Below are 72089 nucleotides of genomic sequence, written 5' to 3'. Positions count from 1 at the left end.
TTGAAGGGATGGATATAAAAAGCAACTTGTTAAGTTTGGCTTCAACCTTAATGTATTATCTATCCTTAGCACGTACTACAAATACAACCTGTTCATTCATTAGCAAAGGATTTCACATTGTGGGCAAAACTCCTCTTTCCTATCTTGATGAACAAATCAGCATACAGGATAATAACTTCTAAGTAACACGATTCGTGATTCGTGATTCGATGATGCATGGCCGGTCAAAATAATTATTGCTCTATAATGAAATCATAGGAGAGTCCACCGGACCATGAAATGGGAACTAAATCGCATGCGGTCTGGACAGCCAATTATTGCCTTGGGCCGGTAATATAGGGATGGCAAAGTGGCAGTGATATTTCCTCTTCTAATACTGTTTAAGCGAACATCATTCTTTAAACTCTGGCGGAAAATATTTAACTAAATATGCGCTCTAGTTTAATATAAAAAGTATCCAGGTTTTGTAAATTTAAAATTTAAGTTACTACTCTTAAGTATACATTTGTTATCCCATAGTTAATTTTTGTGTACATGCAATTTAATTATATTATGGAATAAAATTATGGTTTTCTTATTATCTTGGCTGAATTCCATAATACCGTGTGTGCAGGAGGACAAAGAAATACTAATAATTAAAAACCAAATTTAATTAAATAAAATTCAATTTAACTTCATCGTTTGGCATGATAATCTAATGGCATTTTCAAGCATATCAAATCCTGAATGTGCTTCTTTATTTAAAGAACTATAATTGTTCTAATGAGGTTAAAATTGCCTAGAAACAACAGCGAATTTTATGGTCTAACTCTTAATGGGCTAATTATCAGATTTATTATCTTCCTTCGTCAATTATCACGTTGTAAACTCAGTCCAGTTGAAAAAAGTGTTTCGCAAAAAAGCTCTGCAGTTCTTTCAGTTATGTTTGATGTTACTAAAAATTTTCTGTTGTTTACTGATACAGTTTAAAACAATTATTTAAGTTTACTCCTTGGTATTAAGGTTACGTACACTAACCCCCATTTTACGCTCCATTTAATGAGGGCTAAGTTTCAAAGTTAGACTGGACTACGTGGAGAATTATCTCTTTACACGGTTTTCTTTGTTGCAAACCAGTGAATTTGTGTTTAGGAACTTTAATTGAAAAACTTTTCCACCTTTGTTCATTATCAGTTTAATTTACGAAATAAGAAAGATTTTTTTTCTGTTTTAAATTGATTTGGTTTAATTGTGAGTAGTAACAAATTGATTAAGGATGAAAAGTGCTTTTGAAGAAATCTCTTACAACAATAAAGGAAGTATCTCATTAAAACTTACAATCCTGAATGAGTGCTTTATTCTGGATCTGGTACATTTTCTTTATATTGATTATAATTAAATTTTGCCACTTCATAATTATTTAATTTCATATTGAGGTTGCCAAAAAAGGTCATCTGACAATGCTTTACACTCAGTGAAAAATGTTATGTATTACAAAATCCTTCGTATTTTGCCTGAAAATGGATTTTTATATTTTTATTAAAACGAACAATAACTATAGTGATCACAAAGAAAGATCAACGTGATAACTAAAGTTTATATGTCCCACAATATACATCGAATTTCATATTCATCCATTGGTATAATGCATAAATAATACATTTTAATAAATGAATGACAGTTAAATATAAAAATTATAAAAAAATACCAAACATGATTAACTATATTTTGTGTTAAACCTTTATGATGATTAGTTTTAGAATGTCATCTCCTTCGAAACTAGGTACTCTAAGTGTGGGTGTTGATGTATGTATTAATTGATTACAATTAATATTAAAGTTTGTCTCCCCACCATTAATGTAATTAATGTCTGCTAAATGTAATATTTTAGACAGTATTAAACGACAATCTGTAACTAGTATTCACCCTAATATTCCATAATTTCTTTCAATTTGTGATATACAAAGTTTACGGTGAGGCTTATAAAAGCTCACACACAAAAGGTTGTTTGAAGTTTTGGAATATCCTTGGAACAAGTTTAACTCTATTTTCATATCATCAAAAATTTTTATTTAGGTCTTATAAGAAAATTGACTGAATTTCCTACGTTAAATGCTTATAATTTTACGTGGAGTGATACATTTTTTTATATCTATGTGTTTTTAGAAGTGATATTAGCGGCTTTAATTTTAGATACAAAATATTTTCAAGAAACTAAGGACTACCTTTATATGCCTGATGAAGCTTCTGCTGCAGTAATTGGCTATGCTAAGTACAGCCAGATGGGGCGTACTGCAAAGATTGGTATTCATGCCAAATCCTCACATTGAGTTGTATTATTGGGTACATTTTACCATCAACCACACAATTCAGGAGCCAAAAAGAACTCAGCCTTTCTCGGAAAAATTACGGCATCCCTGATGATCGGTGTTCTCGCTTGTAGTGGTTTTAGAAATATATCGTACCGTGAATAACAAGTGCAGTTTTCTGAACTATATTCTATGAATTTAACATCTAAAGTCGTAAGTTAAACCCAACGTTCGAGACTTGGAAACTCGTAAACTAAATAGATAATGGATGTAGCCTGGAAAACTTTTTCAATTAAAGTTTGAGACGGAAATTAAACTCAAACTGATAATCTATCTGATAATAGTCTTATAGTTTCAGTTAACTATTTCTAGAAACGTATAATATAATGAAATTCTAGCACCACAAGCCTTACATCGCTAATAATAATTACTATGCTTTTATTTCTATTCAGTAGTAAGTAGCATAGGTATTATAAAACATAATTTATAAGATCTCGGGAAGTTACTGCTTCTTAGAGTTTCTTACAAGTGTATTATAATTATTCGTGTATTTTTCAATCCATGGTTTTATCATATTTAATTAAAGTTATCAAGTAACACTTTAAGTATGTGTCTTATTTTTTTCATCAACTTATTCAATACATTTTATTTAATCTATGAACGTATGTGTGTATATGTGACAACTGCACTTTTTACAGTGTGCATGGACTGAAAACGTGTTTAAAAGTATTTTCACACACAAATTGTTTGTTATCAAATTAATTTTGGGGGGCCCATAATACTAAAAGTAAAAAACTGTACTTATTTTCATATAATACATTAACATGCTGTTACCTGCCTAAGAATTACTTCCGAACCAAAACAATTCAGTCCCTCTAATTCCTAAAGCTTTTGAATAACTGAAAAAATTTTACTATTTACCTATCGCAATATTTTTTAATCCACAAAGCCCTGAATCTAAATAGCCCTGAAGCATCTTTAGTTGATGAGATCTTAACAAAACCAAATAGAATAGTAATATTAATAAAATGTAAATTGCTTAAATAGATACAGTACTGATGCAATATTATTTATAAATATAAATGTATCAAATAATTTAAAACAGTAACTTTAAAATTTTGGTCTTATATAATCTAATTTGAAATTTGAGCAGATTTTTGGAACTGAGCGCAGTAGGAAAGTTCGTTTATATATATATATATATATATATATATATATATATATATATATATATATATCTGAAACTCAATTTAACAATATGTAAATACTGTTAGTACGCCATAAAAATTAATTTGTATATTTGAATAGTATTACTATTAATACTAATACTTTTTACTTTTATCTATATTTACTATTTATCCCCCTGTAGTAGGGATATGAAAAAGGATTGTAGGTAGGTACGTAACGAAAGCAAGGTCAAAGTTGGAAAGGTACTAAGCAGATCAGACTGTACCGAGATAAGGAGGTCGTTTATCTCTTCTGCGGTAATACTAAGATCGGTAAACAATTGTTATACCTGGCAGTTTAATAAGGTTAAGTTGTCTAAAACTCAATCATAAGAGAAAGCTAACTTTCATTCAGATTTATGAGATAGGTTTATTGAAAATCAATCTCCATCGTCACAATGTCATAATCGTGCATAATAAATCATTACTTCTTCGTCCTAAAACCTTGCTTTGTTTTCTGTAATAAAAATCAAATAATTCTCTTTCCGAGATGACGGCGTCACTCCCTATTACCGCCGGCAGAAATCAAACGTCAAGAGAAAATTTATTTCTGGAGGCAATGAGGTGTATTGGTTCTCTCCACCAAGATCGTTCACCTCAATTTTTCTTCCACTTAATTTAAGTTTAATATTTTCTCAATGGATACTTGCTCCCCGGTTATCAATGACTTATTTGATCTTATTAATGTCATTGCCTATCACAACTAATCACAATTGATATGAGTTGTTTTTAGATGAATATTCCGGTTTGTAAATAAGTAGTTGAATTCACTTCACTCTAGTATTTTGTCATACTGGAATTCTACATTGTATTCAACGCACGTGTGTTGTGTAGCTAAAAGCTATTTTTGTTGCCCATTTTTTACACGATACTGAGTTTTAAATTTTAATTATCTAGGTTCTATTTCTATTTATCATAATTGAAAGAGCAGTTTTTAAGATTTTAAACTAAACCTATTTATTCATATTATATGTAGTGTTGAAAAACAATATTATTTTATAAGATCATATAGTTGGTTAATTTTAAAACAATAAAGTGACATGCATTTTAGTTTCATTTCGTGTACAGAATTCAAATTTATTTAAAAATAAAGATTAGAATTTTTACTGACTATTACGTTTGGTCACTGGAATTAAAAAAGATTTATTAATTTATATGTTTATTCTAAAGAGTATTAAATATTTATATTTTGTTTTGAATATATCCTAAATGCTTGCAAATCGTGTAAAGATAATAAGTGTCATAATTGTGAAAACTAAATTTTAAACTGCAAGTTATTTTGAACATTTATAAATCAGAGTTGACATTATGTAGTACAATTAATGTTTATAATGTGGTACAGGTTTATGGAACAATAAATATACAACATGTCTCGTAAATACTGCCCAAATGTTATTGATTATTCTATAAATTAAAGCAAATCACTTTTGTTCGAGTTTTTTTTCAAATTTTAGAAATTGTTTGAGATTTAAAACTGAAACCTGATATGTTAAAATATTTAATTAGTCCATACTTTCACAGCCTAATAACTGTGGCATTAATTTTCAGTACTGTAAATGCACATTGACCTGTGCTTACACTTAAGATATTCCACCAGCTCCTTACGGCCCATCCCCTGAGGTGCTGAAGAGCTAGCTACTGATTTTATCAAAAAGTTGTATATTATGCCCTATGTCCCGGTACAAAGTTTTATATCTGTAAGATTAATTACTGTAAGACGTACACATATTTTAGTACAGAAGATATTACACAGTTTACACACTGTTCAATGTTCAGTACTCCTGTATGTTAGATTTGTCGTTAAAGAGCATAATAAAGACTATTTTGCTTAAAGGACAAATATAGAGTTTTTCATTATCAGAGCACTAAACTAGAATGTAACCACTAGATTAGCTTTAATTGATCATAAAATAATATGTAATCTGTGTAAGGAGTATTACAGGTTACCTCTGTCTGTTACATATTACACAGCATGTTTATTATACTGTTAATTACAATGCAAGCGAAGCATAAAATTGCATCAACTGGAAAATCATACTATATTTCTCATATTCTTTGCTGTTTTATAAATAAGAGCTCTCACCTTTACCTCAGGCTCTAATCTCAGTGGCTTATTTGATTTGGCATTAATAAAATGCAACAAACTAAATAAAAATAAGTAGAGCAAGTAGTTTTTGTTGCAATTACAATTAGTTTTTGGGTCAGTTACATGTAATAAGGTAAACTTAAGTTTAAAATATTTAAGAATTCATACTATAAAAGGAATAAAAATATGTCTTCTGCCATATAACTACCAAGCCACAGACATGTGGTAGTCTGGTATAACAACGCTTCAATCACTATTGCTGTGTAACTTTAGCATTTACTTCAATTCGCTTAAAATATTTAAATTAATTGATGCCAATATTAAACTGCGCAATGAAATTTGTTTGTTGAATATGCTACATTTTACGTCTGAAAATTACACTTAATGTTAATTATGTTTTGTTTTTTTTTAAGATGAATAAAACATAGCAACTTCTATTACAAAGTTTTACAGCTTCTGTTATACAGCCCGGTCAACTACAGTAAAACATTTTACTAACAGGATTATCGACTTTTTCACAAATTACACTCTGCAGCTTCAGCAATTAGGTTAACTAGACTGGACATTAATACTATTGTGTCAGAGCTATAGTGGCCTTTGTTGTTTGTTGTAACTATAAGAAATTCATTATAATACTGCATACACTGAATTATAAAGAAAGGTCGCCAAATACATCAATCAAATGTATATGTATTTTCAAATAACTTCTAATTTTATAACTCTTTATAAAGCTTACGTAAATTATAAAGTTTTTATAAACGTTTAATTACAACAAATGTGCATGAATAGTAATATTTTATTGAAATAAAAACTATTCAATCGTTTAACGTGTTTTAGAGCTTTGATGTTCCTTGCAGAAAATGAACATAACACCAAAACGATATTTATTACTGAGTGGTCTAAGTCCGCTTACAGCATATAACTAAGTATCTTTAAGTTGTGATCAGTTTAGGAGAAAAGAATCAACTTTTACTCCATAAGCCGATGGATGGATGGGAGTACCGATGGCCGAGTGGTCTAAGACGTTGGACTTTGGGTCTGAGTTAGAGATAGCGCAGGTTCAAATCCTGTCTGTGGCCGTTGCACTTTTTATCAGTACCTTCGACCTTGTACTGTATCGACTCTCCCCCTTGTTCTGTTTGATAAGATCCTCGCACAGGCCAGTGGCCCATGAGGACGGACAGAATAAGGCTTAAAAGGGGATCGGCCTCTCCTTTAAAAAACAAAAATAAAATAATAAGCGTACACCCAGGAGTTTCTTAAACTTGGTAAAGGTGTATACTAAGAAAGAAATCCGTCGTCAACAACGTTAATGTTAGTGACGGTCAAATTGAAACATAACAAAAAAGTTTAAAATTTTAAATAAAATTATGAATCTTTATTTTTATGTCTTGATGCACTTAAACTCGTCTCTCTGACGTATAAATCATAGTTAAAATATCGTCGGCTAACAGTTGCACCTACGTCTGTATATGGTTGTTTGGGGCCGATTAAACATTTATTTTCGTTCCTGACGGATGGTTTTAAGTGTTTCAATAAATAAAAAATTTAATCTCAGAAAAAAATTAAAGTATGTACTTTCACCCTTTCCATACCGTCCCATTTCGACGTCTAAAAAAATTTCGACATTTTAAAATCTTTTTATTTTTCAAGAAAAATCCGTTATTTTGCTTATTAAATAACAATTATTTCTTGGCTCTTGGACTATAAAATAGGAACTTTTTTATTAATTTTAAAATATAACTACTAACTTATTTTTTCATCTGTGAGAAACAGTGGATATACCAAACATATGGTATAGTTTTACTATGTAACTTTGTTGGTACTCACACACGAAATTGGAAATGTACGCTTTCAATATTTTCAATCAATCTTCATTTTAAAATAAACTTTTGTTTCCTAAATTTATTTATTAATTTAATATTAAAGCAAAATAATATAATTATAGCAGTGCATGAAATAACTTAATTTTATATAGTATAAATTAATTGTGTAATCTATAAAATTCCAACACGAGTAATAAAGTGTAAATTACTATCCAGCTATATAGAGCGTAACAGTATAACAGCAGACCTACATTCTACTGCATTAATTGGTACAGAAAATATATGGCATAATTGCCAGTGGCCCATTTAATGATTTGTGCCACACAGACTGCAACTATTGACCTGATCACAATACTGCAGGTAAACACTCCATTGATCAGTTTATTTGTACTTTTACTCATTTCTCCTAAACGTTAATAAGTTCGTTTACCTTGGTCGGTGGTTATTGAATTGGTTGCTGGCCAAATAGTCTTTGATTCCATTAAAGTTGTTTATTGATGTGTTGCATGTCATACAAATGCAAATTATTTTAACACCCATTACATCTCATAAATTCAATTCACGGTCTAGAATCCGGTGTTTATTGTTTGTTTCACAAATTGAACTTTAAAACATTCCCAGTTACTTAGTTATATCAACATTAGCATGAGTTAGTTACGTACCCATAAACTTGTGTAATTATTCATTTCAGCCATTAGGGATGTTTGATGGATGTATTAAATATTATACAAAATTGAAGTCATTTAAACTCCTAAAGTTATTTTTGTGATATAATATCACATTCTACTGTTTGATCTATCAAATTTTTATCAAATAACGCTTCACAAGTCAGCATGATCCGATTCTTTCTTACTGAATCTGAGTAATTATTCTGTAACTGCATTAATTCTTTGTGTTTATTGTATGTAAATGTATATAAAATTGTTACTGTCTTATTACTTACATTTCAAGCAACGTTAGTAATGTACAAACAATGAACAAATATGTTTTGGGCCACTTCATTATCAGGCTGATGGAAAACGGCTGTAGATAAATATCTACAATTTTTACAATAAGTATGTGTTATATGACCGGAGGTATTGACCTATTTCTTATTTTGAAAACATAGGCTTATTTTCCACCATGTGTAAAATGTTAAAGAAAAATACAATAAAATTTATTACTAAAAATATGTCAATCCCTATGGGAGGGTGATATAAAAAATATAAAGTAAAAAAAACTGATTGATATAAAACTTTTGTTGATTTTTAAAGACACGCCTTTGGATTTTAAGTTTGCTTTCTCTAGGCTTTCTGTGGGTCATAAATAATAATAAAATCACTCCCTGAAGGGTTAATATAGGATTTCTTCAGTTACACAAATTTTTTTTATAATCAAAGGTTTAATTCCCATACACATATGTACACATTCTGACTAATAGACTTGGCGTTTGTGATAAACTACATTACTATACAGTTAACATCAAGTTCGATGATGGCGCATGTCACATAATGAGATTTAGCGTTAGCGAATATATTTACATTGGTATTATGGAAAATCGTGATATAAACGACAAAATCATAGAAAAAGCATATTTGTAAACATAATGAGCTCATTCATAAGACAATTAAACATGGATATATTTAGTAGATTTATTGGTTAGCTGGCTGAAAATTTTATTTCTGTCTGTCTGTCTATAATTCTGTCTGATTGGAGGATACATCGAAAACTAAATGATCTATAAACTTTAAAATCTCATGAAGCTTCATTTCTATATTGGTAACACTGAGTTCTATATCTTATCATTAACATTCAATAAAGATCTCCCTTTTTAATGGCTTCACCATCAACGTTCACTTTGTTGAATTTTATAAGAGACCGGGGTTTTAAAGTTCATATCACTAAACCACTTAGGACTTACAAAGCTTATGATTTTTGTATATATTATAACGCAACTAGATTTCTAAACGCCACTGGTAACTATTATTCTATTTTATTTTATCAACCAGATTAAATAACCCTAATAAGACTCGGCATTAAGATTCATCTTAATATTAGCCCCGGAAGAACAATGATAAAACTTGAAATTTTACGCTCTTATTTTAATCGTAGAATTATTGGAGATCCCTCATGTGAAAGATATAATTAATGTAAATGTATTTTATTGGTTACTCAGAAAAGATATAAAAACATTTTGCACTTTATCACTTAATTATTCAAAAAGCCTACACTTATTTTAGATGCTTACTAATTATGTATTTAAATAGAAAATCTTCCTTAGTATTATAACTACAAACACAAGTTCGTTTCATTGTGTCGGCCCTTAGATCTGGGCGCTGGAACCTCCTATATCTAAATTGAACTACTGATTTGTTTTTGGTTAGCATTCAGCCAAAATGTTCTCAACGTCTGATAAATCCCCTAGAATGCTCATTAGTGTTCCACCAGATACCTAGGTGCTTACAACCCCTGCCTGTGGAACTTTCTAATCCACAAAATCCTGCTTATAAGATCAAATCATAGGACAACCTTTGCCCCTGAGATTTTCTTGAGTCTTTGCAACCATATTATATAGAGGATCTTATGTAAGGTGATGAAAAGCCGTTTCAAATCTCTGACAACAGAATCTCCATATCCTTTGAAAAGATATATTTCTATAAGTAAACTAGTCCTTGGTATTACCAAAGAGCTTTTATAAAATTATATCTGAACGGGTCCCTTCGTTCCCTGTTTTTGTCTTCAATTCTTCCTTTACACATATTAAAATTCCCCCACTGGAAGTCTCCAGATACAGGACACTCGTTTACAACTACGTTAGGAGTCCTGAAAAATGCAGTAGGTCAAATATTACGATCTCCGGATATGACTATTACAACTATATCTAAAATTAGATCAAAGAAAAGTTATTTTGATTTTAGTTTTTGTGTTTTTAGCTTAAATATATTACGTTTATAAAAATATAATTACTCAAATGTCCAATGATCGAAACAAACTGCAATGTATCCATGGAATATGAATTCTTTCAATAAATTTCATATTTCGTCACCTACAAAAATCAGTATTATTACAAAACATTGCAGCAAACATATATTATAAGAGAGTTAGAGTTATTGAATATTTAATTTTGTTAACAAAATATACTAACAATACGATGTAGATTGTTTAATATAAAAAAGTAAAGAGTAATCTGTTAACGTAAATTCCAAACAGAAAGTCAAATGGCAACATAATTATGTATTATCTTAGAAACGCTGAACATTCATAACCACTTCACTTAAGTGGAAATCTCAGTAAATAAGCTGAGTTAACTTTAACTCCACTTAAATAGATTTTGTAATAAAATGGTTGTAACTCGTAACATAAATCACAATGTTTGCTGTGGATTTTCTTGTAGCGTATTGTATATTAAGATGAGTAAATGTGTTTTTTCAATCCAGGCAATGGCTCATAATCTTTTACACGTTTCTTATCAAATATTAAAGTAGCTTCGAGGTTTTGGATCTTGTTCCATACTTGATGAGCTGTTGCCGTATTCCTTATAAATCCTGCCTTTTAAAGGTTTATATTTTATATTGTGTACGTGTTCTATAATGTAATGCTTGTACAACGATAGCTTTCATTATAAAAGATGCTTACTTATGTATATATCAACTTTCAATAATAAGTCAAATAAAATTTTAAAATATAGAATGAAATACACAAAAATACACCTACACATTAATATATAACTAAAATAACTTAGTATTTTTTACAGTTAAGTTCACTTCTTAAGTAAGATATAAAAATGGTTTTATTTGTAAATTATTAAAAGCTTACATCAAATGTATAGGAAAATGTATCAATAGGAGTCCTGCTAAATAGAGCTTTACTAGGCGTTGATAGTTAAAGTTAGGAATTCACAACTTAGACGGGTTTATATTGTCACTGGTCGAAACAAAAGTAAAAAAGGTTGCGGGATATTTGAATTAATCAATACTTTATTGAGACGAAAATCACATATTTTCAGGAATTCTTTGGTTTTTGTAAAATAATGTAGTTTATATTGCTGACGCTATTCAATTCTACAAATCTTCAATCTATGTCTAAGTTTCATTTAAGAATAAAAAAAGGATTACTTCAAACAAATCATACTAACCTTATTAAGAGTAATAAACTGTTTAGTACGAGGATAGACTTAGTTTGAATGGGATTAAGTTCAGTTAAGTATAATTTGATTTTTCAAATCAAATATACTTTTCAGTTTTGAATTTAATTATTATAAATTAATGCATATTTTCTGAGTTGTAATGAAATGAGACTAATTTGAGTAAACAACACTAAGCCATAAGGTAAGGTGTTAATTTCAGTCAAAATAAATCTAAAATTAAACTCTATTAAAACCATAAGTAATAGTGAAACTCAACTTTTGGTCCTAAATTTTAAAATGAGCGTAGCACCAAGGAGATGGTTACGAAGGAGCCTAAGGGCAGTGGAACCTACTAACTGTTAATTGTAAATTTTACGATATCATAACACATGAGTCTGAGTCATTCGAATAGCAAGTGTTTGATACTATAATTAGAACATTTTTTGTTATTTTGTTAAAGAATTAAACATCACCTGTGATATGCTGAGATATATAATTAAATATGCAGACATGAGGTATAGTAAAACAAAGTTGTATTTGTTCTCTAAATTATTAGCAGTGGTATAATATCAGATTTATTATAATTATAATTAATTGCTTTGAAACCGATCCTCAGACTCTGCTCACTTATATATTTTACCATCAATTAAGGACATTGAAAAGTTGCCTGGTGACGAGAACAGGTCATAAATTAAAGTAAGGATGTTTTGGAACATCGCGTCTAGACTTCTACAATACACATGTGCGCGTATAAGTGAAGGACTTGCACATGTGACGGACACTGTGTCATAGCTGCTGTAATTTATAGCCGATAAATCTCCCATCACGCCACCACTTCTCCACCAATACTGATAAATGTGGTGGAAAGGAGATTTAGTACCAAGTATACTAAGTGTAGGATAGTGTTGAGAACGTAACGTACATTACATATTGAACCTGGTCTTGTTATTTTTAATATTTTGAATTTGTATTTTTAGATATATGAATAATAAATGTAAAACACAACGTCAATCTAATAAAACATTTTTTTTTAGATCTTATTAAGCAACGAATAAAGTAGGAAATGAATGCTTGTGTCCACATAAATATTTACAGCTTTCCTAATTATAAACTCAACCTGTAGAATTTGTTTATTATTACACTGTATAACAAGGTTGGGTATACCCCACCAGGCTTCACTGAGGCTGCAATGAAATTTTAATAAAATATTAATTTTCACAAAACAATAAATATGTTTATCATATGAAAAAGTAAACCTTTATGTTCTATTATAACAAGTAAAGCTTAAGGATACAAAACTGTATATTCAAAGATTTTCCTGCATTTATTATTATTTGTATGAAAGTATTTCCTCTAGCAGCTTAGACGGACTGACGGAACATAAAAACTGTCTATTCCCTTAGTTTCAAGATTTTAAAATGTTATTAGTTACAAAAAACATCACTTTTTCACTAATTATTATATGTCAAACAACTGGTACCAATCTATAATTACCAAGTTCTACTCCAAAATAAATTTAAAATATTAGTAAACAAGATTAACAGTTAATTTCCACAAAAATATTTAATCCTAAACCTGAAAGGTCATAGTTTTAACACTCTAGATAAAAACTGTGCATTAAAATAAAGTTGTGAATTAACATTTTAATCCAGGTAAGCATAAAATTTGTGAGGATTTCATATTCATATAAAAAGTGTAGTTAACTACTAAAAAATTCTACTTTCATCTTCGTTACTAAGATAACATTAAACATTCATAAATATTGTATGTAATATAAATACTTGACTGTATTCAGAAAACAGTATAAATAAAGATAAAAAAGTCACAAAAATAAATAATTGATTTGGAACTATACCAATAATTTTATGAACTGATTTAAATGAATACTGATTTAAAAGTCTTTTCTTTTGTAGCATGACTAGTCCAGAAACAAGTACCTACGAGTATAATTCAAATGCCTAATATATTCCAATTCATTAACTATTATCAGGGTAATGTTTTTTATTATCATTAATCGTTGATAAATATACCGCCTCTATAGTTGTTTACTTAGGGGACACCCTGAATACATTGTTTCAGTTTCATTTTATCTATGTATTTATTATATTTTTTAATACCTGAGGACGTGAGAGAGAAATATAGAACCACTTTGGCAATAATTTGGAATTTTATGTAAATAATCATTTATAAAAAAAATATATAATATGAAATTTAATTTTATCCTAATATATATAGTTAATTAAACTGACGTCAGTCTTAAAATTCAAGTCTTTCCACAAACATAGTTTATAGTAAAATATTTGAGGGAACAAGTTTGTTGGTGGTGAGTTAGTTTATATCTTGCAGAACCAAAGTTTTTTAATATAGCCTCACAACCAACAATAGTGGGCTGGCCCAGCGCGATACTTATATCCTGTTCCTCTTTATATACAATAAGCTTGTACCATGCTTTATTTACTTTATCTACCTTGTTGTATACATAGAGTTTCATATGAGTTTTATAACATCTTACTGAATATTCACTCACCCTTGCTGTATTTTCTACAATACAATACATATGAATAAATAAATTAACAGTAAGTATATAAAAGTCCTTAACCATTGAATATTATTTACCTTGTGTGGTATTGTCTCCACCACACCTTTAAGCTGATATTTGCTTAAATAGTCACTATATTGTTTTTCTATAATGAAATTTGTATGATTCTTTTTGTGTTTTGAAAATAAGCCAATAACTAATTATGTTGGGAATATATATTTTGAAAAAGCAAGAAATATTAATTTTTTTAAATGCTTCCTACGAAAAATGTCTTTGGACTGTCTTTACTGTACACTGAAGGAAAGCAAAGTGAGACCGATAAAAGAGGATATAACTTGTAATTGAGGGTATAACTTGAATTTGAGTTGTGTTTGATAGGTTTACACGCTGTGAAACTAGGCTAATTTTGTGATAAGTATTTAATAAACATTGTTTTTCTCATGGGTTAATAAATAGATAATTAGATGACTGTTGTCATCAACTGACAAGTGTGGTTTGAATTTAAGGTTTTAAGCAATTACTAAAGAGATTTTTATTGGAAGGTCTTGGGTTGTAAACTTGAAGGGATTCTTCAAACCAAATTATCATTGTATTTCTGGCCTTTTCGAGAATCACAAAATATGGAAATTTCAGAACTTGAGGCTAAGGGTTCCAAGATTATTCAGTGAACTAGTCCTTTTATACTTTCTCTGGCGGTTGAATCACTTTCTGACCAACAGGACTTCCCAGTAGATAGACACATAATTTATCCCGAATTCTTTTACACTAGTGTCCTTCGTACTTGAGAATAAATATATAATCATCTCAATGTAAAAGAATTTGCGCGAATTCGATCAACAAGTTATATTAAAAATTTAATAAAACAAGCTTGCTAGTGGAGGAAAGCAATCAACAAGCATAAAACTTGGAGCAATACTTGAACTTGTTAGTAGAATAAACACCGATAAGAACTTAGAAGTTCGGTTCAAAGTACACTCTGGTCAAACTATGAGAAAAGTGTGGGAAGTAATAAAAGTTAGCTTATAATAAACATTCAAACTCACTCTGTTCAAGAGTTTTTATTAATTGAATTGGTTATGAATCGTTGTATGTAATATATCCATAAACGTTACTTGCAAACCTAGATGATTAGTATATGCGTATTCAATAGTTAAAAAAAGAAGTTACATGTTATATCAATACAAATTATTACACTTTTTTATGCAATAGATACAATTTCCTTATATGTGCATTATTTACTGTTTAATAAAACAACATCAATGCTAAATTAAGTGTAATAAACAAGTTGTATCAAAAAGAAGTTGACGATAAATATAATAATTGTGGACTCTAGTGTGCTCATTGTGCTGAAACAACCATTCGTTGATAAAAGAACATTTCTATTCCGAGGTGCCGCAGTCATTTACCAACTTCTTTGAGGATCCTACTGCTCAGCCTAAACAGAAGATTAGTAAACTATTAGTAAACTTTGTCTAAAGAAAGCCTGAATACAGAAGTCTCACTGGAAGTGTTCACAGCGCGACCCAGCGCCCAGATGTAGGCACTACCATAGCGCATCCTGTTGTCTGGTCCTGTAACGTCTTTGAGACGTCAATATACAACATAACATGTAGCGTAGTTTATTCAGCTTGCTTGTAAAGATTCAAAATCTACATAGCTTATGTTATTTTTGAGGTATCCTAGGAGTAGATGAAGCAACAGAAATTCAAACACAAAATACATTTATACATCTACCAGCGGAAGAAAGAAATTTGGCCAACCTACTGAGTGATAGGCTTCAAGGACGCTCAGCCAAATTTCATGATTGGACATGCACCCACCTGGAACCCATTATTTTATAATTAAAATAAAGTATCATGCAAAAATTTAGATTGGGCATATGAAATCTTTCTCAAAATATCTTGCCACATGATAGTTTTACATGTTTGTTCATTTAATTTAATTTTATAGCATTGTTCAAATAATAAAAGTTCCGATGAGCTGAAGAGGGTACTACAGTGCAAGAATAAAATTGAATCTTATCACCAACATTTAAAATTTACTTTCCACTATTATTTTTTTATTTTGATTGTGAATATAAACATTACATTTTAAATTCTCGTATGATTGCCCCCAGTATGTTTACAAATTGATGTATTCTGCTATTTTCTCATTCCCATTATGGTCACTAATAATACCAATGTACAAATATTTGCTAACCCTTACCTAAATCCTATAGAGGGATACCTAGTATCAGTGATGCATATACTCGTATAATGGAGTTTCATTCAAAATTTCAAGTATATAGGCCATTTCATCTTCAATATATCGTATGGACAGACATGCAGAAATGAAATTTTCCAGACCCAGGTGTGATAAACTTTACTAACTCTCATCCAATACTGCTTTTTATCCGAACATGGTTATGAGGATTAAAATGAGTTATTAGTTATTTGAGCATGTACTCTTTATTGCATTTGAAATTACTCCGACTTGTGGTATTCTTTAATTATTACAAAATCTATAAATTTTCAAAGTCAAAAGCAAATATTAAATTATATTTTAATAAACGTCTGAAAACATAAATATTTAACTACTATACTAACCATGGTAAATGAAACTCTGAAATTTAAAACAGCGAAAACCAATATCAGGCCAAAGTTTTTCAACAGCCCTGCGGTAGTGATATAAAACTCAATCTGATTAAAATACCCGGACTCCGCGTTGCATTGTCAGTTTTATTGATGTATCAACCGCATTAATATGATCTGAATTATAAGCAAACAGAACATTAAATGAAAACACTCAATAACAGTGCAAAGTCAATAAATATCAATTTCAAGTATTTGCACATGTTTTTTTTTTATACTGTATATTATTATGTAAGCTAAATATTATTGCCAATCATGCCATAGACGCCTAGCTTTTTATTAATTTCTTATCTGAAATGGTCTTGATAGCACAGAAAAAAAAACTAAGGTCTTACAACAGTTAAATAATATATAATTCAAATATAGTACAACACCGTCTATTTTACCAGGAAATAATATATTTGGGCATATAAGAACTTAATTATGCTTCTTTTTTAAGAATAACTGATACATTGATGTTATAAATAATTAACATTGCAGTTTATCAATTCCTTATTTATTGAATTAATCCCAGTGTTTTGACATGGCAAAATTTTAATATAATAATGATAAACCCACATAATATTTAAACCGTGCTCTTAAAAATATCCATGCGGATCAGTCAAAAACTACCATGCATTTCAAATAATCCTGGGAAACCTGGGATTTATTCAAACAAGTGCTTAGCTTTATCAATTAGCTTCTTGCAGGTCCTCATTCTGCCACCCTGAAGTCTATGGAAACTTCCAGTTTGTGAAACTTTATCTTATTCTACGATATAGCTTCTGGGCTGTATAATGTACAGCATATGTAATAATGAAGGAAACATTTTTTTTCCTTTAACAATGTATTTTAATATTATGTAAACATTTGAAGTTTTAAACTCAGACAAAATCTTCATTCTGAAGTATGGGTAGACCTATTATGTTCCATAAAGTAATTATTGACTACGATTCTTGCTCTTAGCATAGTAAATTAACGCTATGGAAGTATGTAATTTAAAATTTTATTTACAAACCAATGGTGCAATACACACAGATACACTATGTGCGCTGTGTACAGTCGTGAAGAAGAAATACAAGAGAGCACAAAATGGAACGGCGCAGATACTGCAGTAATCTTCGAGACATGGAACAAATCGGGTGGAATTGTTGCAGGAGACAACGCTGAGCCGAGATAGAGTTGAGCTGCAGGTTCTCAGTGAAGTGAGTGGAAACAACGTACATTGTGACAAACAACTCAGGTGGAATTTTTGCAGGAGACAACGCTGAGCCGAGATAGAGTTGAGCTGCAGACTCTCAGTGAAGTGATTGGAAACAGCGTACATCGTGACAAACAACTCAGGTGGAATTGTTGCAGGAGACAACGCTGAGCCGAGACAGAGTTGAGCTGCAGACTCTCAGTGAAGTGATTGAAATCAACGTACATCGTGACAAACAACTCAGGTGAAATTGTTGCAGGAGACAACGCTGAGCCGAGATAGAGTTGAGCTGGAGACACTCAGTGACGTGATTGGAAACAACGTACATCCTGATAAACAACTCAGGTGGAATTGTTGCAGGAGACAACGCTTAGACGAGATGGAGTTGAGCTGCAGACACTCAGTGAAGTGATTGGAAACAACGTACATCGTGACAAACAACTCAGGTGGAATTGTTGCAGGAGACAACGCTGAGCCGAGATGGAGTTGAGCTGGAGACACTCATTGACGTGATTGGAAACAACGTACATCCTGATAAACAACTCAGGTGGAATTGTTGCAGGAGACAACGCTGAGCCGAGATAGAGTTGAGCTGCAGACACTCAGTGACGTGATTGGAAACAACGTACATCCTGATAAACAACTCAGGTGGAATTGTTGCAGGAGACAACGCTGAGCCGAGATGGAGTTGAGCTGCAGACACTCAGTGACGTGATTGGAAACAACGTACATCCTGATAAACAACTCAGGTGGAATTGTTGCAGGAGACAACGCTGAGCCGAGATGGAGTTGAGCTGGAGACACTCAGTGACGTGATTGGAAACAACGTACATCCTGATAAACAACTCAGGTGGAATTGTTGCAGGAGACAACGCTGAGCCGAGATGGAGTTGAGCTGCAGACACTCAGTGAAGTGATTGGAAACAACGTACATCCTGATAAACAACTCATGTGGAATTGTTGCAGGAGACAACGCTGAGCCGAGATGGAGTTGAGCTGCAGACACTCAGTGACGTGATTGGAAACAACGTACATCCTGATAAACAACTCAGGTGGAATTGTTGCAGGAGACAACGCTGAGCCGAGATGGAGTTGAGCTGCAGACACTCAGTGAAGTGATTGGAAACAACGTACATCGTGACAAACAACTCAGGTGGAATTGTTGCAGGAGACAACGCTGAGCCGAGATGGAGTTGAGCTGGAGACACTCAGTGACGTGATTGGAAACAACGTACATCCTGATAAACAACTCAGGTGGAATTGTTGCAGGAGACAACGCTGAGCCGAGATGGAGTTGAGCTGCAGACACTCAGTGAAGTGATTGGAAACAACGTACATCGTGACAAACAACTCAGGTGGAATTGTTGCAGGAGACAACGCTGAGCCGAGATAGAGTTGAGCTGGAGACACTCAGTGACGTGATTGGAAACAACGTACATCCTGATAAACAACTCAGGTGGAATTGTTGCAGGAGACAACGCTGAGCCGAGATGGAGTTGAGCTGCAGACACTCAGTGACGTGATTGGAAACAACGTACATCCTGATAAACAACTCAGGTGGAATTGTTGCAGGAGACAACGCTGAGCCGAGATGGAGTTGAGCTGCAGACACTCAGTGAAGTGATTGGAAACAACGTACATCGTGACAAACAACTCAGGTGGAATTGTTGCAGGAGACAACGCTGAGCCGAGATGGTGTTGAGCTGCAGGTTCTCAGTGAAGTGATTGAAATCAACGTACATCGTGACAAACAACTCAGGTGAAATTGTTGCAGGAGACAACGCTGAGCCGAGATAGAGTTGAGCTGGAGACACTCAGTGACTTGATTGGAAACAACGTACATCCTGATAAACAACTCAGGTGGAATTGTTGCAGGAGACAACGCTGAGCCGAGATGGAGTTGAGCTGCAGACACTCAGTGAAGTGATTGGAAACAACGTACATCGTGACAAACAACTCAGGTGGAATTGTTGCAGGAGACAACGCTGAGCCGAGATGGTGTTGAGCTGCAGGTTCTCAGTGAAGTGATTGAAATCAACGTACATCGTGACAAACAACTCAGGTGAAATTGTTGCAGGAGACAACGCTGAGCCGAGATAGAGTTGAGCTGGAGACACTCAGTGACTTGATTGGAAACAACGTACATCCTGATAAACAACTCAGGTGGAATTGTTGCAGGAGACAACGCTGAGCCGAGATGGAGTTGAGCTGCAGACACTCAGTGTAGTGATTGGAAACAACTTACATCAGTACAACAATATTTTTAAATGGAAATGTCGGATATTCGTCGTGTACCGCACATGTGTTTAAAAAGACAACTGTCTCACCACAGGACTGCAACATTCTACATCTGTAGGGCATCATCGCGTTTGAACTGCGCGTAAGTCCCATCAACCTACTGTATTACGTTAAATGGTGAGCAAATAGAGACGTGGTTATAGTAAAAAAGATATAATGATTAGTATAATTTTGATTCGGGAAATGTGCAGAAAGAGAAATTTCGGTGGGGGACTTTAGCGCAGTGCAAAAGTTTTGATTCAAGACCCTAATGATGACGCATAATGTATGTTGTAGTCCTGTGGGGAGGGATTTGTTCTTTAAAAGATTTATGTAAATAAAGTTTATTATGTATATTTTATATTTTGAGTTCTTGTTTAAAGGTGGGGGAGTTGTTCTTAGAAAGGATGAGAGATCAGGAACTTGGTTTTGGATTTCATATGGTAAAGAAGAGCTTATCTTATCTATCGTATTTACTGTTTTCAGAAAGTACATATTTTATATCTTATACATTTAATAGAAACTCGTAAACCTTCTTATAGTACTGAAAAGGTATTTTTAATGTAATTCAAATAAGTAGATAATGTTTGTGCACTTAACATTTCCACATCAATAGGTGTAGATAATGAAATGACAATTTAGTTTTCAATAAAAATCGTATATAACTATTATAGAATGAATTTATATTTTCAAGAAGTACTCATTAAAATGTATATTACGTATAACTTTTAAACAAGTTGCCAATTCTCGAATAACTTGATTACGTGTTAGAAAACAACATATAAGTAGGTCTTTTTGTTTGTTAACCTCAGCAGACTACACAGAAGATCCTTGTCGATTTATACAGCTGTAAATCTCCCTGAGGAACGGCCGGAAGTTAGGCTGACAGAATGTCGATATACCGGAAGGAGCACGCTTTAAATGTCACCTGCCGCTGGGCAAGCTTACTATCATTTACGTGAGACTTTAAGAAAATGTTAGGAATACGTTAATTTTTAAACTGAATGAATAATCTCTCATAATTCAAACACTCTACGAATATTCAAAAATTACAATCGACCAAAACTTAAATTAGACTAAACATATTAGTAGACTCTGTAGGAATGTAACGTCTTCGTTTTCCTAATGAGGTGAATATCTAAATACAAGAATACTTTGCTATTAAAATTATATTAAACATCTTTTATTGAAACAAGATAAAGATACGGCATAATAGTTTTGGTAAAACGTGCTCAAGTGAAAAAAGAAGGCTCTTCAAAATTCAAAAAGTGCTCCAAGAATAATTTTGATTTAAGGAAGACTCATGCTGGCAGTCATTTAAGGGTGTGTATCTTCTCTCCTCATCGTACTTGCAATGCTTGAGAAACTTAAATTTGCACGTTTCCAAGAGTTTTCACACTCATTACTGTTGTGTATAATCACAACACTAGAAGAAGACAGAAACTACGTTTTTGGTCTTGCCGAATGAATGTATCGATTGCATTGTTACATAATTTTCGGCGCAATAATATTTTATAAGTCTGATGAAATAAAAACCATCACAGTGAAGTATATACTTAAAACAAGGCTCCTGGAATGGAAAACGAAGGTTGTGACGAGGGTCGAGGTTGTGTTAACCGTTGGCATTTTTTAAAATTATTAAATACTGATATTCTTATATGGAATATTTAACTTTTACTTATAAATTCTATTCAAATTTGTCATTTCACTGCTTGACCAGCATCACAGTGAAGATGTTAAACACTACTTGTGTCAATAGCAAATAAAATAAGAGATTTAGAATTTTTTTAGTTCTGTACTTAAGCTTAAACGAACGCAAACACTCATGTCAGGATACGACGTTTAAATTGCTGTTGTATTAAGTATATAAAACCCATTTATGTATAATGCTCAAGTGAGTATTGTTGGGTAGACGTCACTAGTCTTGGAACAAGTACTTTTCGAGTAAATTTTAAGTTCGATTTTTATTTAGTTAATGTTGTTTTTATTATTTTATTGTATTTTATTATTATTATAATGTTGTTGTATTTAGTTAATGATGTTTTATGTTTTTACATTAACATATTTTTTCATATAAATTTTTGATATTTTTATTTGATAAAAAACCAATTTATAAAACCAAAGGTCATACACGCCTGAAGTTTGTTTTATAAATGGCACTACCACTTTAAAGGACAAGTTTTTAACAGCTGCGATGAATATCGTTATAAATAATCAAAACTAAGATCAGGTGAATAAAAAATAAACGAACATCCCAGGGATTATGTATAAATAATTATTATTCAAAAGGATTCCCAGCATTATACTAATTAGAGGCACGTGGTAGAGGGTTGTTGGGGTTGTATGGAACAAGAGACACTCGAACTGCTGTTTGTTGAGCTGCAACTGTGTGAGAGTGCTCTCTTCTGTCGAGTTCACTGGAGGTTGAAATGTACTTACATTTGTTATATCTTTTACTTTGTATTCTAGAGCTAACATAGATGTAGTGATGAGGTCGAATCTCTCAAACCCTTGTCTTTTTGGGATAATAGCTTTGTAACTCTGAAACCCACATATTTTTGTCTACAGGTTCTTTGAACTCGTTTCGTTATTCCTTTGGACTTGCTTCAAGATCTTGATGAGCTGATCCTTACATTCTGAGCTGTAGAACGTTGACTATTTTACTATTGCATCGTAATAACGAAAGCATTATGGTTTCTTTTGGGAGTAACAACATCAATGAGAGGATTAGTTTTTGTATATTTGATTGAATTTATTGGCCAAAAATGTATGGTTTATATAGACAGATGTGTATTGGGAAGTAACAACATCGGGTTTATTTTATGCCATTTTATATTGCAGCTTGCTTGCAACGATGCTCCTACACTTTTCCTCGTTTATTCTACGCTTGGCTTGATTATTCTGCAAGGTAAGTTAGAGTGTTAATATTTAAAAGTAGGGAACTCTTAGAAGTTTTTTTGTTATTTTTATATATATTAGTTGATTTTTCACAAATGTGCGTGTTAAAATAAAACTAAATTCTGTAATCCCACGTAGAAAACCACTGGTACTAAACTTATCTTTTCCTGAATCAGATTCTGAGCTATCTGCTTTAAACATTTTTGAAGAAGTCATTCTAAAGTAAATTAACACTTCTGAAAATGGAAGTTTATGATTAAATAGTTTGAAATTGAAAGATACATCTAATTACCAACATAATATTAAAACTAATTACTTTAATTATTGAAATGCTAGATGAATTTATGAAATTATATATTATAATAAAAATACTGCATGCCATTTTTTAAATAGTACAGTGCGAGAAAATTTGGAATCACGATTATGCTTCAATAATTTCACGCTTTGAGGAAATGAAATATAAAGTATATGAATAGTTCATCACATTGACAAAATTATATTTTAGGAAAGTAATCGATTTTAGAGAATCCTCAGGCTTAAAGTAACATGATTGTTATTCAATATGACAATTTAGTTTATATGTTTTCCTTGTATTCACTGAGTACAAACAGTATAAAAACCAACATTACAGTAGTAAAATAATATATATTTTCAAAATTCTACTTTGGTTTTAAAATAAGGATTTATGTAAACCAAGATCCTTTAAAAAATCGTTTAGATGTACAAAAATAATCAGAACATAAGACTTACAACACAATTCAAACTATAACTGAGAGTCTTGATGTGGGAAGAGGTATAAAGTCGCGAAAGATATTCTGAGAAATGCGAAACACTCCATATTTCATATTGTACATAAATATTGCTGCAAAAGGAAAGGAAGCGAAATAAAACATGAGGTAAGTCCTAATCGTGAGGAAGCATTGTGCAATATATCACCTGTGTGTTGACGTGGATTTACAATTTCTGCAAACATATAGCTAAACCTCCTGAAATATTAGCTACAATTTTAATCACTGAATTCAGGTACTAAAAGAACATTCTATTTTATTTTATGTGGACAGTTTGGAATTTTTTCAACACTTTGGTTACTGAAATATTAAATTTGAAGGTACTTACTATATTTGTATTTTATATTCAGAGATTAAAAAAGCGTTACTTTTCCTACGAACGATACTGCAACATATCTTTAATACGAACAGGTTTTATGTGATGTTTTGGAAGGCAAGCAAGAGTGCTGAACCCAAAGGCCAAGGGTTCGATTGTGGTCGGTGTTACTTCTGTTGATAATCAAGTTACGTCATTGTTATATAGTATGTACAGGATGAGTAAATTTTTTAAATCGGCGAAAATATTTGACTTTGACTCACCCTTACGTTGCAATACCCCCCTCTGGATTACTGAAACTTTGAGTTGAACACTGCTGAAAAACTTAAACTGCACAAAAAAGTAATTGCATCATATGGCAATATATTTCAAAAAGACTTCACCTGTATACTTTGAATTTTGCATGAAACTTCATTTCTACACATACAAGAATGTGTTTTATAATAGTGCATGTCCAGCCATGGAATTTAGCTGTGCATAATTGATGGCTCACCCAGTAGGCTAACAGAATTTCTTTTTAGTCTACCGGGGAGGGGGAAGGGATGATATGAGCATTTTATTTTCTGTATGATTTCACGTATGACTGTCTATCTTTCCGTAGTAAATCGAGAGAATTAAATGAGCTATATTGATTTTAAATTTCGCATGCAAACTTGGCGAAGCCTCTTACTTTGTTTTATTAGTCAATAAAACAAGTAGTTGCATAAACTCTTAGTGGATGTCCAATTTGACAAAGAAACTACAGAATCAACTAGGAGAACTGTCCAGATCTCCTAGCTGAAATCGACCTCAGAGTTCCGGCAAACACAAGATCTCGAAATCTGCTGGGTCGAAGATACCACTCAACCAACTTCGACTTCAACAGTCCTTTCGCAAGGTTTATTCGCCTGGGAAATCAGGTTGCGTCTGCGTGTGACCTGTTCTTCGATGGACTTCACCAGGTTCGTCGGCAGGCCTTCTCTCTTCTTTCTGTGAAAGACTAGAAATTAAGACCTAGTTAGCTTTAATCTGTGTTAAGTGCATGTTCATTGTATTATATGTTGTATTTATTTAATTTCTACTGTTACTTGTTAAATGTTATATATTATATATTTTAATTTATTAGCACAATTTATTTATGTTCGCTCTTATCAATCTTATAATTTCGTTAGCTAGTTGATTGCTTGTTCCTGTTGCACAGTTTTTATAAATATTTTTTCCTTTACGTAATTATTTATTATTCTACTTTTGTTGATGTCTACCTATACTTTAGTTGTTTTTTATCGTTTTTAAGTAAAATACAATTTATCTAAATCAATTTTCTGAGTTGTCTCCATACTTGAATAATTATTGTTGTTTGTTAATCTTTATTTTTATTTTTTGCTATGTTTTGGATATTTATAACTTGTTATATCTTTGAATACTTATTATTTATTATCAAATTTTGTATGATACCTATTTTGTTACTTTATGTAGATTTTCATCTGATCGTATTAATTTTATTTTCCGCTGTATTCTACTATCTATGCTTGTCTTTGTAAATTGGCTGCTGCCGTTGGAAAATAAAATAAATAAATAAATAGAATGTGTTCTGTACGACCTTTGACAATAAATAATATATTTGCAACAACTGTGGACAAATTGAACCATTAAAGTACATCTCCAGATAATAACAGTAAAAGCATTAGTTTTATGAAGAGAGGAAATTTTAAGAACATAACTCAGAAGTGTTGGCCATTGTTGTGTTCCCTTCCATTTCTCCCCACCAATTACATCCAATCATGAAATGACAACTGACTTTTCTCCCACTATTATTTGTCACATCAATTATTTTACTTAAAATCACTAAAAACTATGTAAATTATCTCATATTCTTAAAATAAAATACAGTATTTAACGTGCTATATTCTTTAACGGTTTATATTTATCCATAGTTAGATAATCTGGTCAGTTATAACTGATTCAAATACTGGCCTACTGCCATAATCATGTAGAAGTAAATTACCTTATACAGCTAAATAGTTTTATTTAATGTTTTAAACAAGTTTCAAGAAGCAGGCAGTTTTGTTGCACTATAGTATATATTGTTACTAAAAATTACGAAGCATAGTTACAACAATTCATGTTTAATTTTATATATTTTAATAATTAATTGGAATTTAAATTTAAGTCTTACATATGTACACTGGACTAAAACGATGTCTTTAATGTAAATTAAATTATAAATGGGCTTTATAAATATTTGAAAAACAAATTCTTTCATGGTCATACTAATTTTTTTGACTATCGCCATCATTGGGGAGCCAAAACTACATCTGGATAGCCAATAAAATCTATTAGTTGAAGGCTAATAGAAGTAGTTTTACAGCAAATAAAAGTAAACATTTACTAAAGTATTTCATAAAAATGCAAGTGATGTGCCTACATTAAAATGGCTCTTGGCTATATTATATCAGACCAATCATTTTATATTTGAAAGCAAAAATCCCAACAAAGGAAGTAACAGCCAACAAGCGTACACGAATTTGGACATAAAATATTTGAAAAACTTACGGGAGATGTTTTGTTAGCTATTTTAAATCAGCATGGTCTTAAAATGCTATTTATAATAAGAACATATTATATGAATAAGACTGAAATGAAAAAAACATTTGCTATTCTGACTGGCCCAACAAAAGAAAACAACAATCTTTTCTTTATTTAAAATTAATCTTAAAAACAAACGTTGCGATTCACTTGCCAGCAATTCTAAACACTATTTGTATAAAAAACAAACGAAAGGGGGCTTTGCTACATTACAACAAAATTTCAGATTTTAACATACATCCATAGAGGTAGGTAATTGGATCAATATATAAGAGTACACCGTCATGTGGGAGATTAGGTGTCCTGGATTTGGAGCTTACAGGGAACCACTTTCCACAGAATGTTTTGTTTGTATTAGTCCTTCATTCACAAACACTGAGAAGGATCTGGAAGATAATTGTTTACACAAGAGAGAAAAACAGTTGTGAGACGTACTATTAATTTCTAAAAAATTATATTGATTTGTAATTTATGAGAATAGTTTGTACTGAATAAATAAAACCACAACGAATATTTTAGTGCTTCAAGATACATAAAAAATACATATTATTCACAGGTTTGGCGCTACCTCTCATCAGTACTGGCTCTACAACAAATACTATGGGTTGCCGAAGAAGGAACACCAATATTGTCTCTATGCCTGTATAAACGATGGTTTAAATGTCTCATAAGCCTCATCACTGATTCATTAAGTTAATATAATATAGTCATCTGGTTCTGGCAGTTGGTATAGTTTCCACCTGGGAAAACTTTCATTTTATCACTATTTGCATTACGAACCATTATAATGAAAATTAGGAATGATAGAAATCCGAGATGGGTTATTTATATCTTAAATATATCTCACCACTATGTGTGCACATGCTCTTCAGTAGGATTCTAGGAGTCTTGTAGTATGAACGCTTCAAACTATCTTCTTGTTCCTGCCAAGTTCTCACAATGTGATGAGCACGTGTGGTTCAGGACCGTAGGAAGTTTAATTTCTGAATATGTTTAACTGATTTTCATAGGACAAATGTATATTGAAAGAGAATTTTTATTTTATTTCGTAAAAATTTGCTTCTGTTTGACTATTTTAATCCACTGAATCGGTTTAAGATATAACAGGTAAATCCAGTTTGTTACGGGGGATTTCTTTGAAATATCATCCTCTCTTTTCGCGTATTTCTTTCGTAACAAAACTCAAAATTCAAGGAAAATTTGCACTACTCAACATAACTTCTCCTATGCTATCTAGAATAGTCAACATAGAAAACGATTGTTCATACATTATAAACTATATTATACATACATTTTCAAATTTGTATATACACTTTTGTAAGTTGGATGATATTACACACAATATTTCAAAATGACTAAAACGCAATCGTTAAATAGTAATAATAAATAATAATGGTTGTTAACTAATAAAATATGTAGTATATTGGTAATATATAATTGACAATACTCTGTAAATTTGTGATCTATGCATTTTAAGGCCATGGATATTTTAGATTTAAGGGGTATCATTAGAATGTTTTGCAATGAACATGCGCGTTAGTTTATGTAAATTCGTATTTGACTTATGTTATTATATACAGTATAGGCATATACTAAAAATTAAAAAAAAGTCAATCATTGTTGTTTTCTTGATGACACAGTATGTCCTGTACCTGCGTATACAAATAGGGGAAGTCATTTGCTTACGTCACTATCTGTGGTCTCCTGTTTCTTCAATTTCCGGCCACGGGACGTAGGCCTACTTCATATCCAGTGAGGCTAATGTCGCTTGAGCTCTTCTCGTAACAACTCCGACTCGTATTAAAACAATGAAAGTCATTTGCTCACGTCACTAACTGTGGGCTCGTGTTTCTTCCGTTTCCGTCCTCTAGATGTAGACCTACTTCATATCCGGTGAGGCTAATGTCGCTTGAGCTCTTCTCGTAACAACTCCGACTCGTATTAAAACAATTAAAGGCATTTGCTCACGTCACTGTCTGTGGTCTCCTGTTTCTTCAGTTTCCGTCCTATAGATGTAGGCCTACTTCATATCCGGTGAGGCTAATGTCACTTGCGCTTTCTCCTATGACCCCTGGTGGTCTATAAACATTAAAAAATATTTGCTCAAGTCAATATCTGTCGTCTCGTGTTACATATGAACAAGTAATTATTTTATGACGAAGCCTAACTGTACTCAAAGGTACGTGGGCTATTTTAATCATTGACTCTAATGAAATCTTTGCAACTTCTCTCAAAATTACTAGATTGTTGTTAGATTTGTAGGAATATAAATTCCGTAATTGTTAAAATAAATAATTCTGCTTGCTCTACTTGTAAGAATAAATACTGCAAGTAAAACGAAGCAAACTTGATTTCCAATATCGGTAAATCATCTAAAATTGCTTTCATGCATCTCATCAAATATTGAAATACCCTCAAGGATCAGAATCTGTTCCATACTTGAGGTTCTTTTTCTTAAAACATCAGTTATTATAAAATACAATTTTATATAAATAAATACTAACTTATATTGGAATATGTTTTAATCAGAAAATAACAAACAATAAAGCTTGTTAAAAAAACTGCATCCTATGTGCTGAATTACGAGTATTTACTCCTTAAATGAGTCTATTTTTTACTAAAATATCTATGTTCTATGATCATATCAAAAAAGGTTTCAAAACACAACATAGTGTATAAAAAGATCCGTATATTGGTTTATACATTACAGTAACTAATACAGTTTAAACATAATTCATAATAAGCAAAGTCTATACTATTTTCAGTGAAATCTAGTAACCAAGTAACAATATCAATAAATGTTGTAGTTATCTGTTTCCTACATAGAAATAGTAAGAAGTAATTTCCTTGTTAGATTACAGTAAACCTTTAACTTGAATTTTAACACAATCGTTAATTAATTAACGTCAACATAGCCTGTCATTGTCGGGGCTGGAGAAGATTTCCTTGAAGCTTCCTATCTGTAGGTTCAATGGAATATCTTGAGAATGAATAGCCATAGAGGCCTGAAATTTTCTAGACTCCCGTCAAGTTTACATTTCAAACTCTTTGCCCTTTTATATTTTTCTCTAAAGGCGGATAGAGAAAAACCAGGCACTTAAACATTTTATTTTGGGCTATTACATAGTTGGACTCAGAGAAAAATTATTTAAAACAACGAATATCCCTTGAACTATTTACATGAACTTTTAATTCAATAGATTATGCATTACTTATTGATTTATGGCTAGAGAAATTTACATATTTGATATTAAATAAGACTTAAAAGAAAACCTATATTTAAGTATTATTTAAGGAGATTACATGTTTTTAAACTTTTAAAATATTGTAATTTCCTCCAGTAATATTTCATTTATATTTTATAACCCATATTACTACTTTTGAATGACGAAAAAATATTTGGTTAACTTTTTCCTGCATCAATGCGGATATGTTTCAGGGATGTGATTAAAACATAAAAAAGGTTCTACCCCACCAATAATTGATTAAACTGTGCTGATAAATAATTAAACTCTCTTTTTTAAACCGTAAGTAAATAACAATGTTCAGTGCTCATTTCGACCTCTTAATTAGAGCTATAAATAGCACTTCACGCTAAATATTACTCCATTAGTCAGTTTGCTCAATTACATTTCCTTCACACTACATCCCACTCTAGATGTTAACATCCTCCCTTCACACTTCTATGACCACACTTAGGACAAGTAACTGATTGTATAGAGGATGTCACTGACATATAAAACAAGTCCAGGGAACTGCCATAAAGCCTGTTTGAAGTAAATTTAGATAAAAAAACTAAGTAATATTATTTTCTTGCAAATAAATCTAAAGTATTTCCGGCACAGTCAGAGACAAAATAATAGGAAGCAAGTTAAATATTTACTTTGACATATATTTAAGATATATTATTAGTTTTATATATATTTAATAATTGTGTGTAGGTGTGTGTGTGTGTGTGTGTGTGTGAAGATGTCGACATATGAACTAATTAATGTTATAATATTCATAAAATAATTAAAAAGTGACCATCGTAAGAGACGTAAATGATCATAAGTACAGAAGAGCTTTATAAAAATGTATAGTTGTTAAAACTCTATTTTTCTGTTTTCGTAATATATCATCTATACTAAATACGTTGCATTATAGATATTTGTTTAAACTAAATTAATTGCATAAATAAATCATGTATAAACTGGCCAAACCTAAAATTAAATACTACTAAATCTAATTTAGTCCGCTCACTCTTCGAGGGAAATGTTACATAACATTGAATTTGTATACTATCTAAATATAAAAATTCCTCTGCAACACTGAAGCAATACTGTTACACTGTGCAATAAAGTGTATGACCGTGATTTCAGATCTCTGTTTGCTACTTCGTCCAATTTCCTCGGTATTCAGTTTGGAAACTGATTGAATCAACTGATACACGACGGTTTTGTGTCTCAGGTTGTTGTACTCTATGATTTATTTAACCTTGAAATGAATTTTATTCAATTAAATCCGTTTATTTACTTTAAACCTGTCCAGCTACTAAAAGACTGTGTTATAAAAAAACGTATTAAAAAAAATTCTGATTATAAGTATATTATTATAAATAATGCCATGGGAATGTCCCAAGTTCAACGTGCTAGATTTAAAGCTAAGACTGTTTCAATGGTCGCCCATTGATAAAGGTGTTATTTCAATGTTAAACTCCATATGGTTATTGCATCTCAGTTATTAGAGTCAAACACGCCTAGAACAAACATCTCAAAATAATGTTCCTATCAAAATTAATAACAAAATAAAAGGTGTTCCATAAGAAAAGTACAAAGGTGACTGCCATATCAACTAATAACAACCTTGCCTCTAAAAACAAGAAATTCCTGCGCACGTGTGTTTTCTCGGCTGTCTGTAGTCTCCGAGAAAAATGAACCACCTTAGTGTCTGTCACTATATACTACTCATACTACGTACATACCTACTACGTACTTTTTCTATAGACACTGTAAACACTCAGTCCGACAATGTCAGCAAAGTTAATAACAAGTTCGTGTGTGTGTGTGTGTGTGTGTGTGTGTGTGTGTGTGTGTGTGTGTGTGTGTGTGTGTTTGTCACAACGTGTTCACTAAGTTGTGAGTTATAGCAAATTTTTTATAATCACTGTAAATATATTCAGTTTATGGATTTGCCACTGGCACCATAATTGTAGGAAACGTAAGATTATACTTTTGGCAATGTTATTCCCACCACATTATCGAGCAAGCATTTTATATAATGTTTTGCAAATAGTGCATTACAATTATTTGTAATCTAACCCGTCAATGTTCTTAGCTGGGTAAACTCTATGCAAAATAATGTGGAATGGATTAATGTAGGAAGTGTTATTACTTCTTATTGTTTGTTATTGGCGATGGAAGGTTTGAAAGGATAACAGGATTTCGGGTAGTTATATGTTAGAAAAGGTATAACACATGTTTTTCGAAGATTGGAATCTATGCTCTTCGTCAGGTGTCGGTTATTAACTGTTTTATTACTTTCAGGAATTTGAAATGTTTCACATCATCGTCTTTTAATATTACAAATTTAAATAGAACATATATATATATATATATATATATATATCGAAAAACTTTTCTTGGTAAGAATGCTTCAATTTTTAAATAAGCACAAACAGCTATCTGAAGACCAGTTTGGCTTCAGGAAGGGTAAGTCGACAATAGACGCAGTTGTACGTCTAGTCGATATGGTTGTAGAGGGGCTAGAACGTCGGGATCCCACATTGAGTGTGTTCCTAGACTTATCGAAAGCATTCGACTGCGTTGACCATGTTATAATGCTTGACAAACTTGAATCTCATAGCATCCGAGGCGTGCCTCTCCAGTGGCTCAGGTCATTTTTAAGCCACAAAACCCAAATTGTCCAGATCGCAAACAAATTATCTGAACCAATTCACCTGAGCTATGGTGTCCCACCAATTCTCAGTCCAATTCTCTTCCAGATCTATGTCAATGACGTAGGTTCATCACTTCTGCACGGAAAACTTGTGCAGTATGCTGATGACACGACTCTCTGTTTCACAAGCAAATCAAAATTGATTCTGGAACAGCAAAGTTTTGTTGAGATCAACAACTGCGTCCAACATTTCAACAGCCTCAATCTTAAGACAAATTCTGCAAAATTTAATTTTCTAAATTTTGCTTTGCGATCAGTAGACAGGCATGACGAGCCAGCTGTTATGTTGGCTGACACAATGCTGGAAGAAGTCTACTGCTCGAAATTCTTGGGAATATACCTAGATCGAGGGTTGACTTGGAATAATCACATCGATCACGTTTGCTCCAAATTGGCTTCAGGCATTTATGTTTTGAGGTCTCTAGCCAAATACTGCCCTATTCAGGTTCTAATGATGGCGTATTTTGGCTTGATTTACCCCCATCTCACTTACGGGTTGGTGTTGTGGGGAGCTTGTGCAAACAATCAATTTATGAGAGTGTTCAAGCTGCAAAAACAAGCGATCCGCATTATCGCTCTGTTGAAATTTAGGGAGTCGTGCAAGGAAGCCTTCAAAAATTTACAACTGTTGACGCTGCCCAGTCTCTACATCTTGGAAACAACTCTGTTTTGTATGTCTAAATGTACCATGACGAATGGCCGGGACATACATGCGTATGAGACTAGAGGCAGAGATAACTACCGAACTGGTAGGCACAGAACGGTGGTTTATGAACGCTTGCCTTCACAGGCAGGTGTTCATTTCGTCAACAAATTACCAAATTCAATAAAAAACGCTCCAACGCCCAAGGTGTTAAAGACTCGTTTGAAACGCTTTTTAGTGTCACAAGCATTTTATAATGTAGACGAGTTTTTAGCATTTGATTGGGAGACCACCAATTAAAAAGACTGACTGCATCCGACGCTGGAAGTGGGAATCAATGGCGAATGAATTGATGTATGTAAATTTGTAAATTGTATGTCTGAATGAGATCTATTGTGGGGTGTATGACAAAATTCTAGCAAGTAAAAAGTTGACTTTTGCCATGCATTATAGAATGTTCCGGCAATAAAAATCTGATTTGATTTGATATAAATATATATATATATATATATATATATATATATATATATATATATACGCGTATGTTGTTCCAGTTTTTAACTACATTTACACAAAATCAAACCAGTCGGTAAAATAGTTTTGACATGGTAAAAGGGCAAACATCATACAATACATACAAACTTTAAAATGTATAGCATTAAAAGAATAATATATAAATGCCACAATTACAAAATAAAGATTAAAAATACGATACACTACAATTCAATCCTTCCAAAGTTGGTAGAATAATTTATACTCGTATCCTGCAGAGTGTTTTCGGATGAAGGGATAATGCAAACGTATCATTCTGTGAGAAGCAGTTTCCGGTAAGCCTCACTAACGCACAGCCCGGGTCCCACACAGTAAGCTACCACTCCTTCTGCTCCAGTGTGGGAGTTTGATACCTAATTGTCACTCTCTCATGATTCTCACTATTGATATACTAACATTTTTAAACATACATGAATTATGCTGGAATACGTTGGATAGAAAATCTAAGTTGAAAAGGTCAGTTAAGAAGGGAGTCGAACCTACATTTTAGTAGCATAATAAGTGTATTGTAATTATTCTATATTATAAAAAGGTATTGTTTGTACCATTTTCTTTTTCAAACTCGAGTATTCGTGTTATTGATTTGTATGGAGTTTATAAATAGTTTAAAATACTTACAAAAATTAAAATACTACGCTTTAAAAAACATGTTTATCCTTAAATTCTTCTTCTCACCTATACAGATCGAAATGAGTAATTCGTATTTTATTTAAACTCCGGAACTTTTAATGGTTTGTGTTTTACAAATTAAAAAGGGCATCTAGTTTAGTTATTCACAAACATTTAACACCATGAAGGCAACCTAACTAAACAGTATGAGATCAATTAAACTCGTGGGTGTTAGCATCAACATTTACATATGTGGAATCTCGCCTGCGGTGCGTTCCTTCCTGAGATAACTACACCAGAGAATAATTACTTAAACAAGCAACTAGATTAAAGCGATATAGAATTAATTGAGTGCAAATATCACTACCGATTCAGTTTTTATTAGATAAACATCCCCTATTTCAGTAATTAAAAGCATAACATACTCTGTTTCAATGATCATAAGCAGAAAATTACCTGTTTCAGTAATCATTAGCAGAACAGTCCCTGTTTCAGTAGTTATTACAAGACATTCATTGTTTCAGTAAATATTAGCAGACTTTCACTTTTTCAATAATTATTAGTAGATCACCGCTGTTTCAGTAATACTTAGCATAACATCCCCTGTTTCAACACTGAATAAGATATCGCAGACATAGTTCATTCAGCTGAGGGTATCTTTAATATATTCTGGAAGTGTCGAAGTCGAGGTTTTGCTTATAATATTTGTAAGGCCACAGCTCTTTCTGTTAAATTACAATCAAGTAAAACTATAAGGGAAAGTAAAACACACCAAACATGCTTAATACACGTTAAATAGAATTTAATAACCAAACTATTTCGATACTGAATTATATTTTAATTATAAAATAATTAATATCAGACACAAGTTGTCTGACAAGGGGCATTGAAGTGTTCTCGATATACAGGATCTATCGCCGGTATCGTGATTTATAGAGGCCGATACAGGCAGTGATGAATGGTTCAGCTGCGCTTCGGTCAGTTATTGCTGTTTTACTTGTCTATTCTGTGAATATGGCACACATTGAAGAGTTCTCGATATAAAGAATCTATTGCCGGCCTCTTGATTTATTGCGGACGATACAGGCAGTGATGAATAGTTCAGTTGCGCTTCGGTCAGTTGTTGGTGTTTTACTTGTCTGTTGTGTGAATATGGCACACATTGAAGAGTAATCGATATAAAGGATCTATTCCCGGCCTCGTGATTTATTGCGGCCGATACAGGCAGTGATGAATAGTTCAGTTGCTCTTCGATCATTTGTTGCTGTTTTACTTGTCTGTTGTGTGAATATGGCACACATTGAATAGTTCTCGGTATAAAGGATCTATTGCCGGCCTCGTGATTTATTGCGGCCGATACAGGCAGTGATGAATGGTTCAGTTGCGCTTCGGTCAGTTGTTAGTGTTTTACTTTTCTGTTGTGTGAATATGGCACACATTGAAGAGTTCTCGATAAAAAGGATCTATTGCCGGCCTCTTGATTTATTGCGGCCGATACACGCAGTGATGAATGGTTCAGTTGCGCTTCGGTCAGTTGTTAGTGTTTTACTTGTCTGTTGTGTGAATATGGCACACATTGAAGAGTTCTCGATATAAAGGATCTATTGCCGGCCTCTTGATTTATTGCGGCCGATACAGGCAGTGATGAATGGTTCAGTTGCGCTTCGGTCAGTTGTTAGTGTTTTACTTTTCTGTTGTGTGAATATGGCACACATTGAAGAGTTCTCGATATAAAGGATCTATTGCCGGCCTCGTGATTTATTGCGGCCGATACAGGCAGTGATGAATGGTTCAGTTGCGCTTCGGTCAGTTGTTGCTGTTTTACTTTTCTGTTGTGTGAATATGGCACACATTGAAGAGTTCTCGATATAAAGGATCTATTGCCGGCCTCGTGATTTATTGCGGCCGATACAGGCAGTGATGAATGGTTCAGTTGCGCTTCGGTCAGTTGTTGGTGTTTTACTTGTCTGTTGTGTGAATATGGCACACATTGAAGAGTTCTCGATATAAAGGATCTATTGCCGGCCTCGTGATTTATTGCGGCCGATACAGGCAGTGATGAATGGTTCAGTTGCGCTTCGGTCAGTTGTTGGTGTTTTACTTTTCTGTTGTGTGAATATGGCACACATTGAAGAGTTCTCGATATAAAGGATCTATTGCCGGCCTCGTGATTTATTGCGGCCGATACAGGCAGTGATGAATGGTTCAGTTGCGCTTCGGTCAGTTGTTGCTGTTTTACTTGTCTGTTGTGTGAATATGGCACACATTGAAGAGTTCTCGATATAAAGGATCTATTGCCGGCCTCGTGATTTATTGCGGCCGATACAGGCAGTGATGAATGGTTCAGTTGCGCTTCGGTCAGTTGTTAGTGTTTTACTTGTCTGTTGTGTGAATATGGCACACATTGAAGAGTTCTCGATATAAAGGATCTATTGCCGGCCTCTTGATTTATTGCGGCCGATACAGGCAGTGATGAATGGTTCAGTTGCGCTTCGGTCAGTTGTTGGTGTTTTACTTGTCTGTTGTGTGAATATGGCACACATTGGGATTTATCTGTGATATAAAGGATCTATTGCCGGCCTCTTGATTTATGCCGGGCATCAGTTGCATACTAATATGGCAGCTCGACGCCGGCCTCGTGATTTATTGGGCCGATTAGGCAGTGATGAATGGTTCAGTTGCGCTTCGGTCAGTTGTTGGTGTTTTACTTGTCTGTTGTGTGAATATGGCACACATTGAAGAGTTCTCGATATAAAGGATCTATTGCCGCCCTCGTGATTTATTGAGGCCGATACAGGCAGTGATGAATAGTTCTGCTACGCTTCGGTCGGTTGTTGCTGTTTTACTTGTCTGTAGTGTGAATATGGCACACATTGAATAGTTCTCGATATAAAGGATCTATCGCCGGCCTCGTGATTTATTGAGGCCGATACAGGCAGTGATGAATGGTTCAGCTACGCTTCGGTCGGTTGTTGCTGTTTTACTTGTCTGTTGTGTGAATATGGCACACATTGAATAGTTCTCGATATAAAGGATCTATCGCCGGCCTCGTGATTTATTGAGGCCGATACAGGCAGTGATGAATGGTTCAGCTACGCTTCGGTCGGTTGTTGCTGTTTTACTTGTCTGTTGTGTGTGAATATGGCACACATTGAATAGTTCTCGATATAAAGGATCTATCGCCGGCCTCGTGATTTATTGAGGCCGATACAGGCAGTGATGAATGGTTCAGTTGCGCTTCGGTCAGTTGTTGCTGTTTTACTTGTCTGTTGTGTGAATATGGCACACACTGAATAGTTCTCGATATAAAGGATCTATTGCCGGCCTCTTGATTTATTGCGGCCGATACAGCAGTGATGAATGGTTCAGTTGCGCTTCGGTCAGTTGTTGGTGTTTTACTTGTCTGTTGTGTGAATATGGCACACATACTGAATAGTTCTCGATATAAAGGATCTATTGCCGGCCTCTTGATTTATTGCGGCCGATACTAGCAGTGATGAATGGTTCAGTTGCGCTTCGGTCAGTTGTTGGTGTTTTACTTGTCTGTTGTGTGAATATGGCACACATTGAATAGTTCTCGATATAAAGGATCTATTGCCGGCCTCTTGATTTATTGCGGCCGATACAGGCAGTGATGAATGGTTCAGTTGCGCTTCGGTCAGTTGTTGCTGTTTTACTTGTCTGCTGTGTGAATATGGCACATACTGAATAGTTCTCGATATAAAGGATCTATTGCCGGCCTCTTGATTTATTGCGGCCGATACTAGCAGTGATGAATGGTTCAGTTGCGCTTCGGTCAGTTGTTGGTGTTTTACTTGTCTGTTGTGTGAATATGGCACACATTGAAGAGTTCTCGATATAAAGGATCTATTGCCGGCCTCTTGATTTATTGCGGCCGATACAGGCAGTGATGAATGGTTCAGTTGCGCTTCGGTCAGTTGTTGGTGTTTTACTTGTCTGTTGTGTGAATATGGCACACATTGAAGAGTTCTCGATATAAAGGATCTATTGCCGGCCTCTTGATTAATTGCGGCCGATACAGGCAATGATGAATGTTTCAGTTGCGCTTCGGTCAGTTGTTGGTGTTTTACTTGTCTGTTGTGTGAATATGGCACACATTGAAGAGTTCTCGATATAAAGGATCTATTGCCGGCCTCGTGATTTATTGCGGCCGATACAGGCAGTGATGAATGGTTTCAGTTGCGCTTCGGTCAGTTGTTGGTGTTTTACTTGTCGTTTGTGTGAATATGGCACACATTGAATAGTTCTCGATATAAAGGATCTATCGCCGGCCTCGTGATTTATTGAGCCCGATACAGGCAGTGATGAATGGTTCAGCTACGCTTCGGTCGGTTGTTGCTGTTTCCTTGTCTGTAGTGTGAATATGGCACACATTGAAGAGTTCTCGATATAAAGGATCTATTGCCGGCCTCGTGATTTATTGAGGCCGATACAGGCAGTGATGAATAGTTCAGTTGCTCTTCGGTCATTTGTTGCTGTTTTACTTGTCTTTTGTGTGAATATGGCACACATTGAAGAGTTCTCGATATAAAGGATCTATTGCCGGCCTCGTGATTTATTGAGGCCGATACAGGCTGTGATGAATGGTTCAGCTGCGCTTCGGTCAGTTGTTGCTGTTTTACTTGTCGTTTGTGTGAATATGGCACATGTTTAAAAGCTCCAGCACATATCGCTTATATCTTCATTTATTGAGGCCGATATACAGATAGATTAATTAATTATATTGTTATTTAGATAATAATTATTTAAAAAATTGTTTAAAATTATATTAATATACTGGTATGAAGTGTAGTTGTCGCTACTTATCTTTATCGGTTAATGCTTCATACTAAGCTATTATTGTAATTAAGAAAGTCAACAAGGACAGGTAAAAGCATTTTGATCAAGAACCTTGAGTTTTTATCTACGAAATATAGTGAAAAAGGTAAATCTTTACCTTACTTAGTGACTCTTTCACGTTTAACTCACTAACTAGTTTATTCAACCAAAGTAACACAATTACATGCATTGGTCATGGCACATTGTAATTTTTCAGCAAAATTTTAATATTTTATATTCAGTTTCTAAAATATTACAATTCGTAATCCATACTCTATGCTTGCATGAAATTCAAGCACTGACGCCTTCAACCAGTGCTATGCTTTAAGCTCTCTTGCGTGAGCGCAGTATAAGAGTAATCAGTTGTCAAGAAAGAGCGCAGGAGAGGACAGTAATAAACGTGCATATTGCTCTGAAGAAGATTCCATAGAATCAAATCAGACCAAGGTAAATACCACGAAATATTACCAGTCGCGGTGTAACCTCGATGTGCCGTGGCTAACGTCTAGTATTCATTTTATAATGTTAACGTAACCTTTATTTCCCTCTTTAACCTGTGTCTCCGACCGGCATAGAAGTTTGTAGCTAAATGTATATGAACATCTACATTTAGCTAGATTTTTGCTTAATATTAGGTATACAATTATTCAATAGCAAATACAGAATAAACTAACCGTATTAATTAATATTATGACTATAAAAAGAAACACATTCGTCTGAAAATAATTTTCCAGATTACAAATTACATATTAACATCATACATTTTCATATAGATACTATACAAACCATCTCACAGGAATTATGGACGACGGGATTTATGGAACAAAATGTTTAAATATCAACTCGACCATAACACTAGACTCCACAAACATTCTTTATCTAAATATTATATATATACAAACACAATTTATGTATACAAATGCGTACATTGTTACTGAGGAAATGTGAATGTGTATACATGTATCTATTCATCACTTCCTTTCAATCAACCACGTCTGCTGTTTGTTTTGTTGTCACATTAAAGTCAGTAGTATGATAACAAGGATACATGAACATAAACTCGCCCTTTGAAATCAGCAATACTTTTGAAAATTAAACTTTTATGATAAAACAGAAGTTGTGTATCGCAAATCCGATTCCAAAGTTTTGATAAACTCAAAGTATAACCACGCCTGAGTGAAAAGTAAGCTTATCTCGAAGTTGGCTGTCAAAGTTTTAAACAAACATCTTTTACATAATTTAAACTTTAAACTTACAAAGGTAAATTTACCCGATATTTTTCCGAAGAAAGTGCATTTGTTTCAAATATTACAAATTGGAAAGTATTTAATTTCTAGAGGTGACATTATCAGGTAACATTGTAAATAGAAGTCTCAGAGTTATTTTGTTGTCATTAAAGAAATATTGTACTTTAAAATCAACGTTTTGGGAAAAGCTAGCCCTTGCGTTCTTTAATTGGGGTGGCACTGATTTATCAGATGTGCACCTCAGTCCTGCACAGAATTTAGTCTCACCCCTTTCCTGGGTGGGAGGAGGATGCTCCCCTTAGTATAATAAATAATAAACAAAGATGGAGAAATTTAACAGTATGCTCCAACAGACTTCAATGCGCAATCGAGAGAGAACTGGAAACAGTAATTTTAAGGTTCATATAAGTATATTAAACATTTGTAAAATGTATTTTTATTTACAAGAATTAGTGTATTTAGCACTTTCCAAGAATACAACTCCAGGTTGGAAGGTAATTTTCATGTTTGATCCAGTTTATGACTATTTTTTTCTTTTGATAAAGGGATCAAGGTAAAATGGAGGTGAACTGCAAATATCAGTGTATATTTCTTCACATAACGTAGCTATTTTGGGAAGGGTTGATTAAATATTAATGCTGAGTTTAGCTCCACATCTGGTGGAACCCTTCCCATCATAGCTACGTTACTTGTAGTAACTTCGATTGCTCTACTGAGCTTAAAGATCGTGTCTAAAACATCGTACTGCACTTAACAGTGCACCTGATGAGACAAGGATAATATCTCTTCACATGGATTACATAATAATTTGCATTCTAGATTGCTCTGATGTCGAAAATTTGTAAGAAGTTCATTTAGAACTTCTTCGACTCCACCTTTTTTTGGATTTCTTCACACGTAAATGACTTCAGATTCTGAGACTCACGTCTATGGCATTGCTAGATTCCAGAAGATGTCATAAGAGGAAAGTAAACTAATATTATAATGACATAGCTCAACACATATATTTAGCATTATCTACTGAAGGTTTGCGCTATAACATGGTGTGCGCTAGAGAAAATATTTCGGGTCGCCCATCCGGTTCCGGTGTATGGTTGATAGTGTTCACTAAACAATTTGCGGCTTTCCGGTTTATATTATCGTGTTGGAGGATTATCTCAATACATCCGGTAAAATGTTATTTTAATGTCTTCGCATCCTGCTGCATTTATTTAGTTTGTTGCTGAACAATCCAGCTCTGATCCACTGTAAACCAAACTAGACATCAGAAAAGAATAATTTTACTAAATTAAATCAATTAGTAACTGCGTTTATATGACACACGTATTAAAACCAAGAAAAATATTAAAACATGATATAAACAGTAGTACAATTACAATTTGTCATAAACCGTTTTTAAACTTATTGAACATGCAAACAATTCTGGTGAAAGGGGATTTTATTTGCATATTTAATGTTCAGAGAGAAGATATAAAGTACAAATGCTACAGATTTTAGCATTTGCCTTAAAATTCTGTATCAAAATATGGAATGTATGCGAGTATTATTATTTAAGTAGTCTCTGTAAACGATTTCTCAGGAAAGTTATTATAACAGATTTGTGTATTTAACTGAGGCACGTGTACCTATTGGGGTTTAAACGTAAATGTTAAATGTAATATATTTATCTCCATAATAACATTCTGATATTGTAGAAAATATGTATGTTATAGTGTATATCCGTATATGTTAAACAGAGATTTCATTAAATTATGAGATAGTTTTAATTTTCAACCATTGTTAAGTTCATTACGAAGCTAATGATTTAGTATTGTTAAATCAATAAATTTAGAATGATTATTCAATCCACAAGAATTAGAGACGAACGAAACAGTTTCAGCATATTAGATATACAAATGCCTGAAGTCGCCAATGTACGAGAGTCAAACAGCGTTTTAAACGCCACCAGCTGTCAAAGTACGTTTAAATGTTGAGTGGTAAAATGTATTTTACGTTTTCAGCTAATGTTGAACACGCATTTTTGCTTGTTATAACATTAAATCTATTATATGTGTTTTAACTACGAACATAAAAATTGTTAATAACTACTAGTTTACAGTACAATATGGTTAAACTTCGAAAGTTACAGTTATAACAGTAGACAGCAACAAATAGTCATATTTTTATTGAAAAAATTAAAATTTACCCAAATTACAAATAAAATAAATTTACACCATTGAGGTACTCGTATGATAAAATAAAATTAATTGATTAAAAAAATCACATTGTAGCATTTTGACAAACAAATTGATTTCAGAAACTCAAACTGTCTCCATAAAATTATGAAAATTGTTATCAAAACTTCCATAATAAACTGTATGTGATTCTAGCAGCTACCTTTAGCTTCGAACGCAATTTCGTAGCCTTTTCATGTGTGTGAGTACTTTTTTGAGTTAACTACATTTCCAAAGCCAATATTGAATTTGACTTGTTGCCAAAATTAAGAAAATGTATCCAAACATGTATATTACTCCAGCCTTAGTATGTATTGTTCCATTATTTTACCTTGCTTCCAGATCAAAAACATGCATAATCATGCGTAGAAATGAGTAGCCTACTCTGTCAAAAGACAACTAAAATGGGTACCGACAAAGCATGTCATACTTAATATTTGCTAAAATATACAGTAAGAAGTATATTTTTCTTCAAACTTTTAATTTTTTTATTTGGATATTTTCTTGCACTGTACTGAACGGCGGTTGCAAACATTGATTAAGCTAACTCTACGCTTTTATAATTATAGATGTAGACATACCGAAAATAGTGCTTAAATAATGAAACATATGGTTTTACTGTCATAAAACAGTATTTACACAAATAATCTATTACAAAGCTCTTTCAACATTTGTTTGATCTAATGCAACCTTAGTATCCAAGACGGTATTGTCCCCAACTTTTGAGACCAGTGGGGCGTAATCCAGAAGGATTTTTAAAATAATTATGAGCAAATATTGATAAATGGGATCTTAAGAATGTCCATTTAAAGTTTCAGTTCATTCAATCTGTTGAATAATTTGCGCGTGAAAGCATAATACAAATAAACCTTCGAATTTTTAACATTATTAGGAAGATCTTGTCATTTGATGGACTTTGCATGATCGGCCAAAACAGTTACTGCGTAATAATGACATCATTGGGGTGCTTACTCAGCGTGAAATGGGGATCAAATTGCTTGAAACCCACATAGCTAATTGCGGGCAGATACTGGTAATGAAGTATTGCCTGTGTCGCCAATGTTTGATTATGTTGTAGAGTAAACCAGGCTGTAACTAACTTGGTGAAGTAGCTGCCGTTCTCTAATTGGCTCACATTATTGTTACACATAGTAGTTCTACACTTGCAATAAGATTTATGCTGTTATATTCAGAACTTTAGTGTTAACGGTTCTGTGGAAGATTCATGGACAGTTTATGGCTGATGGTATAACAGCTGTATTTAATTTTAATTGACACATTTGGTGTTTTTTAACATCGAACAACTTTCATATCCTTAGTGTAATGAAAGTATGGAATTATTGTGCTCTTTTAACACAGAAACTGGAAACTTCTTACATCAATGGAGTATGGTACTTCTCATGAGGTTTCAATATTTAAAGTCAAACCAGAATGCGAAGTACTATCAACGGTACTGGAGGAGGTCTTCTTTATTTACACTAGATATTGCTTGGCTTCGATATTTCTCATGAAGTCCTGATATATTACGTCAAACTAGAAAACTAATTTCTGTAGAGGAAAACTTTGGAAACATTCACTCCCACTGGGTGTTGGATGGAGTTGGAGGCGTGCATGACTATTGATGGTGGCGAAGGATCTTGTGAGGGTGCTGTAGCAAAACATTCTACTCCAGCCAAGAGTAAAAAGAAACTTTAACCACACAATTCGGGCTCTGATTTTTTCGTAAAAATTCTAAATATCGTACGCTATGTCGCAGCCAATGAAGCAATCACTGTAATAGATATTGAAATTGTGATTTTATGGCTACACATCGTGACACTGTGATTGAGAAACGGCCTTTACGTCCTAGTAGAAGAATATTACAGTGAAATATGATTACCTCATCAACCAAATAGAAGTTTCTTGGATTTCTGTTCTGAAGTTCTATTATAAGTATAGATTGCATAAAACTAACTATTCCACATAAAGGGGATGGTACAGTAATATAGGATTTCCCTCTATTTTACAATTGCTTGCTTTTCTATCTCTTCCTTTAAATAATGTTTTTATCCTATCGCCCACATTTTCGTACAATCAACGTTTACGATAATGGTTACTACACAGAAGGTAGAGATAGATGATGTACGTTACGTCATACTCAATGAACGATAGCCTGTCTGATTATTCATGATGTAATTGGCTATTACAAATACTGTTACTAGGATATCGCGGTAGACATGTATCACCAAACACCATGTATTCTAGCTCTCCTCACCAACAGTAGACAATGATATATCTATGTCTGTAAAACTATCTGAAAGTATATTAGTTGACTAATTCTTGACCATGAATATTTAGATGAACGTATATTTATTGTAGATACGATATAGCAAAATTGTAGTTTGATGTTTAATCGGCTCTTGCCCCAGACGAAATTCCCTGCATCATTAAATATGTTAAATTTTTATTTTTAATAAGTTACAAAATGACATAGTTTGATGATAACTAATTGACATTGCGAGATATTGCTATCTTCCTAACCAATTTTGAAGAAATGGATAGTTAACTCGTATGGTTCTAAATATATGAAAATGAGGCGAAACCGTTTCAATGAGAAACCTTTGGAATACTTTAAATCGAATTTCCATGCGATATTCCTTGGAATTTAGTTGCCTCCTATGACTTCAGCCGTAGTTACTAAATATCCTAGACAGTGATGAAGATCCCTAAGTAGGAATTCATAACAGTTTTTTTACTAAGTAATTTTGATTTAAAATGAACCATACAATAACTTTGAATCATACATATTATTATTTAGCCAAAGTAGTCTTTTAGTTCTACAATAAGCTCATGCAAGATTTCAACTATAGTTTTTAGATGGTGAAGTATACTCTTTAAAATCTTCACTTTTAATTTGTTTTGTTTAAAATCTCTCTAAAAAGACACCTTTCTCCTACGCGAGATCATTAGGTTGGCTATGATTTATTGATATTTTAGACTTTTTGTTCGTAGATAGTATGAAAAGTGTCTAGGTGTAAACATGATATAGTACAGTTTATTACGTTACCTCCGCTCCTGTCCGTTGTATTTTTCTAGCCTTTAGGTTCTTAGCCTGTAAATAAGATTAATTGTTATCTTGCTAATATTGCAAATATTGACAAATTCCTTATCGACCAATATTTACAAATTCTGTATTGATTTTCTGTTCGTTATACTGAAGATCATTTTCTTGCTTGTGCTACTACTTGTACTACATGAATACAACTGCGCTATATCACGTCCCTGTACAGTTTCATTCCGCCCCTGTAAATATCCTGAGTCACAATATTAAGGGTGCCAATTTCAAGTACCTCACATGCACACAGTCAAAGATTTTGTTCATGGAGGTGGTTTTTTATAAATTTTTAAAAACTATCTCCAATATCTAATGTTGAATTTTTTATATGCCCCGTCGTAAACATAAGAGTTAAACAATACCACCATTTCTATTAGGGTTTGACAAGAGTGGCCAACCATTAAAAATTTAATTCTTTTTCAAATCTGCATTTAAGAGTACCTTTGAACTAAATTCTGAAATGGTTGTATCTGAGGAACCACTGGGCACAACAATAAATTATACCGGACTGAGTAAAAACAGAAAATTGTATTAATGTATGACCCTATGATTAAGGTTTTCACTATTTCTAACAACTTCGTGCACGTATATAGGGTTGTTAAGTTCTAAACTTTATACTAGTATTTAAAATCAGTTTGAAAATGTTTACATAAGGTTTCAAATAACATGCATGAATCCAAAATGTAACATATTTATAATATTATTACGATATATTTATATCTTCTCATTTTTATACCTGAATGGTTTATTTTATTTTTAAAGTGGGAAAAATATTATAAACGTGTTAAAGAGCTACACATTTATATTTAAATTATTTTCAATTTTAATTTTGTATATATTTTAATAATTAATTGAAATTTTCAGATCTGTTTTAAATTCCGGTAATTTGATATAAATTTATCCCTTAGAAAATAACGTAAAGTTTTCTTATATGCAATTTATCTTAAATCATAATTTGATTTTGCATATTTTTGATTCTTCCTTAATGTGATCGGAATAGGAAAAAACTAGTTTATGTATATATACATATATTTCAATGTGCACCATGTCAGTTAATTGTTTATAGCTATATATTCTGTTGTTTTATGATTTTATATTTAAGAGCAATATTTTATACAGTTATTATTTACAAATGTATGTAAATTACGTACAAAATTACAACGATGGGAACTGCGGGAAGGGATCATTGCGGACAAAGCTGAGAGTGAGACTCGGGCGGTCCGATATTGAAGCTTACAGGAAGCCGCTTTTCACAGAATGTTTTGTTTGCATTAGCCCTTCATCCGCAAACACTGTGAGGGATCTGGGGATAATTGTTTTGGCTTTATAAATAGAAGCATTTAAACTGTACACAGATCCTCTAAAGGCTATGTTTGTAAGAAAATGTATGAAAAAGCTTAGTGTCAGAGCTAACATTTACTAATCATATACGGCAACTAAAAATATTGCCGAAAATATAAATGAAAAATTGAAGATAAATCCAATTGTTAATTGTTAAATTATTTTAGCCCTCGGTGGTTTAAAAACTGTTTCGTGGTACCACTATAAAGGCGTCGAAAACAAATAACACAACTGAATTCGGTACTGAATGGTGGAAATTATGCGTAAATATACACAGCAAAACAAACGTTCATATAAAAAAAAAATTTACTACACTTGTTTACTAATTCTTCCCATGCTATTAACGGATTTGTCTAGAATGTTTCTTTGAGGACAGCTTTGGACTTATTTTGCTTTGGTGCTATTGTACACTATTCTTGATAAGTATGCTATTCAAATAACAGGTTCAATAATGCACATAGTAGTTATCATATTCTAAGTGGTAAAATCATTTAATTTAAAAGATTAATCAATCCAAAGTTCATTTCCATATATTCAATAACGCGTCATACAAAATACTATTTTCATATGTTCTGTATAACTATCAAAGAAAAATAAGGAGAAATAACAAATATATAAGAAAGTAAATAAAATCAACAAAGAAGGTAGTATCAAATTATCAAAAAGCTGGAAGCGTATGATAAAGAAGTCTTACTGTTCGCTGATTGGCCATACTAATAGTTTACTAACGGAGCTTCAGCCAATCACAGTGTAGCCCCGTCCTCCACCACTCCCCTTTACACGCATGGCTCTGCCAGTCTCAGTCGTACATCTGGTAACTGAGTCTTTCGTCAGTAAGGAAATCGCTAAGAATCGTATTTGTTATAGCAATATTTTGTAGCGGTGTAAACCAGAAATTCTTATGATAATCAACGAAACCAGCCGTCACATAATATTTGTTTATAATCGGCTGCTTTCATTTGTGGTTTGTTAAATGAAGGACAGCTCTTGGAAATCCTTTTTTACAGATACAATATGACAGTTGTGCAACAAATGAAAAAGACTTCAGAACTGTTGTCTTCTTTCGATACGTATGTAAGACCTCACATGCTGACCCGAGTGACCTCACATGAGTTGACCTAGTGTCTATTGTGTCATATTATGATTGAATCAGAATGCCTAGTCATTATTTTTTTGTGGTATAATCTTCAATCATGACAATATAAAATGAAAAGTTCTTTATTTTAATATGCAAAGTTAGGACTACAGGGCTTTGTCTACAGGTAACTTGCATTATTATAAAAACAAATAAATAAGAATTGTGCTATAAACTAAAACTAACCTTTAACATTTATTGATAACAAAAATAGAATAAAATAAACCAACAAGATATTTGCATATAACGTTTGATTCTAAGAATCAAGTATATACCTTACACACTAAACATTTTTCGACTTAATCATGTGTTGGAGTTATCAGTTGTTAAAAGCTCGCTTCAGTGTAAAAAGTCAAAACAGCAGATATTGTTGAAACCTATTGGTAATAAAATGAAAAGTAACAATGAATTTTAGGTACACTAGATTCACTATTTTGTGCCTGGATCCATTTAATTAGTGTAAGAACTAAAATGTAAATCCAGTTTCTCAGAGAGGATTACTGTGAGATAATTCTCCCCTTTACGCGGGTTTCTTTGTAACAGATCAGAGAATTTGTGTTCAGGAACTTTAATTGAAAAACTTCACTGACTTTGTTCATTAGCAACATAATTTATGAAATACCAAAGATTGTTCTTCATTGTTCAAAAATATCTGCATCAAAATGTTTGACCAGTTTGGTTTATTTGTACTGATAACAGTTTGCCAGTCTTATATCAAACTGAAGTGTTATAATATTAAAAAGCCTATTAATTAGTCTCAAGTGCGCAATGAGGTTTATAATTACATGAGATACCAGCTGCATTAATTAATCCATCATATGCAATTCCTTTGATTATCTACTTGTATTATAAAATAACGTTTGAAATATTTCAAGAATAAATGAAAATTATTTTAATAAAATGAATTAAATTAAAAATCAAAATAAGCTGTGCCTAAAACCCTTAAATAACATTTACCTGGCAGTAGTTAACAAATATTTCCTGTAAACTGATTACAGTCATAAATAATAAAAATAAATATTAAATTAAAAACAGTTGTTTTTAAAGAAATACACCTTAAAATGTAATAGTGATTAAATTAAATTGTTTACATCCCGCACATATTTTAAATTGTTTATTTCTTTTAATATTATTATATGCTAAGAATGTTTTATTGCTGTTCACTCCTATGCTGTTTATCAACAGGATATAAAATCGTTATAAAAGAAGTAAAGTTCTCATTAATATCCTAAAATACTTAAACTAATGAATGGTAAATAATATTTTTGAAAATGTTATCCAATGACTATGAAGATGGAGTAAAGAGTAAATTTTTTATATAAATCAATTGTCACCAAAATGTTTTTGTCGAATAGAGCTTTATATATATATATATATATATATATATATATATATATATATATATATATAATAACACTTTAAGATTCGAAACCCCAGGACATATAGTTGTGCCACATTTTTTTCTTAAATTGGATGAAACTATTCTAAGTCTAATTTCTTAAATACTCCAACTGAGCCGAAACGGTTAAATAAGTTACAGAAAGGAATGATTTATATAAATTGTGAAAGTTTTAATTTGTAATCATTCATCCACTTATAATTACATGTATTCTTATGCCAGAAGTATAAAACAATGCAATTCGTGTTGATTGCGATTACGATATGATTTAGACCAGGAAATAGTTTAAGGTCAACATTTTGATTATATTAACCAATAGCCAATAGCATTTGATACTCCAAACCTATCAGTACAGTTACCTTGTCTCTGCAGAAGCACTGCTCTGTTAACTCAATCTGTTAATTTCCTCCCTTCACACACCAACGAACACCCCCAGGATAAGAAACACGTTGTTTAGAAGAAGTAACTGCCCATATATTACAAGTCCAAGAAACCGTCATAAAATCGATTTGGCTTGAATTTACGGCTAAAAAATAAACCATTTTCCTCTAAAGACATTGAATTTTTATTAACTGCCAGTTGTATCTGCAGTTGCTTAGTATAGAAGTACAAAATTCTGTCACCTGGAAAATCGTTCGTGTGCTCAAGGGCATTATTAAGTGTTTTAATTCCATTGTACTGTATTTTTTTAATTGCGTTTCTCAAAAATGAAATATTTTTTTCACCCTTATTTCCCAGAAACTACTAAAGATATTGGGATTATACTTTTTGTGAACTTACGAACACCCCAAAGCCTTCCTTGTAACATTTTTAAGGAATAATGACGTATTATACAGGTCTGCTTTATCTAAAAATATTTACAGTGTTAGTTTAAATATTGTTACTATTCAAATTAAATTATTCGTTAAATATGTACAAAACGTAATCTATCTTGTAAAATTTTTACACCATATAAAAAATTATGGTCACATTTTTTGTCATGTGTAGACGACATTGTGAAATGTTATAGTCCCCTTTGTAAATACGTCAATTATATTACTGAAAATGAAATTTAAAGCTGGATACGTGAAAGAGGCAACTTCCCTAGAGTTTCTAACACAATCATCCCCCAGATCCTTCACAGTGTTTGCGGATGAAGGGGTAATGCAAACAAAACACTCTGTGGGAAGCAGTTTCCTGTAAGCTCCAATATCGGATAGCCCGCGCCACACATTCGGCTTTGTCCACAGTGAGCCGGTCTCCACCCACCTTCCACCCCCTCACTGTTGGGGGTTGTATACAATATAGTTTAACTCACTCGTACTATGTTTGCCGAGTTATAACGTGTTTCGTCTGGAATATTAAATTTTACCATTATAAATAATAAAGTAAAAAATAAATAAAGGTTTTAACTAATTTAGAAGTAATTATTAATCCTTAGAATGAAAGCGGTTATGTTTGCAGTTTATAAATATTTTTACTTTCTTGTGTCAGATTAAAAACATTTTTTGGAAATATTAATTTTTAAAGGTTTTAAAAGGCGCCACTTTGAAAGTAAAGCTTGAAAAATGTATTTACACTTTATTTCATTAGAATTAGGCATTTCCGGTATAATGTTGTTTACAAAATTGCAATTTAATACAATAAGCCATTCTCAAATAAAAAAGGTTAAACATATAGAAAGGCGACTGTGTGGGAAATTATAGAGTTTTCGAAAGTTAAATACGATTTTTTTTATTTGCTTCGGGAATAATATCTGAAAATATTGGTAGAGTGTTCTGGAACAAGCTCTATATATACGGACAATTTTATTACACGCAGCTCCTGTAGCTCTTGTGGTCGTCTTGTTCCGCGTTACGAAGTTCACGTGTCTGCCTCATAAAACTCCTAGCTTAAGCAGTATAGATATGAGGCCCTAACTCAAGACTCAAGAGATTCCTACTCTGTGATGATAATAAAATTAAATAAATCGAAGCAATATAACTGTAACTGTAAAAAAACTCATGCTGGAGAGCAACGTGAATTGAAGTACCTTGACTTTAAACAACTCAGCTGCAGTGTAAATAAGACCAATGGTGGGTAAATCATTTGGAAGCAACCTTCATTAAATAAACTAATTACTGCACAGAACTAAGTTTACGTAATAAATTAGGTCTTATCTTGTCAAGTTTTCCCACTTAGATTTTAGTTTCTAGATCTGAAACAGTATACAGTTTAATTATCATTGAAATAACTTTGAATTAATTAATTTGTTTTTTTTTGTATTTTTGGGAGAAATGCATATTTTAACTTATACAGGGTATCCAACAAGTAACCCGACATATTTCTCAGGTGGTTTAATAAACAGATATTGCATTTTGGTCTTATTTTTCGTTTGTGTTGATTTATTTAAACATTGGTTTTTAAAACTTTGTGATCGTTTATTATTAGTCAATTCATCATTATTGTCTTCGGACTTAAATTTTCTAAAAGATTTGGTTAAAAATTTTGCGTGTTTACTATCCATTTAATGAAGTTAATGCACTTCAAATCTAAACAAAGCTTGTTTTTCGAGACCGAATTATGCATATTTTGTTTCATATCTCAGAAATTGGTGGTCTTACGTTACCTGGGTCGTATGTTTGTTTACTTTTTCAGTTTATTTCCGTCCTTTCCTAGAAAAAATAAAAAAATAAAATAAAAAATATTTCACTAGCCGTAGCTCGCTAACAAAGCGTTTTCCAGACATATGTTTATATTTAACTTTTTCAATATTTTGATAAAGAGGAAAACACATGAGGAGTTTGTCAGGTTACCCGTGGGACACTCTGTATAATATTATCCTTGAAAACGTTAACTATAACAAAGAAAAAAAACACTCTAAGGACATATCGTACGTATAGAGGGGTAGAAACAAGAAATTAATAGACTTGTGACCTTCTAGTTGACTGAGCGTTAGTGAAGACCATCACACGAGGGGCTGGAAACATTTAATTACTGTCTTCCTATCTGTCAGTCGACACGATATATCGGAAACGCCTCATCTACAAACTTAAATATTTGTATAAAGGTTCATTCCTATGTGGAAGATAGTGAATTCGATGATGGTATGTTTCACCCAATGGAGTTTCGCTGAGGGCTAGCAAATAGTTTTTACTTTGGTCTTAAGGGTAGTAGTAGCCGCAACTTAAATTATTATCACAAAATTTTATAATCCACCTAAAATATTTAAGTTTTTTAGGGATGCATGTATGAACCTTATCAAAACCTTAGAAAATAAATTTATGCAAAGCAGGATTACGCCATACCACTTATAACTTAGTGCAAAACTTCGCTGAATTTGCATGCAAAATTTTAAGTTGAAGCTCATTTCATTCTAGAGATGTCCTGCTGTCAGATGTTAACATGTGATATAATTTGGCTTAGTATTTTGAAATTTATGTATTGCTGAGATATTCTCTTTACAATTATAGTTAACCACAAGATCAATGTAAAACTGTTTACTAACGCTCAGCCAAATCTTAGAAATTAACACGCACCGTTATCGAACTTAATGTTTCCTACATGTTTCCTACATTAATGTTTCTGCCTCTTGCTGACAGAATGGACTACTCTGACCTAATAACAAGTTTTTTTCATCTTCGTCTTCAAAAGCAGAGTCATTGAAATCATTCCAAAGTAAGGCCAAGAAGAATCGAAGGCAGTTCAACATTTCAGTTACTCTATACAGTGACAGTCATGGACGTGGAATGAATAATCTCTTAGAGAAAAAATTTAATTCCAAAACCACATTGTTGAAACCAAGCACAGTAATTCCAGGGGCTCCCATAGAAGAGGTGGTCAGAACTATTAAAAACGACTAGTACAACTTCACGAAAAATGATTATATAGTATGTATAGCTGGGACTAACAGTATGAACAATTATAATTTTGGACATCTGAAAACTATACAATCTTACAGAAGCTTGGCAGAATCTTCTCCAGATTCAAGATTTGTTATCGCAACAGTGCCCACAAGATTTGATCTCAGTCCTTACTCGCGTGTAAACATAAATATAAGAAACAATAACGCTAAATTTGAAGGATTTGGAAAAAAACATAGACAACATAAGAATACTGCATCTAGGTTCTAAAACAGCGCTTCCTATTCAGTGGTGTTCACTTCCATCAGGCAGGCAAAAGGAATGTCACCAATGATCTGTTTCATATCATTGAAACTGGACAATGCAGTCACTACCTCTGCCTTCCAACTCCAAAACACCCGGCAACATTCGATTGTCCGTCGCCGGTCCGTCTGGTCTTCAGGCCGTGGAGTTGTCTCCGACTATGGACGGTATGGTGGACTCACCGCTGGCACTGCCTCGCCCAGCTACACCCGCCTCACTCGCATCAAGCCCCTGCCCGCCCTGAGTGTTTGTTCGCTTTCTCGCTCTCATCATGTTTCATCAACCCGAACTACACCAACATCAACACCAAGTGAATCTTTTTAGCTACACCAGCAATAGCTTGTATGACCAGATAAACTCAGTTTTATGATGTCAACAGTGGCAGGAATTCTGTGAACTGTCACAATGGTACCGACATTGGATTGTTTTAAAGATACGGAAATTGTTCAGATCTAATCATAAATTTTCTGTTTTTCATTTAAAAATATACAGGGATGTTTGATGCATAAAATTGGATGAACTAAGTGACACTTTTCAAGTTTTAAAAAATTTCATCCAACTATTTGTGTTTTTACTGAGCATTGGTTGAGTAAATCTTGTAAAAAATTATCTGGATACTTTTGCAGGATATGAGGTTGCAGCGTTTTATGGCCGAGAACACGCATCTAGGGTGGTTCTTGCATACTGGTGAAGCAAGGTGTGCAGTATAGCTTGGAATCTCGACTTTGTGACCTTAGTGTACCTTTCAGTTTTGAATGTTGTGCTGTCACAATTAAGCTTGCTTTTTTCTGATAGGATTGTGGGTGGCTGCAGTGTACCGGATCTCCTAGTTCCAGCATTGATTCTTTCATTGATGCGTTTGAATCGCTTGTTGATGGTCATGCTCGGGGTTTTAAACAGTCTCATAGTGTGTGGCGACTTCAATGTTGATTTTCTGAGGGACTCAAGGGAGAGGAAACTGTTTCTGGATGTCGTTAACTCAGCTAATGGAAATTTAAATATTACCTGTCCCTACCAGAATAGATGGTCGTGGTTCCAGGACATGTATTGATAACATTATAACCTTCTTCAAAGAGTTTCAGTCACAATCGCATGTTTTTGAAACGGGGATTTTCTGACCATCTGGCCCAACTGACTGTGTTATATCCCCTTTCACCTCGTCAGTCTTCGACTGTTTGAAATGAAGTTTCGAATGATAAATAACGAAAACATTCACACTCTTAATTCCTGTCTCCAGCATGAAAGTTGGGTGGATGTCATTGAAGCTCCTGATTGTAATACGGCATTTAAGTCATTTTTAAATACCTTCCTTCGTTTGTTTAACCATGCTTGTCTGAACGCTCAAAAAAACATAAAGGTCCTGGGAAAAAGCCTTGGATAACGTCAGGAATAAGAACCTCTTGTGCGCGCGAAAACGGGAGCTTTATGTTTGTAAGTAAGAGCAATTTTTCCACAGATTTCATGTCTTATTTTAGAAGGTATAAATCTATTCTTCGTAGGGTAATACTTCAGGCGAAAAAGAATTTCAACATTGATTACATTAAAAAAACAGTAATCTGAGTAGGGCAACTTGGAAAGTTGTGAATGATGAGCTCGGTAATTCAAAATCTTCAAACAACCCTATTATCCTCACCGATGGTGATGTAGCTATCAGAACCCCAACTGATGTAGAAAGACAGTTTAACGAATATTTTGTTTCAGTTGGTAATCAACTATCACAGCTGGCTTCTTTTGATTCGGCTCTTGAGTATGTTAAAATGTCCCAGCTTCTTCAACAATTAGATAAACCTTCTCTTTTTTTGTTTGAACCAACCACTATGGTTTGAGGTTCTAAAGCTCGATTTTCAAAGCTGGGAAACTCGAAGTCGAGTGGGTGGGATGGGGTTACATCTGAAGTTCTTAAGAAGTGCGCATATCTTATAGCTTTTTCCTCTGGTACACCATAATTAACCGATCTTTTTCTGAGGGAATTTTTCCAGAAAATCTAAAGCTGTCTGTTATACGTCCAATCCATAAAAAAGGCCAAAAAACTGAGATTTCTTAATTACAGGCCAATCAGTCTGCTCTCTTCTTTTGCTAAGGTGTTTGAGATGATCATTCTGGCAAGACTTCAATGTTACTTTGACTCTAAATACTCTCTTGACTGCATCTCAGTTTGGTTTCAGAAAAGGGTTTTCAACTTCTAGCGCTGTCAATGATGTCATTGGTGCCGTGTTGGGAGCCTTGGATGGGTCGCAGTGTGTCGGTGCGATATACTGTGATCTGTCCAAGGCTTTCGACTGTGTCAACCATTCTGTTCTTTTGGGTAAACTTGAAAGATATGGCTTGAACGGTGCAGCTCTCTCACTCCTTTCCTCATATCTCTCTGAGAGAAAGCAGACAGTTTCTGTAACAAATAAAGGACAACTTCAAAGAAGTTTGGTTGAGGACCAGCTCACAAGAGTACCTCAAGGCTCCGTACTTGGTCCTTTTTATTTTCTATATATATATAAACGACCTTCCTTCCAATATGAAATCAGACATTGTTTTGCTATGCGGATGACACAACTGCTCTATCTTCTTGTCGTGATATTCACAGCCTTGAAATTATTATGAATCAGTCGTATGTCAGCTTGAATAAGTGGTTTGAGTCAAATGGTCCTCCTATTGAATGAAGAAAAAACTAAAATCATGGTTTTTCTCACCAACTTTTCGTGATATAGCGGGTTTCAGCGTAAATGGTATCAACCCATCAGAGTCTGCCTCTCTTCTTGGTGTTGTCATTGATTACAAGCTCAACTGGTCTAAAACATATAGATGCGCTATGCTCAAAGCACTGTCTTCAATTACCTTTGCTTTTCGAGTTTTAATGCCTGCAGTTGGTAAAGAAACTATCGTTCAAATTTACTATGCTTATGTATACAGTAGACTGAAATACGCTATTGGGTTCTGGGGATCTTTCTAGTGAAATTTTAAGGGTATTTAGATTCCAAAAAAGAATTGTTCGCATTATGTCTGCAGCAGGTAATCGTGCTCACTGTAAGCCTTTTTTTCAGCAACTGAATCTCCTCACTCTTCCAAGTATCTAATATACTTGAAGTTTTGACTTTCTTCAAAAATAACCCACATCTTTTTTGCAGAGAACACTTTTAATCATCAGTACGATAACCCGCCACAGGGGTAATATGGTCCCTACCCGATCCATAGATTGACAATTTTTGAAAGGGGCATGCACTATTCAGCTCTACGGCTCTATAACGCGCGCTGCCTCGTCACCTGAAAAACATAACCAGCTCACAAATTTTTCTAAAAAACGTTAAAACTAATTTGCTTGAAAAATGCCCATATTCTGTTCAAGAATTCCTGTCAGATTGCACAAACATGTGAAATAACCTATGTTGACTATTTGATTGTTGATTTTATTTAATTGTTATTTCATGTAACTTTATGTTATTAACGAAATAAATTATTTCTGATTCTGATACAAAAAAGCAAAACTAGTCTTTTAACTGTGGGAACAGTGGATAGTTATAAATATGTTATATTTTTTAGATATCTTTGTTAGACTTGCACATACAATTTATTAGAGATGTAAATACATCATTATCAAATCTCACCATTTAAAACCAATTGGTTTTGTTTTCTGTATTTATTGATTGATTTAATATCTAAATATTACAATTATTGATTACACAATAAGCATTTTTGCCTATCCAATATACTCGATTTTAAGTAATTACACGCAAAAGGTAATCGTAAGTACGTTTATAAGCAATCATATTATTTGTTATTTGATCCACATAGTTCTTCTATTAAATTTATTTTTTATAGTTTTATAAATGTATCTTGTTACTGGTTCTAGTATCTATCTTGTTATCCGTCTATAGTTCATTTTTGTTATTACATTTGTAACTATTTCCTATGCATAAACTTAAGAACATAATAACATTGTAACCAGTTCCATTTTTTCACGTTGTTATCAGCTCTTTAGTTTTATGGTACTACCTCTAAGTATCTCTTATTATATTAGCGCTGCTGACATGTTTACACATTCGCCTTATTTTTTTGAAAGAATTGTTGCCATTTATTCTATTTTTAATTTCTGTAATCACATTTATTATTATCGATACTGAGACAATCACATTCTAGTTATTATTTTATAATTATTAGTGTTGAAGTTGAAAGGAAATATACAAATTATACAGTAAAACTTATCTATAATAACTTTTACAGTTGATCGACGCAGATATTAAGAATGTATCTTTGAACGTGAATTGTACATCTGGATGAAAAACTCCTATTAGGTGCAATTAAAACTGAGTTATCAAATATACACGCTAGGAAATACCAACATGAGTAAGGCACTGTACATTTATGTTAAGCTATACGGAGCGTAACAGTATAACAACATATCTACGTCCTACTACATAAACTTGAACTGAAAATAAAACACCAATAAAACTATTTGTTATGTCGTAAACGTTTGCTTAATGTAGGTGTACTGGAAAATATTAAACTCTTGTAAGCATTATATCAAGCCATAATATTGTTGGTTGGCTCCACTGTATTTTATATAACATAATTGCCAGTGGCACACTTAACGTTTCATACCACACAGACTGCAACTATTAACTGTCATAACACTGCAGGTTACATTACTTTGACCAGTTTATTCGTTTTTACAAGTGTTTTCCAGTTGGTATAACTCAGTCCACAATTAATAAATTGGTTGCTGGCCAAATGTTTTTTGCTTCTACTAAAGATGATTATTGATATCCTATACTTCATGCTAATGGAAATGATTTTAAACACCCATTCTGCAAACCACGATATTCAAACCCGCTTATTTTTTGTTTGACAAGTCATATCCTAAAACACTCCCATTTATTTCTAAATTACAATTCGTTAATTTCACACAAATAAACATGTACAATTGTTCTTTACACGCGAGAGTATGTCACTTATAAAAATTATACATGATTGAAGTTATTTTCTGTAGAAGTCTACTTACGCTATGATTTTCTCGTTTCCGCCATAATTACCCTTAAAGCCAATGTAAAGATGTTCACTAACGCACAGCCAAATAAGAGAAGATGACATGCACTTTGATCAAAATCATATAAATGAAGCTTTACTCAAAATTTAAACAGTATAGTTCAGTTTGTCAACGACAAAGTTTATAGGTACAAAATCTCAGATACCACTCAACAAGTTCGTGAGAATCTAGAGTGAAATGATGTAACACTTATGAAGAAATATCGACAACATTAAAATTTACACGTGTGTAACCTCAGCAGATAGTCACCACTGACAGGAGAATCTCAAGTGAAGCGATGTGATATCACTTATGTAAAACGCGCGGGTGCCATCATCAACATTTACACGTGTGTAACTTCAGCAGACATTCACCACTGACAGGAGAATCTCAAGTGAAGCGATGTGATATCACTTATGTAAAACGCGCGGGTGCCAGCATCAACATTTACATGTGTGGAATCTCAGCAGACAGTCACCACTGACAGGAGAATCTCAAGTGAAGCGATGTGATATCACATATGTAAAACGCGCGGGTGCCAGCATCAACATTTACACGTGTGCAATCTCACCTCCGGTGCGTTCCTCGCTGAGATAATGACATCGACGAGTGATGGAGTAACTTTAGCTATGAATTATTCACTTACTATTCACTACTGGTAACGTGTGGTACGCATTTACGAGGGAGTGTTCGATAAAATTACATTTCAAAGTACATATATATTTTTGTTAACTAATAAATAAATTGGAGATTAAAATGTTAGGCAGTTCATTTAAAAAATTTAGTATCTTATATTTCAAATTACGTTTTATTGTAGAATAATCTCGTTCGTCTTGACAAATGTGTTGAGAATGAAAATAGATCTTGGCTTAGAATTAAAATCACCAAAGTAAAAATTGTAGAACAAATTTAAGCTTTTAACTCATTTTATTACATAGGTAACTGACGGGCTGCACAAAGCGATACACAGACGTCTTCGACTAAACCGTGGATGAGACTTTGATACTAATTAACATAAACCATAAACCTGTTAAATTGTTTAACTTTTATTCAATAAATATTACAATAAAATACAATAGTACAAATAAATTAAAAAGTAATTACAATGATTTGTACTTGGTCCTCTATGATTTTTTTTAAGTGGGTAATATATATATATATATATATATATATATATATATATATCCTTTTGGTCCTTATATTAAATAGTGGTTCTTCGAATATGGTAGTCCTGGTAAGATGTATTTTTAAACATCGTGTCAGGCTGACCAAACGGTGATTTTTACATAAATATATAGTGGTATATACTTGGACTTTACAATAATAAAGTATGTTTTATTTAAGTTTTTAAAGTTTGAAATTGTTGAACTCTATCGACAGAGTTAGTAATTAATATTATTTTAAAAAGCTTAAATAAATAATACATAAATAAGTTACATTATTCGTCTATGGAGATAAATAAACCAAAACTTATATTTTTAGGTGTTTAAATTAACTTTTGATATATTTACATATATTATGCAAATTGAAAGTTCATATCGTTATCATTTTTTATTAGAAAATTACACATTTTTGTGAAAAGCGTTGTATTTGTTGTTTCATTGTTTTATCTAATGGCTCATAAAATACATATAACCATTCAAACACTTTTAGTTGTCAATTTCGAGGAAAGAAGTAAAGTAGTAGCAAACTTTAACAAGTATAATTAACAAAATTTAAACCTCTACAATTTGTTTTTAATAATAAAACAATAGTTACGGTCTTTATTAACTTAATACCGATCTCTGTACTGCATTATGTTTATTGAAGATCAGTATAATTGTTATATTACAGCACAAGAAATTAAATTTAAATAATAATACTTTTGAAACTGAAATTGGAACAAGTTGAAGAAAGGTAAAAAGTCACAGCAATCCATAGTTGTTGAAGCGAGACACGGTAAATTATGTTAAAAGTTAGCTCGGAGCTTTAATCAGTTTATTTATTGGAAGTTCGACCCAACAGCTTCAAACAGCGCGAATATATTTAACCAGTCACTACAGCCATCTGAATCTCCCTGAAAATCCCTAGATACTAACAGCCTTGAAAAGCCTACTTAATGTTTTTTTTAAATATGATATCTAATCTGGAGTTTATAAAATTTGTTCTTTAATACACATTTAGATTATTTCAATAAATATATAAATATTGTATTAATAATTACTTAGCCAATAAATATATCTATAACTTGCTTCTCACTACTGATAGTCTTTAAGTTCAAGTTGATAATACTATTTGTCTTTCTGCCAGTTCAACAAGTCAGATGTAGATGTCACCCATAAATTGAGTTCGTTACCGTATCAGCAAAGATTTATACTTTAACATTACCAAACGAATGAAATTGTATTACCTCCTACAGTAAAGAAATGACGATTAACATAATTGTAAACTCTAAATAAAAATATCGAATATGTTTTCAGCCATATTTAATAATCCGACTATTACATAGTATCCAACAGTTATGTATAATAGCTCGTGATTTTGGTCAAAGAGATTAATAATCCTCTATTTATAACTTTATCCAGCCTTTATGCTGACTGAATTTGGTCAAAGTGATTAATATTGCTTTATTACTTTATTCAACCGTTATAAATACTAATAAAAATATCTGTGAATATAACCTACATACACCTAAAATACTTAATATATTTTCTTACAACTGTTATTATCTTATCGAAATCGCGTTATTTACTATGCAAAATGACTGGTTAATGTTATGAACTTATCAATTTCGCTAATGAGTTTGGTCTTCATGCATAATACATAATTACAGATTATTCAGAATGACTGTAACACATGCATTAAAAAAGCTTTCTTTCATCTTCAGAGGTGTGTACAGACCATGTTGTACAGTTCTCTGGCGAGTTCATGTCCACACATTGATTAATTTTCCAATTTTGCGTGTGTGCTTAACCTTATTTCTTAAGGATTTTATCCACCTGAATAAGACGATAGATTTCAAGCGTTCAATTTTTATAACATACAAGGATGGCTAATAATCATGTTATCTTTTAAAATCATCCATCATCTATAATAAAATCTAAACAAAGTTCCTTGTTCATTCACTTGAGAGAGCGTGATGCCCGGTGCGAGAGTGAACCCAGGATGATGGCAAAGTATGATTAGTGTGGTGAAGGCAGTAGCAGGAAAATTCTTTCTTCTCAAAGGATTCACCTCAGCTCTCCTTATTTTGTTGTGGCGGGGTTCTGGACGTTATTTCATTTAGTTCTGAGGTCCGACGTTACCACCACCACTGAAGCAAACGTTGACCAGTATGACTGGATAGTTCTTGTCAAAATAAATAAAACATTAAAACACTAATAACATTGTCAAAAGGTTAAAATAAACTATTTACATGGAACATGGAGGCTGTTAGCGACCTCAACTAAATTTCCGTCATGTTGACCTCAAAATATTCTTCAATTTTATAAAAAACTTTTTGACCTAACCCAGCCCACCACTCGACGTCCAAAAACCGTTCCTATCCAGACTGCGCACTTCTAGGGGCAACTTGTTTGAACACTCGCAGAGCCGTGATTTGGTGCGAACTCTTCGTCTTGGTCAGTCTACAGCGAGGTATGTCCCTTGCTCCTTACATTGTGGCTGTGGACATCACTTCTTCTTGTAAAATGAATCTTCATGTAACTTAATGTATGCTAGACAGTCCACAATGTATTGGCCAGCAATAGTGAGAATACCTAGGGCCTTGAATAAAGATTTGCAGTGATCGGTGTAACCACTGGATGTTAAAATTCTTACCGCAGCTTTCTGCAGAAGGAGAAAACGTTGACAACTCGAAGCATGGCCCCAGAGAAGAATTCCATATTTGATATGACTGTGTGGAACAGCCCGTTAGTAGACGGAGAGAAGGTGTTTTCCTGGCGTTAGTAGGTCTTTAAGCCTTCTCAATATAAATAGGGACTCTGGAGAGTTTCCTGCGGCTCAATATGCCCAGCTAAGTTTCTGATCCCAGCAGGAAACCAAGCAACTTGACTGGTTCAGTATTTACAAGGTCTACAGTGCGACCGAGGCTGCAAGTGAGTTGCTGGGGTCTTTACCCTCATTTAGCTGCAATTTGTTAGTTTGAAACCAGTTTTTTGGCCTCTAGAAACATAACTTCCGACTCGTCCCCAAGCTCGATAAGGTCCCTTTTCCTGTTCACAATGGTGGTGTTATCTGCAAACAGCAGAAAACCTTCCCACCAAGGGTAAGGTCGTTGACGTGTATTAGGACCAACAAAGGCCCCAAGGACCGAACCCTGGGGAACGCCATAAAGAACTGGAAGTGTCCTCTGATTCTGCACCACCTAGTTGCAACCTTTTTGTGTCCTCCCTGACAAGTATGACTGCAGGCTCTTGATGACAGCACCTGAAATGCCATAGCTAATTTCTTGACTAATATATCATGAGATACACAGTCGAAAGCCTTTGATTAAGTCACACAGAGTAAGTTGGACAGATTCCTTGCATTCAAAAGCCTCCAGCACCTGGCTTACTAGATCCATCACCGCAGTAGTGGTGAGTGACCTACCCCTTCTGAAGCCGTGTTGCATGTTGGAGAAAAGACCATTTCTCTCGAAAAAAAACCACTAACTGTTCTTTCATCACAGACTCCAGAACCTTAATAAGAACGGGGAGAATGTAAATAGGCCTATAGCTCTGGGCAAGATCAGGATCGCCCTTCTTAAATATTGGTACTGTCCTAGCTATCTTAAAAGCATCAGGAAACACTCCATATCGGAGGCATAAGTTTAAGACATAAACCAATTGCGGTAGTATATTAGTGATTATCATTTTGAGGACAAACACTCATCATACCATACACATCTTTACATCTACACACCTTAAAACTTTTTACTAATTTGAGGTCTTCCGCTTCAGAAGCCGGTCTCCACTCACCAAAAATGACTCCACCTGAAGGTTGGACATTTTCGACAGGACTCCCACCTACATCCGTACACTGTCTGCTATGCTGATAACTACATCCAACAAAAAATCTGTTGAATTCATCCGGGCTGAGGTTACAAGAAGCAACCGGCTTTTTCCTGTTCTCATTAACCAGACTTCCAAGCGGCCTTACAAGGGTTAGTGGCATTGATAATCTTGTCAGAGGTGAACTTTTTTTTAGCCTTATCAACTTCCCTACTGTAAAACCTTTTAGCTTTAAGATATAGGATGTAGTAGTACCCGTCTCTTTCCACCTGGAGGGTGGTTGTTTTAAATTTGTCATTTACTAAAAGAACAAAAACCCTGTACTGCCTCAAAGCTGTAGTGTACCAAGGCTGATCCCCACCAGCGCACTTACTACGTGACACGTCACTAGCCTTATTAAGACCTTTTGGTTCCCTTACTTCCAGCTCAGGAAAAAAGTTGTCAAATATTTTAACAAGCTTACGGAAAAAAAGATCAAAAGCTTCAGTTCCATTGTCCAATAGATAACAAAAAACGCCAGTCACTGCAAGCAAGTGCCTCTGAGAATAAGCTAATGTTATAATCTGTTAGTGTTCTTTTATAAAAACTTGTAATTAGCATGCCAGTTAGGTAGGCCTAGTACATTTTTACTCACCATAGAAGGCTTGATGTCAATATTACCGCATCGTGATCAGCAACCACGGATCCCAGGACTGCAGTAGCGTAGTCCTGAAGACAAAGATTGGTAGCCACAGTGTCCGGACACGCAACTCCTCTGGTTGATAGGGTGTTAGTGACGTAAATACCATAAACTCCTGAGCAAATTCACGAACTGAAGAGACTGAGAGCGAATCAAGATTTAAGTCAATGTTGAAGTCTCCCCCAATTATTATTCTGTACTTCTTCATACAAAGAAAATGAAGGCACAGTTCCAGCTGGTTAAAAAAGAGATTTAATTCACCATTGGGAGATCTAGAATGAGATAATTGCCAGTTCAAGGTCAGGCAGAAAGTTAGAGGTGCGCCACCTATCTTCCATTTATTGGAGAAACTTTAATTTCCAAGATGGGAGTCTGAGCAGTAGCATTTTCAGTTTTTCTATAGTATTATAAGAGTGCTTTTTAATTACTAATACAAACAAAGCTATTGTAGTGTAAGAAAACTTACAGCCACTAACTGATATTAAAAAAAACTATGATATTAAAATGTAAGCAGATGAAAAATATTTTTTTTTTAATAAATATATTATAATTTCCTGTAGTAAAATACTAGTGTCTAGATATCTATTTTAGATACCTATTTTAAAATGTGAGACCGATGCCCTATTAAGATTTTCGATAAACGAAGAATAGTCATACTTCGATAGTCATAAACTGGATATGGCATACTAGACTAGTAGGGGACCCTATATTCAGTCATCTAGTGCTAGTGTACTGACTAAACCCGGTGTATTGGGTTTGGAAATTCCGATATTGGTAGCTTACTGAAAGCCGCTTTCCTTTGTTTTGTTTTAATTATTTCGATGTACAATAAAGTATTGGCGTGATAGAGTAAATATTTTCTTGTTTGTATGTTTATTTCCTTTCTCATGTTCATTAAATTAGTATTAAAAATACAGATATATTGTTTAAGAGATATTTAAAGAATATCAGTGTCAAATACTATTAATATTATAAATACGAAAAATTTGTAAACAATGATGTTTGCATATTTTATACTCAATCAAATTAAATCTATTGGGCCTATTTAGACAATATTAACACAATAACTTATTTTTATACCGAAATACTACTCTTTGTAAGCTATTTTTTTCTAGAATTTTGTATTTGCATGAACAAAACACAGCCTGTCGTAGTGTGATGGAAATGGTTAAGATAGTAATGTTATCTGGATTTTAATATAGATGGCAGCAGTTACGAAACCATTTAAATAATTTTGGATACTCAAATTTTGTTGTCTTTCTATGCTTTAGCAATATGGAACGGCATATTTCCAGTAGCCAAAGGAAGAAAAACGGAGGGACCAGACACAAATATGACTAAACAAGCGATTCGCTCTGTGACTATAATTTAAGGAAACAAACGAGCGCACTAAGCTCACGAGTATAGCAAAGGGGAATCAAAAAGCATTGCACAAAACACAATGCGCAATGTATTGCAAAAACCACCGAGGGGGCAGTCGATCATTGTTGCACTAAAGAGGCATACGATGCTACTTTGATATATAAAATGTAAATGATATATGAGCAGAACCAAGAAAATATAATATAGCTTGTAACATTGTATTAACGTGTTTAATTGTAATGTAATGCAAAATAAATTGAATCATATGGGATGAGTGAACGACCGAATTAACGTACGAGTACACTGCGATCCACTCAACCTTATGTTGTAAATGGTAGCTAAGGGTAGATGTATGGAGGCAGAACTATCTGACTGTGTGAAGAGTCAGTTTATATTGGTTTGCCCCAGGGCGAGTGTAATGTCGACCTGATGAAATCACGAGAAAGACCACCAGTGTGTGAAAATGTGGGAATTAAACCGCTCGCGGCTTGCTGTGATGAGGCAATTATGTCCTGTACTGATAACGGTCTGCGGCTAGTAACAGTGCAACTAGTTATCATCGTTACAAGTTTAATCAATTCTAATTGTAAAATAATATCCTTACTTTTAAAAAATATATTTCAAAATCTTAGATGTTTACACAAATAATTTTAAGTATGTTTGATACTTGAATACCTTGACCTGCTACTTCCCATAGCTTCTTTAATAATACTTATCTAAAAGCTTTGGAGGAATGTCCTATTTATATAAAAAATTAAACAAAATCAAATAAAAATTCAAAATAATTTTATAATTTACCTATATAAAACAATAAATATTTATACTTTTATATCTTTGTTATAACTACGGAAAAAAGTAGCATGTTTTATTCCAAACCATAGGTATTTAAATATTTTTATTGCATAAAATATTTATTGTGTATCGAAAACAACAAATAAAGTTTTTCATCCATTGAAATACGCAATAGCAAATACGTGTTTCCATAAAAAAGGTTCTTTATTTTTTAGTGCGTTTTGCTAAGTATTAGTTATATTTTAAATGTTTTTTTTTAATTTTGTCACTCAAGTTATTACTGAATTGATTTTACCTTAAAATTGGTAATTTATGTTTTGATATGTTTTGTCATTTAACTTAAACACCTAGAAGATTATTTCCAATTGACATCTAACAATGATGAATCGAAGTATTTTTATTAATAAATTTTAACTCTTAAAACGACATACTAACTGGAATAATTCTGAAGTCACCTTTAAAACTGAATCGATCGAGATTTTCCCCATAATAACAATGCCCAAACCTCATTGGCTCTTAAGCAGTTGGTCCCAATGCAAAGTCTTTGAGAGGACTTCTTAGCTTTAACTTTCCCTGGAAAATCAGACATACGCTAGATTTTTTACCACATATATATATGTTTAAATATATATATATGTTTAAATATATATATATATTTCTGATTTTTATATACAACCGAGATGTGTTTTAGGTTTGAGTTGAATCTAGCAGCAAAAGTAGAGTATACACACGGTTAAAATATACATAAAGATACTTAATAATTTCTCACATCACCTTTTTTCTTATTCTAAAGTAAGGAATACTGAAAATTACTTTATCAACAAACATAATGAAAACAAAGAGGGGTTTACAGTAGTTTTACTACAGTCCAGTCGCCATGTTAAACGAATTGCTGGAACTGCAGAATTTGTTTGTATTTATGGACCAGTCAACAAACAGTTCCAGTGAACTGAGACTCGGTAATAATAATTGTTTTCATGTTTCGTTTTTATAATTATTTGTTTTTTAACCTAAGTATTCCGTCCGCTTTATCCTTAATAATGTCCTTATTAATGGGTTACTATGGGTAAATTATGCTATTACAGTCGTTCTAACATACAAGGCTGTTTCATTTATAAATTGTTTACGTTTGTTTTTGTTCGGACACGTCATAGACAACATTTCCTAAGGATTTCTTTAAATAAGGAGAAAATCATTCCATCTGAACTATGGTGCATTTACCAACTCAATATAAGTTATTGCTTAAAATATTTATTTTATAAATTAAATATTGTGAATTATTGAATTATAATGAGATGAATATTAATTATAAACACGACTTATAAAAAGTTTTTCATTTTATTAAGTAAATAAACAAGAAAACTAAAGTATATTTAAAACGAAACTTGGAAATGGTCTTGAAATGCTTTATGGTAATTATAAGTATATTATAAGTATAAATAATTATAAGTATATTAAGGGTCGAAATAAACTGAAGTAATATTTCAAACAAATATGATGATCTTTTATTTTAATAGGGACACCAGTGTCTAGAATAAGTACAAACCAATATTCTTAGTAACTTATTTGAAAATAAATAACGCTTATCTGCAGATTTTCCACTAGAGGATGCAAACTCCAGGTGTTGAAAAGAAAGCAATGATCTACCTGAGAAGTTCCAATATTGTTATCGTTAATGGGCCAGGATGGAAGGTACCCAGCTTACCTAGACAATATTATACAGCCAGGAGCATAACGAGTTGTTCAGCTGCTGACGGGGGCTCAGACATGCTGACGGTGCTCCTGACAAGCTTTTACCGATAACTATCACTACGTAATGTTTCTTAGGGTGACATCAATATTCTGCTAGTATTAGTAGAACTGCTAATACCTAGATCTGTCACGAATTGTTTGATTAAAGCCCGGATTTTGTTATTTACATTTCTCTAAGTACCTCACTATTAAATAGATATTCTGATAAAATACATATTTATCAGATTTTAAGGAAGAAAAAATAGTAACTGGTTCAACTGATAAGTATTGTACAAGATTTATACATCTCAGAAAATTTATCTTTTACACATAACACCAAGTATTGGAAAATAATTTCCGGTTCAGCACTATCTTGATCTTTTCAATGTCAGTGTAATAATATGAGAAAACAGTTAATAAATAGTAACAATTAACGTGAATTAATGTGATATTTTTATTAATTTAAATTCAGGGAAATATTTTCTATAGTGTAAAAGTTAGAGAAGGAACTAGATTTAGCCGTGATCAAATTAGTTTTCTTTCTTGCGCATGAAACATGTTCAGTTAACAGCTGAGAGCGCGGTGTCCAGTTATAACGCGAGCTGTGATGAACTTTTTTAATAACCCTCGAGCGGATTGAGAATCAACGAGAAGTTACACTTCTCTCGTTTGGAGGATAAAAACACTTCCACAAATGCCATTTGTTCTGTTTACGTGTGAAATATTCTTTACTCAACCTCAGGTTCATTGAATGCACAACGATTCTATTGATCAGTAGAGTCATTCTTTCTTTTAAAATTAATTAAACAGTAATAACAACTGATATTTAATTCCTAAATTCAATATCTTGTTTTAGTTATTTTTAATCCCTACACTTGGTATATTAAAAATTCTAATTAATATATTTTATAGAAAAACCAGAGTGTTGGATGAACTTCATTATATTTAGAAAATAAAATTCATCATTCTTTATAATAAACATATCATATTTTCCTTTATATATATATATATATATATATATATATATATATATATATATATTTATCCATTTAAAATTGAATTATTGAAAAATTTATAGTTTAACTGTAAAAGAATAATATAGTTACGCTGTCATATTTTGGAGAAATATCTTCAGAATCTTTAAGATTATAAACCTTAGTTTTGTATTGCTTAGTTAATAAGCTTTCAATATTTTTTAGTCGAATAATAACTACTAAACAGCAACTGTGAATAGAGACATTGAAACAAGGTGAACCATATTATATAAAAGTATTAGGTGGGAGAGATAATCAAAATAGTAATCCTGTATATTTAAGTGAAATAGCTAATCTTGTTAAATCACTGTACCTGAACTAATCTCGACCAATTTCAAATTGAGAAATCGCAATTGAGGTGAATCATATTTTATAGGAAAATCAGACGAGAGAGGGAATGTAAGTTGCAGTCAAGATGAGTTGAGAAATGACTCCCAATTTGCGATCTCCTCAGATCATCTTCCAGATTTCCATCCCGCTAAGCTAGAGTCTCAATTTGTCTGTTTGAAAGAGTTCTCGTTTTGACTTATAACTTGAAAGTGTGTGTGTGCTGCCTTTATTTTGTATTTTAATATCAGAATAAAGGTTGATAATTAAAAATGTTTGGATAAAAAGTATTTTGCTTGAGGACATACAGTTATAACAGTGTTTCTTAATTTTCAAACTGTATATTCAAGTGCACACTTCGTTTCTAATATCAATAATATCACTTTGGGGGGAGTCTAAATTCCATTTAACGATGATGTTAACTTTATGTTACATATCTCTAAAAGTAAGTAACCTAGAAACCTACATTTTTGTTTGTTTGAAAGAACAGCTCTTTAGTTAGTTCCGCGTAAATTATTGTTATTATTGGTAAAAAATAAAAGAAAGAATGGTGAATTTTTAAAAAAATATGATTTTTGTAAATTATTTTTTATATTTTTCTATTTGCTAATTTTTTTATTTATAATTGGAATATTTTGATGCAGTTACAGCTACAGTAAAAATTTGGCTATCCTACCTATAACCGTTCTTGACATATATCACATCAAATGTACAAAAATGCTATTTTGCGGAAAACTACAAAAATGTAAAAATTAACACCAAAATATAAGTTATATTACCTTTAGTGTAATCCTGCACCATAAGATGGGTTGTCTGGGTCTTCTGACTCCTGGTAAATGTCTTCCTGTCTTCTTTTGCCTAATGCCCTGCTTTGTCGGATTTTTTTTTTCAAGGTCAGTCATGGCCTTTTCTGCTTTTCGGAGTCGGTCCAAGTCCATCTTCTTCATAGCGGCAAGCATGTTACTTCCAGCCCTAACCCCTCTAATATTTTACACTTGCTGGAACACCCTTCATTAAATGATAGCAGAGCATCATGTGCGCCAACTGTCACGGTGTGCAATCGTACAAAAGTCCTTTTAGGAATACGAGACCATATGAGGTTGTTTAGTGACTCATTTGGGTTCTGGGACTTCCCTTTGAGGCACTTTGATAATAACTCTGGATCAGACAGGCTCTTGAAAATTGGTTTTAATTTCAACATAATGGCTTCAGGGAGATGGAAATGTTTGCCATGGTCATAGGATTTATTTTCGAGTTCTGCTTTTTTATATTTACACCACGTCAATTCATCATTCGGACACAATTGATGTGTTGGCGTTTCATTTGTAGATTGGACATGAAAATATGTTGCCCAAACAGCTTTATTCATCTCAACTACACTGTGGGTGTTTCCTCCTAATTGATAATCCATAAAACGTCTGAAGCTTTTGAACCGCAGCAGTCGCTAGTCGGTTTTTCCCAGACAAAGGTTCCTCATCTGACAATTTTTCTTTTTTACATTTATCTTTTAGAGTGCATAGGCGAGTCCCCATACGCTTCTGTACATGACCTACGCACTCTAGTTTTCTAATTACTACATCAGGTCCATAAGGTAGGGATTCAGATTGATACAGTTGCATGACGAAGGAGCTTTTTTACTAAAACTGAGTTGCAGGCCTTATTTTATTGATTTTTATCATGGCTTTATGATTTATGTATTACAAAGTGTTATATATAATTGGAAAGAGGAAATTTCAAACTGTAATATTCAATAAAAAACCCAAAATTGAAAAAAAAAAATTTTTCAATTTAGACTCCCCTTAAGAAAGATAGCTGAAACAAAATAGAAACATAAATTTATATAAATTTGAAAGTGTTCCACCATGATACGAATTCTGAAGAATTCATAACTATGACCGTTGAGAAAATGTACAAACTTTTTAACACATTGAAACTAACATAGACGTAAAATCCAATTTGGAAATATCAATAACTTGTCTTTAAATTTTGTATTAATGTCCAAACAAAACTTGTTAAATAAAATACTTGTAACAGCGTTTGTCCAACATTTTTTGGTACGTGAGACAGTTGCTGATACAAGTTATTAGGCAAAGAACAACATATGTGGTAAACAAATTCATTTGAAAAAGTTTTCAATACAATTTTTAAAATATAGGTTTTAAAGTAAGTGTGTCAAATTAATACAGTATCGGTTAAAATGCATATCTAGCTTACAGTAGTTAAATTTGTTTGTAAGCAATTAGGGATAAAAGTAATTTTTAGATTTAAGAATATAATATTTTGCTGTGTGTTAGCTTATTTTAAAATCCAGAAACTAGAAAGT

The sequence above is a fragment of the Homalodisca vitripennis genome, chromosome 1, assembly GCF_021130785.1.
Source record: "Homalodisca vitripennis isolate AUS2020 chromosome 1, UT_GWSS_2.1, whole genome shotgun sequence".
Lineage (NCBI taxonomy): Eukaryota > Metazoa > Arthropoda > Insecta > Hemiptera > Cicadellidae > Homalodisca > Homalodisca vitripennis.
This window is presented reverse-complemented; position numbering follows the sequence as displayed.